The sequence below is a fragment of the Schistocerca piceifrons genome, chromosome 2 (genome assembly GCF_021461385.2).
Source record: "Schistocerca piceifrons isolate TAMUIC-IGC-003096 chromosome 2, iqSchPice1.1, whole genome shotgun sequence".
Classification (NCBI taxonomy): domain Eukaryota; kingdom Metazoa; phylum Arthropoda; class Insecta; order Orthoptera; family Acrididae; genus Schistocerca; species Schistocerca piceifrons.
Window position 1 is genome coordinate 1,067,150,248 of NC_060139.1, and position 72,089 is coordinate 1,067,222,336.

The following is a 72,089-nucleotide window of genomic DNA, read 5'->3' on the forward strand; positions in this document are numbered from 1 at the left end:
AACGCTTTCCTTGCCATTGCCAGTCTACATTTTATATCCTCTCCACTTCGACCATCATCAGTTATTTTGCTCCCCAAGTAGCAAAACTCCTTTACTACTTTAAGTATCTCATTTCCTAATCTAATTCCCTCAGCATCACCCGACTTAATTCGACTACATTCCATTATCCTCGTATTGCTTTTGTTAATGTTCATCTTATATCCTCCTTTCAGGACACTGTCCATTCTATTCAGCTGCTCTTCCAGGTCCTTTGCTGTCTCTGACAGAATTACAATGTCATCGGTTACCCAAGGGTTTCTACTAGCCCTCATCTTTTTACCTATTTGATCCTCTGCTGCCTTCACTATTTTATCCCTCAAAATTACCCATTCTTCTTCTACTGTATTTCTTTCCCCCATTCCTCTCAATTGTTCCCTTATGCTCTCCCTGAAACTTTGTACAACCTCTGGTTTAATCAGTTTGTCCAGGTCCCATCTCCTTAAATTCCCACCTTTCTGCGGCTTCTTCAGTTTTAATCTACAGTTCATAACCAATAGATTGTGGTCAGAGTCCACATATGCCCCTGGAAATGTCTTACAATTTAAAACCTGGTTCCTAAATTTCTGTCTTACCATTATATAATCTATCTGAAACCTGTCAGTATCTCCAGGCTTCTTCCATGTATACAGCCTTCTTGTATGATTCTTGAACCAAGTGTTAGCTATGACTAAGTTGTGCTCTGTGTAAAATTCTACCAGGCGGCTACCTCTTTCATTTCTTAGCTCCAATCCATATTCACCTACTACGTTTCCTTCTCTCCCTTTTCCTACTACCGAATTCCAGTCACCCATGACTATTAAATTTTCGTCTCCCTTCAATATCTGAATAATTTCTTTGATTTCATTATACATTTTTTCAATTTCTTCATCATCTGCAGAGCTAGTTGGCATATAAACTTGTACTACTGTAGTAGGTGTGGGCTTCATGTCTATCTTGGCCACAATAATGCGTTCACTATGCTGTTTGTAGTAGCTTACCTGCACTCATATTTTTTATTCATTATTGAACCTGCTCCTGCATTACCCCTATAGCGATAGCAAAGAGGACAACTCTCAGGACAGAACCCTGAGGCACACTGTTTCCCTGGATGAAGGTGACCGACAAGGCAGAACCCACATGGACATTGAAAACTTGGTCTTTTAAAAATTTGTCAAGGAAATGGGGCAGGCAGACACGGAAACCCCATGTGTAGAGAATATGGAGGATACCAGTCCTCCAGTGGGTGTTGTAGGCTTTCTCCATATTGAAAAACACAGCCACAGTCTGGGATTTCCACAGAAAACTATTCATGACATGAATGGACAAAGTGACGAGATGGTCAACTGCAGAACGGTGCGCTCGAAATCCACACTGTACAGGGCTTAGGAAATTGCGGGACTTGAGCCACCATACCATCTGGGCATGAATCATATACTTCACCACCTTGCAAACACAGCTGGTGAGAGAGATGGGGCAATAGCTAGAAGGAATGTCTTTATCCTTACTGGGCTTAGGTGTGAATATGATAGTGGCTTCACACCAGTGTCTGGGAACCTGCCCTCTGCCCAGATGTGGTTGTACCTATTAAGCAGAAAGTGCTTGCCTGCAAGAGAAAGGTGTGGCAACATGTGAATGTGAACAGCATCTGGCCATGGAAAGGGGGGGGGGGGGGAGGGGGTCAGGATGAAGTGAGAGTATGATCTAGCTTCCTCATAGTAAAGGCAGCATTGTAGCACTCATGAGTCTCAGGAGAGAAGAGTATTGCTCGAGCCTCCTCCTATAGTTTCCATTGGAGAAAAGCAGAGCGATAGTGGGAAGATCTTGAAATTTCTGCAAAATGGTGGCCAAAGGTGTTGGAGATAGCAATAGGATCCACGATTACATCGTCGGTTACTGTCAGGCTGAAAACTGAGGAATGTATGTTGGTCCCAGATAGCTGTTTGACGTTGACTCACATGACAGAGGAAGGGGTGGAACTGTTAAAAGAACTAGTGAATGGAATCCAGCTAGCTTTTTTGCTATCCTTGAATGCAGTTTGCCATTGTAGGATGACAATTAAAAATGAAGAGAGCACATTTCTGTGCTTGGATTGTTTTACAGCCTGCTTCAGCCCACCAAGGGTCTGGGACCTGCTGTGGTAAAGAGGAATTGCAAGAAATAGAATGTTCTGCAGTGGTGAGGATAATGGTTGTAAGATATTACACCTGATCACCACAACCGGGGAACTCTTGTTCATCAAAGGTCACCAGGGAGGAGTAAAGTCACCAGTTGGTCTTGGGGAGGACAACGGTTCAATTCTGCATCCGGCCATCCTGATTTAGGTTTTCCGTGATTTCCCTAAATTCCTCCAGACAAATGCTGGGATGGTTCTTTTGAAAAGGCACGGCCAACTTCCTTCCCCCATCCTTCACTAATCCGATAAGACCGATGATGCAGCTTTACTGTATGGTTAAATGATGATGGCATCCTCTTGGGTAAAATATTCTGGAGGTAAAATAGTCCCCCATTCGGATCTCCAGGCGGGGACTACTCAAGAGGACGTTGTTATCAGGAGAAAGAAAACTGGCATTCTACGTATCGGAGCGTGGAATGTCAGATCCCTTAATCGGGCAGATAGGTTAGAAAATTTAAAAAGGGAAATGGATAGGTTAAATTTAGATATAGTGGGAATTAGTGAAGTTCGGTGGCAGGAGCAACAAGACTTTTGGTCACGTGAATACAGGGTTATAAATACAAAATCAAATAGGGGTAATGCAGGAGTAAGTTTAATAATGAATAAAAAAATAGGAGTGCGAGTAAGCTACTACAAACAGCATAGTGAACGCATTATTGTGGCCAAGGTAGACATGAAGCCCACACCTACTACAGTAGTACAAGTTTATATGCCAACTAGCTCTGCAGATGATGATGAAATTTATGATGAAATAAAAGAAATTATTCAGGTAGTGAAGGGAGACAAAAATTTAATAGTCATGGGTGACTGGAATTCGAGAGTAGGAAAAGGGAGGGAAGGAAACATAGTAAGTGAATATGGATTGGGGGTAAGAAATGAAAGAGGAAGCCGTCTGGTAGAATTTTGCACAGAGCATAACTTAATCATAGCTAACACTTGGTTCAAGAATCATAAAAGAAGGTTGTACACATGGAAGAATCCTGGAAATACTATAAGGTATCAGATAGATTATATAATGGTAACACAGAGATTTAGGAACCAGGTATTAAATTGTAAGACTTTTCCAGGAGCAGATGTGGACTCTGACCACAATCTATTAGTTATGAACTGCAGATTAAAACTGAAGAAACTACAGAGAACTGCAGATTAAAACTGAAGAAACTGCAGAAAGGTGGGAATTTAAGGAGATGGGGCCTGGACAAACTGATTAAACCAGAGGTTGTACAAAGTTTCAGGGAGAGCATAAGGGAACAATTGAGAGGAATGGGGGAAAGAAATACAGTAGAAGAAGAATGGGTAGCTTTGAGGGATGAAATAGTGAAGGCAGCAGAGGATCAAATAGGTAAAAAGACGAGGGCTAGTAGAAACCCTTGGGCAACAGAAGAAATATTGAAATTAATTGATGAAAGGAGAAAATATAAAAATGCAGTAAATGAAGCAGAAAAAAAGGAATACAAACGTCTCAAAAATGAGATAGACAGGAAGAGCAAAATGGCTAAGCAGGGATGGCTAGAGGACAAATGTAAGGATGTAGAGGCTTATCTCACTAGGGGTAAGATAGATACTGCCTACAGGAAAATTAAAGAGACCTTTGGAGAAAAGAGAACCAATTGTTGAATATCAAGAGCTCAGATGGAAATCCAGTTCTAAGCAAAGAAGGGAAAGCAGAAAGGTGGAAGGAGTATATAGAGGACCTATACAAGGGCGACATACTTGAGGATAATATTCTGGAAATGAAAGAGAATGTAGATGAAGATGAAATGGGAGATAAGATACTGCGTGAAGAGTTTGACAGAGCACTGAAAGACCTGAGTCGAAACAAGGCCTCGGGAGTAGACAACATTCCATTAGAACTACTGATGGCCTTGGGAGAGCCAGTCCTGACAAAACTCTACCATCTGGTGAGCAAGATGTATGAGACTGGTGAAATACCCTCAGACTTCAAGAAGAATATAATAATTCCAATCCCAAAGAAAGCAGGTGTTGACAGATATGAAAACTACCGAACAATCAGTTTAATAAGCCACAGCTGCAAAATACTAATGCGAATTCTTTACAGACCAATGGAAAACTAGTAGAAGCCAACCTTGGGGAAGATCAGTTTGGATTCCGTAGAAATATTGGAACACGTGAGGCAATACTGACCTTACGACTTATCTTAGAAGAAAGATTAAGGAAAGGCAAACCTACATTTCTAGCATTTGTAGCTTTTGACAATGTTGACTGGAATACTCTCTTTCAAAGTCTGAAGGTGGCAGGGGTAAAATACAGGGAGCGAAAGGCTATTTACAATTTGTACAGAAACCAGATGGCAGTTATAAGAGTCGAGGGACATGAAAGGGAAGCAATGGTTGTGCAGGGAGTGAGACAGGGTTGTAGCCTCCCCTCGATGTTATTCAATCTGCATATTGAGCAAGCAGTAAAGGAAACAAAAGAAAAATTCGGAGTAGGTCTTAAAATCCATGGAGAAGAAATAAAAACTTTGAGGTTCGCCGATGACATTGTAATTCTGTCAGAGACAGAAAAGGACTTGGAAGAGCTGTTGAACGGAATGGACAGTGTCTTGAAAGGAGGATATAAGATGAACATCAACAAAAGCAAAACAAGGATAATGGAATGTAGTCTAATTAAGTCGGGTGATGCTGAGGGAATTAGATTAGGAAATGAGATACTTAAAGTAGTAAAGGAATTTTGCTATTTGGGGAGCAAAATAACTGATGATGGTCGAAGGAGAGAGGATATAAAATGTAGACTGGCAATGGCAAGGAAAGTGTTTGTGAAGAAGAGAAATTCGTTAACATCGAGTATAGATTTAAGTGTCAGGAAGTCGTTTTTGAAAGTATTTGTATGGACTGTAGCCTTCTTTGGAAGTGAAACATGGACAATAAATAGTTTGGACAATAAGAGAATAGAAGATTTTGAAATGTGGTGCCACAGAAGAATGCTGGAGATTAGATGGGTAGATCACATAACTAATGAGGAGGTATTGAATAGAATAGGGGAGAAGAGGAGTTTATGGCACAACTTGACAAGAAGAAGGGACCGGTTGATAGGACATGTTCTGAGGCATCAAGGGATCACAAATTTAGCATTGGAGGGCAGTGTGGAGGGTAAAAATCATAGAGGGAGACCAAGAGATGAATACACTAAGCAGATTCAGAAGGATGTAGGTTGCAGTAAGTACTGGGAGATGAAGAAGCTGGCACTGGATAGAGTAGCATGCAGAGCTACATCAAACCAGTCTCAGGACTGAAGACCACAACAACAAGCCGCAAACATTCCATTGGAGAAGAGTCATGATGAAAAAATGAAGGGGTGTCACCTTGGCAGCTGCCGAGTGCCAGTCAGCAAAGACTCAGTGCTACAGGCCACAGAGGCAGGAAGATCCTGCTCCATGAGGTCCACAGAAGTGTCTGCTGTCTTATGCTGTTGGTATGCGGAGTCCAACACAGAAAATCAGCTTGCAGTGCCCATTGTTGACATGGAGGCCAGCCAGGTGAAGATATCACATGGCAACACGGTCAAAGAGGATCTTCGAGTTGGCGAAGGAGAAAACTGTTTGCCTTTGTTGGACCTCTTTGAGGCTTTCTGGTTAGCAGAGGAAGGCTCATATGCTGGTTGGCTGGAGGGATGTAGGAAGTCTCCATGGGAGTATCCTTCTGTCCTTTCCGGACTGCCACTTGTGTAGCTGGTGACTTTCCCCCATAAGGCATGAGTTTGATGGCTTATTGCACAGCTGGAAGAGGGGATGGCAATGCTACACTGGGAGATTTCACGACCACAGAGCTGAATTTGATGTTGAATGTCTTCTTGGCCAAGTCTTTCGTAGATCAAGATGTAGTGAGAATAGTACTATAAGTTCCAGATGTTAGAGAGTAGAGTTTGTGACTAGCCAATAACTTGCAGGCGACTGGCTAGGGAACTTTTTCCTTTACGCAGATCTTCTGGACAGGTTCAAATGGTTCAAATGGCTCTGAGCACTATGTGACTTAACTTCTGAGGTCATTAGTCACCTAGAACTTAGAACTAATTAAACCTAACTAACCTAAGGACATCACACACATCCATGCCCGAGGCAGGATTCGAACCTGCGACCGTAGCGGTCGCTTGGTTCCAGACTGTAGGGCTTAGAACCGCATGGCCACTCCAACCGGCTTGATTCTGAACAGGCCGCTCATCAGGATACATGGGAGAATCTCGAGAGGAGGTGGCATGGTCGCCATTGTAGTTCATATAGCAGGGAGAAGGAGGCAGACAGTCACCCTCATGTACATCCCTATCACAGGTTACACATTTGGCCAGATGTTGACAAGACATTAAAGTGTGGTTGAAATGAATATGCTGGTAGCAGCGAATCAGGTTTGTTATGTATGGTTGGACTGTGATAACTTGACAGCTTAGTTTGATCTTGGAGGGAAGCACACACTATCAAAGGTGAGAAAAAGAGTGTGCCTGGGCACTAAGGAGGCATCTACCTTTTTCAGCACCCAGTGGATGGAAGTGCAACCCTGATCAGAGAGGTATTTTTGGATTTTGGTCTCAGTCACACCGTTGAGTAGCCTGGTGTAAATAACATCAAGGGAAGAATTCAGGATAGCAGTGAAGTGAAGCAGTAAGCAGTTGTGATTGGGAGTCAGAAGTAGTCTTCAAAAGCAAAATGCCATTCCATAAAGAAGAGCAGGATTTTACAGGGTCAGCATTTGCACCAGTATCTTTCTGAATAATAAATTGATTTACTGTTGTGAAGGACTAACCATCTTCATTATGTGAAACCACAAGGAATCATGGTGCAGCTGGAAGGGTCTTTGAATCATTATCCTCATTTTCTTTACTTTTTGTAGCTGTTGGCTGTGAAGATGATTGGCTCATGGTGAGAATATCCCCCAAGATTGCCAGCATATCCGATGACACACTCCTTCCAACTGGGGACCCCTTCACAAGGGACAAACCCACCTTAGATGATTGTTCACACCTCAGTTCACACTTCCTGAAAACCTGACAGAGGGACCAATTGGCAATCTGGTAAGGTAGTAGCTCAGGCAATCAGCCTTCCCTAGGCCTGGCCTATACCAGAGGCTATGTACGATCCCTACCTGTCAAATTATGCGTTACTCAGTCACCTATTATGTGTCAGACAGTTGGGCCAGCCTGCAGGAGCACACAGGGAGGAAGAAGAAAAAGGGGAGCCTCAAATGCCGAAGCATTAATTTTTAATTTATGTATTTATCAGTTACATTACATGGATTTTGATATGTGTACAATAATAAAATTTATCGTTCAAATTAGACATTACATTTATATCTTACATTGAAATTAATAGGTTTTGCACGTACCTGCCAAAGGAATGCATGGTAGGTCTCCCACTGCCAGGGTAAGTTTATTACCCAGTTTTACTTCGGTTAATTTGCTAGTTAGTAAATCAAGCATGGTAGTTTAATGCATGATTCATCTGTGTGTTTATCCCCCATCAATAAGGAAAAATTATAGTTACATAGAACCATAAATGCTGATATAGTCACACTATTCTGAGAGAATTTACAATGGGAAGAAATTTTCAAAGGAGATACAGCAACTGCAAAATCCGTACAGATGAAATTATTTGCTTTAGTTTTTGTTTACTCTTTCCTTTTGTGTATTGGTTACCAGTTTTGGTACTGAGTACTGTCACCAGACCATCATGTGATCAAAGAATCACAGTACTTAGTTAAAATAATTCTTTAAAAACATTTGTAAAATATACATTTTTTCTTCTATCATAGCAAATGCGTGGTATAAAGTGTAACCTTAGAAGATAGGCAACCTTGTACCCTGCTATGTAACTGACAAGCTTGCTTCCCAAGTAGGTGTGTCATATGCTGAAAGTAAAGGCCAAACCCATGCTTCAGATAGACGCAAATTTCAGCCAGAAGTGATAAGAATGTCCCCAAAATATGATGGTTTTTCCCTTATTACAAAAAAATTACAGTGTCAAAGACAACTAAAAAGTACAAGTGAAAGAGTCTTTGCTTCAATAAAAAATTAAAAACGAAATAAGAAATATAGTTACTATGTTTCCATTCACTGTATTTGGTGTATAGTACTACAAAAGATTGATCTGATCATGATTTTTGTGATAAAGTATCTCTGTATTGCTCATAGTAGTAGATAATATACACGAAAAACCGAAATTATTTATATTGAAAAGATACCTGGAATCCAGAGGAAATAATGGCAGAATGTGACTTTGTGTTACTGTGCAGCTGTCAGTTGACAATTTTTGTGATAATCATGAACCTGGGAATGCACCCACAGACTGCCACTGACAATTGTGGAGTAATACATACACATGGCACCACTGTTCCTCTGGTTACTGGGTATGTTTCCTATATAAGTAACTTTGGTTTATAGTATAAAATACAGTATTATTATTATGAACAACACATACATGATTAAAAAAGTCTTGGTCAGATTAATGTTTTATCATGATATGTACCATATATTCTGAGCTCAAACATAATGAGATGTGTCTAACAGAATGACCTCCCCCATATCAATCAGCATGGATTCCTAAAACATTGATCATGTTACACACAACTCACACTTTTCTCACTGGACATACTGAAAGCTCTGGATCAAGGCAATCAGAGAGACACAGTATTTCTTGATTTTAAAAAAGCTTTTGACTAAGTACCTTACCTACACTTATTGCCAAAAGTGTGATCATATACGGTATCGAGTGAAATTTGTAATTGGACTTAGGACTTTTTGGTAGGGAGAAGACACCATTTTATCTTGGATGGAAAGTCATTGTCAGATGTAGAAGTAAATTCAGGTATGCTGCAGACACTTAATGACACTTAATGACAGGATGACTTGCAGACAGCAGATTGCTTACAAATCACTCATGTGACCCAAAAATGGTTCAAATGGCTCTGAGCACTTAACATCTGAGGTCATCAGTCCCCTAGACCTAGAACTATTTAAACCTAACTAACCTAAGGACATCAAACACATCCATGCCCGAGGCAGGATTCAAACCTGCGACCGTATCAGCAGCGTGGTGCCCGACTGAAGCGCCTAGAACCGCTCGGCCACAATGGCCGGCTTCATGTCATCCATTCTAGAATACTGCTCACATGTGTGGTACCCATATCAAATAGGACTAACAGGGGATATTGAATGGTTTCAATTTGTTTGACCCATGGGCAAGTGTCTCAGAAATACTGAAGCAACTGAAATGAGAGACTTTTGAAAATAGATGTAAACTAACCTGAGAAAGTATACTAAAAGCTTTTCAAGAACAGGATCTAAGGATGACTCTAGGAATATGTTACGGCCTCCTTGTGCATCAGTCACATAGGGAGCATTAGTACAAGATTATTCTAATCATAGCATGAACAGAGGTATCCAAACAATCATTGTTCTCATGATTCATACATGAATGGAGCAGGAAGAGACCCTAACAAGTGGTGCAATGGGACATGTTCTGTGTCATGCACTTCATGGTGGTTTACAGAGTATAGATGAAGATGTACATAAAACTGTGAATGGAAACATAGTATGTAATTTTTCAGACTTTCCCTGCAATCCGTTGGCATCTTGAGATGTCAGATATTCTGCTGGATATCAGCATCATTCTTGCACTTAATTCAACAATGTGACTCCTTAGCTTCAACAGACACTACCTGAGATTACTCACTGAGTGAAATGGGTCCAGTATTTGTACCTACATTCTTTCCCTCCATCGTCATTCCAGGCATTCCATCTGTGGTCTACTCCCGCTAGCAACATCCTTAGGCATTCCAGAGTACCTGTGTGGGCTAGTGTTCATTTTTCCATCTGCTGTGGTTCTAGGTGTTCTCCCTGCAGTCTGCTCCCACTAGAAATGTTCTTAGGCAGTCCTTTTTCAGTACAGTGCAGTAGATCAAGCCATGGTATTTCATCTTTGGTCTGTTGCACCAATCTGCATGTTGGCATTCTGTTTTTGGATCTTTGTGGTTCCAGGTGTTCCATTTGCAATCAACACTCACTAGAAGTCTGCGAGCTCTGTTGCTGCCGCCATTGTTTTTGGCAACTTAAGTGCTAAACTGAATTTGTTTTTCACTTTTTGATTTCTTGTACGTTGTGATTGTTCGCAACAAAGACAAAAGCTCTGTACATTGGGGGCTCTCTTACCCCTTCTGCCCAGAATTCACAGCTATTAAAGGTTTGACTGTGGCAAGCATTGACCATTATCTTAAGTATACAAGCCACCTACAGGGTGATCTGACAACTGTGTTTGCTATAACAGAGGAAAATTACATCATCATCATCTTGGACAGTTTCCAGCCACTGGCTGGGTCTGTCGGGAACACAAGCCTCTCCACCGTGTTCTGTCTTTCCACCATTCCCCCTCTTCCACCTTCGTCCAGTTCTCTCCTCTTCTCATCACACATTCCTTCACTCCCTTCACCCATCTATCTCTTGGTCTTCCTCTGGGCCTCTTCCCCTCCAGTTGCAGATCAAACATCCTCTTTGGAATTCGTCCCTCATCCATTCTCTTCATGTGTCCATACCACTGCAGTCTTGATTTTTCTATCCTGTCCTGTACTGGTTCCTCCTTTAGTCTTTCCCTCACATACAAATTTCGCAATCTGTCTCGTCTTGTTACACCCAACCTGCTCCTCTGGAACTTCATTTCACTAGCCTGTATTCTACTTTTGTCGCTTTTGTGCATTACCCATGTCTCACTTCCGTATGTCAATATGGGGACAAAGTAGGTTCGGTATATAATTCCCTTGGATTTCTGTGGCACCTCCTTGCTCCAAATAAGCCCCCTAATGCATTTGTAGAACTGCCCTGCTTTTCTGCATCTTTCATTTATTTCCATTGCGTTTCCCCCCTTACTTTCAATCACGCTTCCCAGGTACTTGAAGTTCTCTACCACTTGTAGTTTTTCCCCTCCACAAGTTATATCCACATTTGGCCTATTCTTCTTCCTTGTTGTGACAATTATTTCACTTTTCTTTGCAGAGAAATGCATTCCATATTGTGCTGCCGTTGCCTCCCATGCATCTAACTGCTCTTGCACATCCTTCACGCAATTTCCCCATAACATCAGGTCATCGGCAAAAAGCACTGCTTTCATTTTATGATCTCCAATTGCATCTGATACTTGCTGTAGGATTTCATCCATAACAATAATAAACAATAAAGGCGAAAGTGCACTTCCCTGTCGCAGCCCATTTTCCAGCTTGAACCATGCAGTACGTTCCCTCCCCACTTTCACACAACTCTCACTTCCCTCATACATTTTTCTGACTTTTCGTGTAATCTCTTCATCTATCCCTTTTGCGTTCAGCACATCCCAGAGCTTGTCCCTACAGATACTATCACACGCCTTCTCAATATCCAAAAAGGCCATGATTAAGTCCTTCCCGTACTCATAGTGCCTTTCCTGCAGTTGCCTTACCGCAAATATGAGGTCCGTTGTTGATCTTCCCGGTCTGAAACCGTACTGCTCCTCTTGCAGTCTACTTTCAATACTGCTTCTTATTCTCTTCTCCAGCATCTTTTCATAGATTTTTCCACAGTGGCATAGCAGGGTGATTCCTCTGTAGTTCTCACATCTCCTTTTATCCCCTTTCTTGAAGATCGGGACTATAATTCCTTTCTTCCAATCCTCAGGAATTCTGTTCTCCTTCCACACCACCCTCAGCACTCTGTATAGCCACTGGGTTCCTACTTCTCCTGCTGCTCGTATCATATCCACTGTTACTTCGTCCCAACCTGGTGCCTTGCCCCCTTTCATCCTCTTTATGGCTTCTTCCACTTCATTCCAAGTTAGATCATCAATTTCCCCACTATTATAATCGTCTGCTGCCTTAGGCTCTCCATCGCTGTTAGTTACCTGCTTGGCAGCATTCAACAGATCTTCAAAGTACTCCTTCCAAATCTTTTTGAGCTCATGCATTTCCTCCACAACTCTTCCATTATTATCCATGATCCTCAGGCACTCGCTTCTGTCATTCCTCTTATTTCTTACCATGGTGTAAAGTACTTTTTTGTTCCCTTCACTGTCCTCTTCTAACATTCTTGTCCATTTTTCCATCCACTTCTTCTTCTCCGCCCTTACTATGGTCTGTGCCGCTTTCTTGCTTTCCTTATATTTTACCCTAGCTTCCTCTGTTCGGGTCTGGAACCATTCTCTGAAGGCTTTGTTCTTTCGAAGTACTGCCTCTTTACATATGTTGTTCCACCATGGGGTTTCCCTACTTCTCCTCTTTGTGCTAGTTCTTCCGCACACAGTCTCAGCTGCCTCAACTAGAGCCCTCTTAAAATCGCCCCATTCTTCTTCCACTGTTCTCTGATCTTCCTTTGGCAGCTTCTTCCTGATCAGTGTCTGGTACTGGGTCCTCCGTTCATCCTCTTTCAGCATCCATGTCTTCAACCTTTTCTCCTGTATATCTGTTGCCCTCGTATCTTTTTTCTCTCTTAGGGTGGCTACCAACAGCCGATGGTCGCTGTCTAAGGCCTCAGATGGTATGACCTTAACATCTGTGAGGCTGCTCATCATCTGCCTATCCACTAGTACATAGTCTACTACTGAAGTTTGGGACCAGTCCCCACTGTACCAAGTTATTTTGTGACTACTCCTCTTCTTGTACCACGAATTTGCGATCGCCAGCCCATTCCTCTTGCAGAATTCCAGCAACAATTTTCCTTCTCTATTTCGGTTCCCCCAGCCCTCTGGTCCCATTATCTCCTCGAATCCTTTCCTGTCTGTGCCAACATGTGCATTGAGGTCCCCTATTATAATCTGATTTCCTCCATTTAGCTGCTTTTGCATGTCATCTTCAAATTCCTCCTTCTCCTTTTTTGTACACCCCACCTGTGGGGCATATGCTTGGATGATTTCAATGCTTTTTCCTTTCACCCGTACTCTGGCTTTTATCATTCGATCATTGATACCTTCCACCTCCTCCTGCAGACCCTCTCTGACCACTATTGCCACTCCATTTCTTCCCCTCTCATTCCCTATCCAGTACAGTTTACATCCTTTACTTAGTGGTTTTTCACCAACTCCTCTCCACCTAGTCTCAGCAAGTCCCAAGATGTCCAATTTCCTCCTTTCCATCATTTCTACAATTTCTTCTAACTTCCCAGTTAGAGTCCTTACGTTTAAGGTGCCCAGCCGTAAACCATCTCGTAATCCTTTTCCATTGCTTGGTCCGTTTCCTTTAAATCCGTTCCGTGATCCGAGGCATGTTCCCTTTTTGAAAGCAGTTGATTTATCCACTACTGGCTTGCTAGGCCTATCGCAGCTTCACCAGGGCCCCGTTAGCCGTCACGTTTCAGGGTTCCCATAGGGCCTTCTCAGCTACCGTAGCGGTCCTGGGGCACACGAAGTCCCCGCTGTACATCGCCCCTAAAGGCAATCCCCTACTTTGTGCCGTTGCCCATCTCCCACGACTTGGACGAGGGGTTGGACTTATGGGAGATAGGAAAATTACAAATCACGGTATGTAGTTTTTTTTTTTTTTTTTTTTTTTTTTTTTTTTTTTTTTTTTAAGAAATATTTGCAAAATATGTAATAGGAAAATTACATATTTTGCAAATATTTCTTAAAAAACTACATACCATGATTTTTGTTTTTTTATCACAGGTTGGCCAGGTACTGATATTTGGTAATGAAATGGGTAGCTGGTAGACAAATTAAATGTGAGACCATAAAACATACCAAGTACTTTTTCTGATTATGTTGGCCACTGTTTCAACTAACACTATGTCTGGAATATGTACTGTTAATTCAGATTTCTTTACAATTGGTCAGGAAAAGCACATTGGAACCTGCAGGAAAGGATGGCTAACATCAGATTGAATTATCCTGTGTCACAGAGCTTTATTCAATACAGAGCACTTAATTATAATCAAGGCTAAAATATGAACTATATGCAATTCTGCGGAACTCTTCACTGTATTAGCAAAATACATATACTGTGCACAAAACTGGCAAATAGGCAGAAATACAAAACCCAGCAGAAATCCTTGCATAACACTTGAGATACTGAATTTCACTGATGAAAGGCGAAAATATAGAACTTCAGCAAATTAATCAGGCAAAAGAAAATACAGGTGTCTAACAACAGAGACTGCCAGAAAGTGCAAAATGGCTAAGCAGGTATGGCTGCTAGAAGATAAATGTGAGGCTGTACAAACACACAGGACCAGGAGAAAGATATATGTGGCATATAGGAAAATTAAAGAGACATTTGGAAAAAAATAGCAGCTGTATGTATATCAAGAGCTCAGATTGCAAGCAAATACCAAGTAAAGACAGGAAAGCTGAAAAGTCAAAGGAATATATGGAAGAGCTACACAAGGAAAATGAACATGATGGCAGTATTATAGAATAAAATAGAAATTAGATGAGGACGAGAGAAATGATGCTGCAAGAAGAATTTGATGAAGCACGTAAATACTAAAAACTAAGCCCCTGATGTAGTTTACATTTCTTCAAAATTATTGAGATCTTTCAGAGAGCAAACCATGGCAAACCTATTCCATCTAGTGTGCAATACAGATGAAACAGGAGATATAAATTGCAGCAACTGGGTAATACATGAAACCGATTCTATTATCACAAACATGGCTGTATTCATAAACCTCTGAACAACAGAAAAATAACTCATGTGGCTCCACGTGTAACAAGACAAATATCATACAGATGGTGCAACATAAGCGATACAGAGATCAATTGATGTGAGTGGTACAAACTAAAAGAATATAGTGAGAGTGTGTCAGCAGTGCTCCCCGCGTGCATAGGCGTGAGTCACCGGTAGATGGTGCTGTAGATATTGTGATGTGTGCACACTTTTTACAGGTGGCCTCTAGTGGCTGGGCCATTCTGATACAGTTGGCTGTTGATTTAATTACACATACATGGTGACACTACACTCCGTGGACTTCCACTCACATACACTAGTAGCAGGATACAGCACACAACTCCCTTGTGTGAAGAGGGTGCCCAGGTGGTGGAGGAGACACCAGCAACCTGACGAGAGACACATCCACTGGATCTGGAACAGCAATAGCCAGTGATAATCGTGGGGACGGGACGACATGCTGGGCGGGCACCTGAACATAACGTCAGAATGCGCAACAATGTGGGCATGCCTGAAGGCAGTGGGCCACACAGCAACTGACAACAGTACTGGGAAGGAGGGTGTGATTGCCATCTCTGCATCATCATCAGCAGGCAGGTCCCGGTGTGTGGAGGAGACCCACCAGCAACGACGGCTGAAGCGATGATGCAAGAGGGCAGGTGGAGGTGGCCCAGCTGGAACAGCAGGCTGTGGCAACAGGCCCAAGGCTCGAGACAGACTGGCATCCAGTGCTGGGAATCTGGAACCCCAGGGCACTGCACATGGAGGAGGCAGCCAAGGTGACAGCGGCACCTCCACACCAGGTGACGACAGCCTCAAGGCGGAGGACGGCAAGCCGGGCTGCGGCGATGGAGACCACATGTGTGACCCACTAGCTTCTGGTGGTGAGCGATAGTGCAGCTGATCAAAGTGGTGCACCACCAGTCCGTCAGTCACACGGATATCTCAAAGACGGTGTCCCTGGTGGCGGACAACTGTGACTGGTATCAACTTGGGCCAGTGACCAAACCCTCATTCCCACACTAGTTATCCTGGTGCAAAGTGGCTAGGTGAATCTGACAATGGCAGGTGAGATGCAACTTGAAAAGGCAGAGGAGTATTCATGGCTGCTTTCTCATAGGTGTGAATTGATAGGTGATCAGAAATTGGAGGAGGATATCATCCGGCGAGGAAGCCACAAGAAACTTTTTCATTTGGGCCTCGAACATACGCACTAGTTATTCCATCTCACCATTTGATTGAGGGTGGAATGGCGGAGATGTAACATGACGAATACCGTGACAGGAACAAAAAAATTTAAAAGTGTGAGAAATGAGTCAGGTCCCATTAGCAAAAACTAAGGTACAAGGCAACTCCTACAAAAAAGACTGTGACCTCAGCTGACACTGACAGGCAACAGATAATGTAAGGAAACTGGGAAAATGCATCCACAACCACAAGCGAGTAGGAATTCAAGAAGAGATCCCCAAAATCTACACGAATGTGTTCCATGGCTGGTGCGGAGTGGGCCAGGGGTATAGACGTCATGGGAGCTGCCTGTTGTTGGGCACACTGCTCACAGTCTGCGACAAAACAAACAATTTCACCATCAATCCTTGGGTTAAAAACATGTCTCTTAGCAAACAGTTTAATGCACTTAATTCCCCTGGCAGAAAAGGCATAGTATCTCATGCCATAATGCGGTGGGAATGACTATGCTGGGAGGGAGGCCTCTGTGTACAACAGCAAAAGACCCTCAAAAACAGAGATGATACTGTTGTGCAGAGGGTCTGAAGCCTGACATGGTGGTTTATGTGGCCAGCCCTATTGAACGAACTGAACCATCTGGCAGAGAACTGGGTCAGAGACAACGGCAGCTGATATGTATGAGCTCGTAGTTGGGAAACCATCGACCGTGGCCTGCATTTCGGTATCAAGATGGAAACAAAGCAATTCTTGACGATCAAAGACGAGATCAAGATTCACAGGAAGGCGACACAAGGCATCCGCTTTGGCATGTTTATATGTAGGCTGAAAATGGATTTCATAATTGTAATGAGACAAGAACAGCGTCCAGCGTTGTAGGCAGTGTGCAGCCTTGTCTGTCAAGGAAGTGTGACGGTTAAACAAGGAAATGAAGGGTTTATGGTCAGTAATATGATGAAACTTGGAGCCATACAAAAAAATGACATTTCTGGAAAGTGTAGACTATAGTAAGAGCCTCTTTCTCCACCCAAGAGTAATGCTGCTGGGCTGGAGTGAGAGATTTAGAAGCTAAAGCAACAGGTTGTTCAGAGGTGTCAGTATACTGGTGTGGTGGGATCACATCGAGGCCATACTGTGAGACATCAGTCGGTAAAACTATGTCCTGGTCTGGAGAGAATTTAGTGAGTTAAGGGTCCGGGAATAGTTTGAACTTCAACATTTGAAAAGCAGTTCACAGTCCGGGCTCCAGAAAGAAAGGTACATTCTTGCATAACAAAGCATGCAATAGGTGGGCCTATGTGGCTGCCCTGGCAGGAATTAATGGTAGTAGACTATCTTTCCTAGGAAGGCCTGAAGCTCCTTCGTGGACAAGTGGTGATGCAAAGATGTAACAGAGGAGATGTGGTCTGGCAGAGGGAAAACGCAGTTCTGTGAGACCTTGAACCCCAAATAAACAATAGAAGGTTGAAAAAACAGATTTAGCGAGGTTACAGCATTAGCATGCGGACTGTGTGACGGAAAACAATGTGCGAAAATTTTTCAAGTGATCGGCCGTGGAGGAGCACGTGAGAACAACAGCATCCAGATAATTAATGCAACCCGGTTGGGCATAGTCAGTTGCTCTAAAAATAGTTACAAAATAGCAGGGGCTCTGGCCACAGCACAGGGGAGACGCAAATGTTGATAGAGGACAACGGGAGTATTCAAAACCAGGACTCGCTGAGACTCTTCGTCCACAGGAACCTACAGATACGCTTTAGGCAAATCAATTTTAGAAAAGTACTTTTCGCCAACAGTCCCTCCTGGTATGGGAAACGATAAAAATCCGTGGCCGACTGTGTGTTGACCGCAATACTGAGATTGCCACAGATGCCAAGTTTCCCCGACAGCTTCCGAACTAGTGGGGACGATTCAGGTGCCAGAACAGGTTACACCACTTCTAGAGATTGAAGTCTATTTGATTCCGCTTGCAATGAATCTTTCAGGGCAGCGGAAATAGGACACGCAAGACAAAAACGAAGCCAAGCTATGGTTTTCAAAGAGATATGAGCAGAAAAATTCATAGGACACCCTGTACCTTCCAAAAACTGTCCGATAACTTGACAAAGTGTTTCCAGTTGAGAACACTGTACCTGATAGGACACGAGTTGAACTGCATTCGTGAAAAAAATTCCAATTCCCTCAAATGAGTTCATCTTGAACAATTTCTCAACACCACCATCGGCAACCAGCAAAAATGTAATGGAACGAATCACTGACTTGTAAGAGGCAGATACCGTAAATTGTCCATACAGTGCAATGTTCTGATTGTTGTAACCGACCAACTTCTGCATGACTAGTGTCAACGTCGGAGCGCCTAAACTCACATTAGTTTGAGAATTCAATAACGTCACCTGCAGCGCATGTGTCGACCTGTAGCTGGTACACTTGGCGAAAAACACTTAACTCGATAAACAACATGGGAGAAGTCACAAGCATTGGAATCACACAGTTTACGTACATGTCCACATCTTGTGCGCCCTTTGGCACACAGTGGCGATGTGGCCTTTCTTCTGGCAATCATTACAAGTAGCCCAATGCTTAGGCACGCCGAACGTTCGTGCTAGACAGAACGGAAAGGACGAGACGTAAACAGGGGCCGGTGGCCTGAGCACTGTGGCGGATGCGGCTGCTCGGGGTGCTGTTGGCCTGTTCGGCGCTCGGCCCGCGTACCCACCACTGCCACTGCCACTGCCGCTTTCTCTTGCAAGCTATCTGTCTTCCTAGCAGGCACATCATGTGACACTGCTGCCACATTGCCCCGCACTTCAGTTAGGTCACCCGCCAAGCGAGAAACTTCGAAGACTGTGCTATTAGCAAAACTGCTGTCAATGGGTTGTTTTCACAGAGTAAAGCCTTCTGGCGCATTTCATTGTCTGGAGCTAAACAGGTAATTGTGTCGCGCACCATATAGTCTGCATAAGAGTCATTATGGGGATCAGTAATGAACTAACACTTGGCTAAGGCCGTGAAGTTCTGTAGTTTCTTGTGGCATCGGCAGAATTCAACTCGCACCACTATGATACACATTCGTTTGTGATGGAACTTCGACAATAACTGCACATGTGATCAAAAATAAGAGCTGCCATTTCTTGTAAAGGGGCAAACTGACACAGTAATTGATACACCTTAGGTGGAACCCACGAGAGGAATAAGGCTTTGCACAAATTTGAGTCTGTCCCAACGAAAGCCAAAAAATGCTGTCCGAGTCTTCTTTTTTTTTGTAATTTTCCCAATCCTTGGATGGATCATCATACGGAGGAAAAGGTGAGTGGATACTTCAGTGGAATAGTACCCTGTCTTAATGGTAGCCAACAAAGTGGTCACTGCCGAAATGAGCAGTTCAGTCAGGACTGGTAGCGTAGCATAATGACTGAACCTGATGAAGCCACACTTAAAAGACTGCATACGTGGGAATCGCTCCAAACTCGTCGCCAATCGTGCAGTAACCAAGTAATACACGAAACCGACCCAAATAACACAAATTTGGCTGTATTCATAAACCTCTGAACAATAACGGAAATAAGCCTCAGGTGACTTCACGTGAAACAAGAGTATAGAATTCATACACAAGGTGCAGCACAAGCGCTACACAGAACTGATGTGAGCGGTAGAAATTAAAAAAACACAATGAGGCGAGCCGGCCCTGCTCCGAGCGTAGACAGGCGCAGATCGCAGGTAGAGGGCGCAATAGAGGCCCTGCGGTTTGCACGCATCCTACATGGGGCCCCTAGTAGTCGGCCGCACTGCAACAGTTGGCGGTTAATTTAATCACACAGTGTTTGGCGACACTACGCTCGGCACACCCACACTCACACGCACTTGTAGCAGGACGCAGCACCCACAGGTGAGAATATTACCGCGCTATTACTTTAATGAGTCATGCTTGCAAAATACGGACACAAATTATTTACAGTGGAATGGAGAAACTGATAGAATATGGTTTGATGAATGGTGAACATCAGTTTGGGTTCAAGAGAAATGTAGAAACAAGTGAAGCAATACTGACCTTGCAACTCATCGTAGAAGATAGAGTTAAGAACGATGAACTTACGTTTACAGCATTTTTAGAATTAGAGAAAGCTTTTGACTACATTGAGTGGACCACTCTCTTTGGAGTAGTGATGTTATCAGGGATGAAAAGGTACGCATAACCAGGCTATAGTAATAAGAGTCAAAAGATAGGGAAGGGAAGCAGTAGCTGAAAAGATGGTGACAGAGAGTTGTACCCCATCCCCAACGTTATTCAATCTCTGCAAGGAAACGGAGGAGAAATTTGGAAAATAGGTTACAGTTCAAAGAGAAGAAATAAAACTTTAAGGTTTGATGAAGCCATTGCCATTATGTCAGAAACAGCAAATGATTTGGAAGAGCAATTAAATGGGATGGATCGTGTCTTGAAAGGAGGTTCCAAGAAGTCAGACTACATACCCTACTACTGCCCATGAAAATTGCTACACCAAGAAGAAATGCAGATGATAAACGGATATTCATTGGACAAATATATTATACTAGAACTGACATGTGTTACATTTTCACGCAATTTGGGTGCATAGATCCTGAGAAATCAGTACCCAGAACAACCACCTCTGGCTGTAATAACTGCCTTGTTATGTCTGGGCGTTGAGCCAAACAGAGCTTGAATGACGTGTACTGGTACAGCTGCCCATGCAGCTTCAACACGATACCACAGTTCATCAAGAGTAGTGGCTGGCGTATTGTGATGAGTCAGTTGCTCTGCCACCTTTGACAAGACGTTTTCAGTTGGTGAGAGATCTGGAGAATATGCTGGCCAGGACAGCAGTCGAACGTTTTTCTGCATCCAGAAAGGCCCGTACAGGACCTGCAACACACGGTGGTGCATTATCCTGCTGAAATGTAGGGTTTCACAGGGCGAATGAAGGGTAGAGCGACGGATCGTAACACATCTTAAATGTAACGTCCACTGTTCAAAGTGCCGTCAATGCGAACAAGAGGTGACGGAGACGTGTAACCAATGGCACCCCATACCATCACGCCGGGTGATACGCCACTATGACGACGACGATTACACGCTTCCAATATGCGTTCACTGCGATGTCGCCAAACACGGATTCGACCATCATGACTTTTATCAAAGTCGGAAACGTGATGGTACGCATTTCTCCTCCTTAGACGAGGCATCACAACAACGTTTCACCAGGCAACGCCAGTCAACTGCTGTTTGTATATTAGAAATCGTTTGGAACCTTTCCCCATGTCAGCACGTTGTAGGTGTCGCCACCGGCGCCAACCATGTGTGAATGCTCTGAAAAGCTAATCATTTGCATATCACAGCATCTTCTTCCTGTCGGTTAAATTTCGCGTCTGTAGCTCGTCATCTTCGTGGTGTAGCAATTTTAATGTTCAGTAGTGTACTTCCTTCCACATATACCTCGTGGAATGATCATCACAAGAAAAGAAGATGTTATACGGAGTTTTAGCCACAATCATTCTTTCCACCCGCCATTCGTGAATATATCGTTTATATCCCGCCACACACCTTAAGATAGTTCGTGCAGTAAGGACGTTGATACAGGTGCAAACATATTAAGAGTGGCGCTGGAAATGTGTCCAATAAAATGCGACAGTTATTCACTTGAAAAAAAAAAAAAAAACATCATTTCACAGTTAGTTTCTCCAACATGTACAGATTACGACAGCCAGTTGCAGTACTGACTTCGACCAATAGTCTTTGAATGTTGATGCACTATTGTTACTTCGTAAGATTGAGTTTGTGCAGGACTCTGAGCATACTCTACCGACACACCAGTCTGAATAACTGATTCTCTTGGATTTTTTTCCCAAGAATGCTCCCATCTAGTACGGCTAAAACCAAATTTCAAGCTCCTGAGGTCTGGGGAATGGACTGCCGTGCAAGCTGACTCCCCGGTATTGGCTCCCATGCACCGCTGGAAGCTGTGAGTGAAGCGACATGTGTGCTTTTAGTGTAAAGTATAAATGTTGATAGGGTAGCGTAGGGAAGCTAGATAATTGAAGATTAAAGCAAAGACTTAGTCCACTTATAGTAATATAGTAATAGTCAGTGAAGTGGAATGAGAAGAAAGTAAGGGTTTATGCTCAGACAAATACATGATAATACAACCAGCAGCAGAAAATGACGAACTGGATAAATCATTATAATTTGAAAGGTAGGGAAAAGAGTGAGCTGCAGTGAACAGTTCAGTGATAGGATTATTCTTATCAGAATGGACAGTAACCAACGCCAGTAACAAGGATTCAGGTGTACGATGGCACCAAATGGGTAACTCAGTATGTAAAGGGAGACGAAAATCTAGTAATCATGGGGTATTGAAATGTTATAGGTCTTGAATGAATAGTTTTACGGGAGGACGCGGGGTCGGTAGTCGGTCTGAGAGAGGAGAAAGTCTCCTTGATGTTTGCAAAAAAACAACTAAACAAATTTGTTGATCAGTAACCACAAGAGGAGGAAGGCAACCAGGAAAAGGCCTGCAGATACGAGAAGATACTAGCTGGAATTTATCATTCCGAAATCAGATATTGGACTGTAAGATGTATCCAAGAACAGATAGAGGTGCAGATCACGATTTAATTATGATGTGGAGTTGATTGAAGTGGAACGGTATCGCCAAGAAGAATCAATGTGTGAAGATGTGTGGTTCTGAACTGGGGAGTTATAATGTGCATTTGAAGTTTTCTGCGGTAGTAATAATGTAGAGTAGACAAAAGTTGAAGGGTATCCTCAAGAGGAATCAATGTATAAAGACGTAGAATACTGAACTGATGAGCTGTGATGTCAGAGACTGATTGTAACTTACTGTGATAATGACAGTCACAAAAGGCAGCTAGCTGAACAGAAATATAGATCCCGCGCGAGGTGGAAGAGTTGTTAATACGCTGAACTTGCATTCTGAAGGACCACCGTTATCCAGATTTGCGTTTCCCTTCATTTCTCTAAACTGCTGGAGGCAAATTTCAGGACTGTTCCTTCGAAAAAGGGTATGGCCAATTTCATACCCCATCCTTTAGCAGCTCAAGCTTGTGATCTGTCTTTAATGACCCCACTATCGATGGGACGTTAAACTCTAATCTTCCTTCCTTTCTCCCTGGTACAGGAATCGTGCACCGTCGACGAAACGCTCGCTAACATCCGTGATGTAGGAGTTTTTTGCCTATTCTGATGGAGAAATTAATTATACATTATCGGTGCACTTAGTTTTCAACACTGAAGCCTTGTAGTCATGAAAGGCAGGATTCGGTTACGATTGTGGATGGGGCCTTAATCAGTTACTGTTGGTTCCCTTTTGCATTTACACACATTTATTTTGAAACGGTAATTCTAGACTCAGCAATAAATAAAAATAACATACGTTATTAACTAAGGAATAAATAACTGTGTAATTAATAGTGCTTTGAGTGAGTTTCAATTTACCAAATGAGCATAAAAACAAGCCAATGTGATCCCAATTAGAATTTCAAGGCAAGTAACCACAGTCACGGCTGAAGGCCTTAAACGCCAAGAACGGCAATTATAAAAAATTTAACAAACATACTGTAAAACAGCAATGCAATAGCAAGGTTAATTTAAAAAGACAGGCAACTGATCACCAAACGAGTGAGACAAAATGATGGTAAACATGGTAGCACAACCATTTAAACCTGTTGTAACGCCAAGAATGGCAATTATATAAAAAAATTTAAAAAATGTACAGTAAAACAGCAAATACAAGAGAAAAAGTTAATTTAAAGAGACAAGAAACTGATTACCAAACAGGTGAGACAAAATGATGGTAAACATGGTAGTACAATCATTTAAACCTGCTGTAACGCCAATAATGGCAATTATATAAAAAATTAGAAACATACAATAAAACAGCAAATACAATAATAAGACACAAAGGCCAGTCACAGACAGTGCACCAGGAAGCGACTTCTGAGTAGGTCCGGCAAAAAACACCTTCACGAACGATGAGATAGGCAGCCAAGAGTTGCATTCACTTCACAAGATGGTAACTCAGACTAGTGGCAGTCTAACGAATGACCAATGATAATCTTGCTGATGCTACCTGACGTCCAATAAACCTAATTCAAAGATGTAAAAATACGCCAAAGCCAGAACCAGTGGGCTGGACTCCGCCCACAGAATAGTGTGCTTAGAGCGCCTGGAAAGAGAAAGGAATCACTACCATCAGAGTAGAAGAATCGCCAACCAACCTACAATCAAGAAAGCTGTCAAAACTGCACGCCTCACTGGACAGCAGCGCGGGCGAGGAAACGTACACTGGCGTTACATACACTAACCCCCAGGGCAGGTAACTGGGGCGTTAGGGGCCACTAGGCAGGAAAAATACCGCTGGTTGAACTTAAAAAATAGTAACAAACTGAACGCAATAAATAGTAATTAGAAGTCCTGGAAAGCTAATCAGATCCGCCTTCCCCAATCACTCCACTCACTGCTCTTTGCCTCGGCAACACTACGAGCAACATCACGAGCCCAAGCCACTGGGGAATCGCAAGATCTCACAATGGTGGAGGTTTCTCTACTTGAATCCAAATGCACTCAACTTAAAACTTGCAGGATCCGGTTTATGTCGAGGTCGTGCACCCTTGTGACCACAGGCCTTCAATCCGGCGGTCCATGCGTGCCGCCAGCAGTCCCAGCGTGTTCTCGCACTGCGCAGACCTGGGTCCTCCTCAGTCCCCAACCAAACTGCCCACTGACACGACCCAGAAGAACCACGATGTCACCCCAAAGATTGGGCCACAATTACTACATATCGATAACCACCGCTGCTGCCACCAGCGGTCAGATAACGCTTGGGAAACCAGGGGGCGCCAGTCAACATGAGAAAAAGACAAACAACCGCAACCATGTCAACTAAACGATATCGTCTGGCCTCCAACAGAGGGCAGCAACCTACAAACAGCACCAACGCCAGCCGCAGCATGGCTCACTCTTCTGTGACACTGCATCTCAAACGTTGTGCTTTGCTTCATTTCCGGTTTTCCCTAAGCGAATGATTCACTTCTGTGTAATGCTGTCCTTTGAACGTCTTTTGTTCCTCAAATTAAACTCTACATTTGATACCAGTAAGCTAATTTTAGCTAGCACAAGCTAGGACTGTTTCAAGTATGGGGAAGGAAATCAGTAGTGACCTTTCAAAGGAATCACCCCTACATTTACCTGGAATGATGTAAGGAAATTACGGAAGACCTAAATCTGTACTGCCAGACGCAGTTTTGGCCATTGTCCTCTCGAATGCGATCCAGTCTGCTAATCGCTACTCCAACTCGCTCGATCCCTTAAATGAAGTCACGGCTGTCACAGTACAAACACGTCCAGTCATTTGAACACAAAATCGAGACTTCCAGAGTTTGTTACTTTATGACGTATCTGCATTACCGTGTATGGAGTCCTTACACATCTAAACTCCATACACCCCAACATCAAATTCACTATGGAGACTGAAACGGAGGGTAAATTACCTTTCCTTGACGTCTTGGTCAAGAGAAGGGCTGACGGCACCCTAGGTCATGGGGTGTATCGGAAGACTACGCACACTGATCTGTATTTGCACGCAGACAGCTGCCACCACCCTTCACAGAGGAATGGGGTACTTAAAACTCTAGTACATAGGGCGCGCACTATCTCTGACGCAGAGAGTCTACCCCAGGAATTGGAACATCTGAGAACTGTATTTCGAAAAAATGGGTACTCAGAGTGGCAGATTCAACGTGCTCTCCGCCCAACCACTGCAGCACAACCTCTTGAGATGGATGAAGTCACGAGGGAGGAGGTAGGCACTGCATTTATTCCATACACAGGCGCACTCTCGGGGAAAATCGCTCGCATTCTGAAGAAACACCGGGTCGGAACTGTGTTTTGTCCTCCAAATAAAACTCGTGCACTGGTGGGGAGCGCCAAAGATGACCTCGGTTTGAGGAAGGCCGGCGTGTACCAGATTCCGTGTCAATGTGGCAAGTCGTATATTGGTCAGACGATGCGTACCGTCGAGGATCGATGCCGTGAACACCAGAGGCACACTCGACTGATGTATCCGAGCAAGGCGGCGGTCGCTGAACATTGTTTGTCGGTAAATCACGCTATGGAGTATGAACGCACGAGGATTCTGGTACAGACGTCGAGATACTGGGACAGCGTTGTTAGAGAGGCCATCGAAATTCGCACCAATGACGACCTCATAAACCGTGACTGTGGCTATAATCTTAGCAAGGCTTGGGAACCAGCGATCGGGTTAATCAAGAGTAAATCGAGCAAACGTATAGTTGTGACGATCACGGCGGACAGAGCCATCACTCCGACGTCATCTCAGACGCCGTCGCAATCTGTTCCACCGCGCGACCGTGGCGCGGGGCGCGGACGGCGGAGGGAGCGCGCCGCGGGCGGAGGGTATTTAAATCGGCCGCCGCCGCGACCGAACCCAGTTCCCTCTGAGCAGCCATAGCGTACGGATCTCCGTGCCGGCACGTTCACAGGAGCTCAGTCAGTCAGTTCACCTGATGATGGCGACATGTATGATCGCCGAAATGTTGTGCCCGTTGGACACTATAGACCGGCAGCACACCCGTGGATATTTTGACTATCAAATACGCCGGGAGAAACTCAAGAATCACAAGTACGAGATTATTACTATATATTCCTACTGAAGTTGCCTTTGTATGTTACTTTGTAATACCAAAAGACATGCCTGTTTTTATGAATAAATTTACTGTACAGCACTTCTTTTTGGCAAATAAACATGTACAGTTCGATTATCCGAACAAACCAGTTTTCCGAACATCCACGTCCCCCAATTACTTCGGATAATCGACGCTCTACTGTATTACTAAGGTCACAGAGGCTTTGAAATCTTTATTTAGTTTGAGTAATTGATACATATAAACAGGAAAAGTACACATTGAGATTGAAGTACGATTCCCGGCCTGAAATTCTATCTTCTGATAACTCATCAAAACATCGCTTCTTCGTCTTCTGTCTTTTATTTTAGAAAACAGTTGTTGCTCCCTACTTTTTTCCCAGGTAAAATTACAATGAAATCCAGATCTTTAGCTGCCTTCAGGCGTTGATAAATATGAAAGGGGAGAGTAGAAAATGTGTGCCCTGATCGGGACACGAACCCAGTATCTCCTGCGTTCACCGAGGACACAGAGGACAGTGCGAGACTGCAGGGACTTATCTCTGGAACGCTCCCCGTAAGACCCACATTTCCAACGTACTGCCCACACACTACATTTGTAGTGCTCCTGCCCACTATACCCATTACTTGCGGCAGTCAAGTAAGAGTTCGGGTATCGGAAGATTGACTGCCACGAGTAATAAGTATAGTGCGCAGGGGCACTACAAATGTACTGTGTGGGCAGTACGTTGGAAATGTGGGTCTTACGGGGAGCCTACCAGACAAGTCCCTGCAGTCGCACTGTCCTCTGTGTTCACCTTGATATACAGGGTGAGTCACCTAACGTTACCGCTGGATAAATTTCGTAAACCACATCAAATACTGACGAATCGATTCCACAGACCGAACGTGAGGAGAGGGGCTAGTGTAATTGTTTAATACAAACCATACAAAAATGCACGGAAGTATGTTTTTTAACACAAATCTACGTTTTTTTAATGGAACCACGTTAGTTTTGCTAGCACATCTGAACATATAAACAAATACGTAATCAGTGCCGTTTGTTGCATTGTAAAATGTTAATTACATCCGGAGATATTGTAACCTAAAGTTGACGCTTGGAACCTCCGACGTTCAGTTGCGTGTTGTAACAAACACGGGCCACGGTCGGCGAGCAGCATCTGCAGGGACATGTTTACGATGACGACCGGGTTTACGAGTGTTGCTGTAGTGCACTGTTGTGGTTTGGTCTAGCTGTCGCAGTGTCCGCATGTAGCGGTTGCTGCTATTGTTATTCTGCATTCGTCTCCGAACGCAGACCAACTGTAGTACACCGTGTTACCAGACGTCTGTGATAGTGTAGTGTTGTAGGAACTGTGACCATGGTGTATTCGAACTCTGAAAAGGCGGAGATGATACTCATCTATGGTGAGTGTCGACGAAATGCAGCTGAAGCCTGCAGGGTGTATGCAGAACGGTACCCGGACAGAGAGCATCCAACGTGCCGCACATTGCAAAACATCTACCGCCAACTGTATGCAACAGGTATGGTCGTAGCACGCAAACGGGTCCGTAACAGGCCCGTCACAGGAGAAGCGGGCGCAGTTGGTGTGTTAGCTGCTGTTGCCATGAACCCACACATGAGTACACGGGACATTGCGAGAGCCGGTGGACTGAGTCAAAGTAGTGTCGTGCGCATACTGCATCGTCACCGCTTTCTCCCGTTTCATGTGTCGCTACAGCAGCAATTACATGGTGATGACTTTAATCGTCGAGTGCAATTCTGTCAATGGCCATTAACAGAGAATGCGTTGCAGTTCTACCTGTTTACCGATGAAGCGGGTTTCACAAACCACGGGGCAGTGAATTTACGGAACATGCATTCCTGGTCCGTGGACAATCCTCGCTGGCTCAGACAGGTAGAGCGACAGCGACCGTGGACTGTAAATGTCGGTGCGGAATCATTGGCGACCACCTCATTGGTCCTCACTTCATTGCAGGGGCCCAAACAGCTGCAATATACATCGCGTTTCTACAGAATGATCTGCCAACGTTGCTCGAAAATGTCGCACAGGAAACGCGTCGACGTATGTGGTATCAGCATGATGGTGCACCTGCACATTCCGCAATTAACACTAGGCTGACCCTTGACAGGATGTTCGACGGGCGTTTCATAGGACGTGGAGGACGCATAAATTGGCCAGCCCGTTCTCCTGATCTTACACCTCTGAACTTCTTTCTGTGGGGTACGTTAAAGGAGAATGTGTACCGTGATGTGCCTACAACCCCAGAGGATATGGAACAACGTAATGTGGCAACCTGCGGCGACATTACACCAGATGTACTGCGGCGTGTACGACATTCATTACGCCAGAGATTGCAATTGTGTGCAGTAAATGATGGCCACCACATTGAACATCTATTGGCCTGACATGTCGGGACACACTCTATTCCACTCCGTAATTGAAAACGGAAACCACGTGTGTACGTGTACCTCACCCCTCGTGGTAATGTACATGTGCGTCAGTGAAAAAGACCAATAAAAAGGTGTTAGCATGTGGACGTAATGTGCTGTTCCAGTCTCTTCTGTACCTAAGGTCCATCACCGTTCCCTTTGGATACCTAAGTAATTCGGTGCTCTCCGATACACACGATCGAACAGCGGAGGAGTGGTACTCAAGCGTCAAATTTAGGTTACAATATCTCCGGATGTAATTAACATTTTACAATGCAACAAACGGCACTAATTACGTATTTGCTTATATGTTCAGATGTGCTAACAAAACAAACGGGGTTCCATATAAAAAACGTAGGTTTGTGTTAAAAAAACATACTTCCGTGCATTTTTTTATGGTTTGTATTAACCAATTACACTAGCCCCTCTCCTCACGTTCGGTCTGTGGAATCGATTCGTCAGTATTTGACGTGGTTTACGAAATATATCCAGCGGTAATGTTAGGTGACTCACCCTGTATATCAAAGCCTGTAGGCAGCGAAAGATCTGGATTTTATTGTAATTTCATTCTTCGAGAACTGCAAGATCACGAATGGTACCAGTTCTTTCGGACATGTAGCAGCTTCATATACTTTTCCTAGGTATCTGGACACGTTTAGCAAACCATGGAATGAGTTTGGTTTCTTATTTTGCTCAGTCTGTTCGAAACATTTCTTAGTGAAACGCTAATTTCTGTAAGTCATAAATTTCATGCTGTAGAGCCTTAGAAACTGGATTAATGATTTCAAACAATGAAATAAAAAAGGCAACAGGCACTACAAAATCGTAATTCTTTAAAATATTAATTATACTTTTACATTCGTCACGCCCTTTATTTTAGTGGAAATTAAGTTTGTCTGGTATAAAGTTTTCATTGTCAATGAATCAATTTTCAAAGCGTCATGTCTTGCAGACCATCTAGCAGGGCATACCTTCTTAAGAATAATTTTATACTTTAAATATTAATCGTTACTCAGCACTGACCAGTAATTTATACTATTGCCCAAGGAGGTATATATTTCTTCCAAATTATCGAAAAAAATTGACACTTCAGGGACACGTTCTGCAGCATCATTTAAATTAAATTTAATGCGCGTGCCGCACAATGAATACAATCGGCATTTGTCGTATGTTCTTTTATAAGGGCTTGTAATCCTCCATACACACCCGACATGACATTTGCTCCATCGTAATCCTGCCCTCTATATTTGGACAAATCAATTCTATATATCTTTATAGTATTAAAATTTCACCTTTAAGCCCTTCTCCACTACACTCAGCTACTGACATAAATACAAAAAAGGAGTCGCAGATTTTCTGTCTTTACGCACTTGATCATCGTTTCGTGCTATCGAGACGCATTGAAAAACTACAGGAAGTTAGTTTTGACACGTCTTGAGTTGTATACAAAATAATCGCCAGAAACGGAGCTTCTTTAATTTCTAAAACCAAATGTTCTCTAACTGTAATAGCAACTAAGTTAACAATCTAATTTTGAATCATGGGGCTTAATTAATTTATTTCACATTTTGGCTTTAAAAGAAGTCCCTTTAAAATAGGATCATAATTCGATAGTAAACATAAAATGGACACGAAATTTCCAGAATTATGGCCTCTTAAAGGAATATTACATGAAGCTAACGTAATTATGGCATTAATAACACCATGCAACACATTTCGCCAGAAATTAATTTTACTACCGATTTCACTTTGCAGTAAAGTATCGATAGTACTATCTTTTAACCAATTATTAAAAGACAGAGCCGCGTTAATAACAGCTGATACCCCAACAGCAAAAAAAGAGTTCCTTGGGAGAAGTGGCCGATGGAAAATTCGTTATAAGCAAGGAAGATAATCGAATTTTTCGAGTAAGACCGATAGATTTATGTATTGTAGGTTAAACGAAAACGTCTGAATCAGCGATTTAAATTCCAGGATGGTATGTTCGATGTTTTGACTTTGCTGGTTGCATGTTCCTCAAGACCATTAATGTCGCTTAGAGCTGCTACAAAAAATTTTTCTAATCTTGATCCGCCTTGCAAAACATAATACGACATGTTTACATAATATTTATTACAACATTCATTTGGCACGAATGGAGAGTATGAAAAAATAGCTCACAAAAGGAAAGGAAAGCTTATTTTATATCGAAAAAAACCAGAAACATTACAGTATAGGTATAGCCGTGCTCAAAAGTATCCGAACGACCTGAATTGCATTCCGCCTGATACGCATGCAACCCGCATAACGCAGCTGTCTAGCAGTTCCTCTAATCGCTCCTTGGTAAAGTCGTTTGACTATTGAAAATGGTTCCAACAAGTCACCACTAGAAAACACTGTTCTGTATCGCAATAACTCACGATGTAAAGTAATACCAAGATACTACAAATATCAGGGAACACCTTATCACAGGTAAGACTGTCCTTAAGGCTTGTAAGCTCACATTTATTGTACTAAATGACATACCTGAAATGTTACCACTCTCATTACTACGTCAGATAGGTAATGCACGTAGTAAGTTCAACGTATTCATGATTTTCTCTTCAAAGTTACATACCATACTTCTCATTTAACACAAAATATCATTAAAAATTTACGTTATTCACGAGCAACTAGTTGAGAATATCTATGAACTTCAAATGACACGACAAACCGCCTCGTTCTGCATATGGATTCAAACCCAGCTCATGCAGACTAAGATTTCATGACTGACGGGAACTGTCATTCCTGACTAGGCATACAGAGAGTTATATACTTCGATTTTAGACAGTATAAGTAAGAAAATATCAACTTTAAATTACATAACGTAAACATTTTTAACGGACGCGAATTCCTACCCAGCATCTATTGTCCCTGTTAACGAACTACCAGAGATGTTAAATATTGCTTTTTCACAAGTAACTTACTTGAAATGCCGTGAGGTAAAGCTTTGTGTTGGACAGGGATTCGAACCCAGAACCTAACCCGATTGTTATCGAAGCAGAATCAACTGTGACATATCGGATTTTCTCGGCAGTAGCTAGATGTTTTAACCGAAATGACGAGACGAAACAGTAATTTTCCCTTTCCAGGACTCCAACCCGGCACCTAAAGCTGTTATATTCTAGAGAAAACGAACGTTAAATATGGGTTTGTTATACCAGCAGCGACATGTGAGCATGTTTGAACTAGAAATAATATGACGAAGAGTTCACTGCTGACTGGGAACCGAACCCCACACATGTCGTTGTTGACTACACACAAAGAGACGTCGTTACCGAATTTTTCTCCACCAGCAGCTCGGAATAACATCCTTGAACTTACAGTGATCTCGCAAACAGTTCTCTGTCTCACTGGGAGTCAAAAACGTCAGATATCGTTAGTGTTGATAATGAATGAAAACGCAATAAAAATCAAAATTATTATCCACCTGGAGATAGGTGTTCTCATGCTAGAGCTTGATAATACATAATTAAAACCTTAGTGCCGGGCCGGGATTCGAACCCATTCACGCACAATATGTGGAGGCGTTGAGGAATCTGCAGTTTTGAATAAACAACAAATTGTAGTCGAGCTGTATTGTCACGATGGGATCAAATTCCGCGTTAAGGGCGGTCTGAGTTGCATTCCCAGTTAAGAACCAATTTTATCAATATACAGAAGCTCAAATAAAAGATGTAATAAGTGTCTTGTGACCCTACATAGCGTTTGTTTCGTCACTAGAAATAAATAACTAGTACAAGAAAGGTTAATGGTGATGGAGTTTCTACATGTCGCCACTCCTGACTTTATTGTGCTTCAACCTAACGTCTACTTGGTAGAGAAGGAATATCATGTTTGATGTGAATTTCAGACCACAATGCCATTATATCTTCTTCACTTGGTGCAGCCAGAAGAGAATATAATGTGCCTCTCCCTACCAAAAATCATGGGCAGAAGTTGGAATCGAACCCACACCATCATAATATGAACCTATCATCAAATCAACAGACCACCAAATCCTCTTCTGTGAGACTCATTTCTTTATCATAACACCGATGCGGCACACTCGATGAGAGTTCTGACACACAGGCTCCCTGTAGTGGTTTGTAGCATGTTCAGTACATTCATTTACTTGGTTGATCGAATCGCCATGAACTAGCTGCCTCGGCTACCCAGTGCATACATTCGACTCTGTTTTGTAATTACCGAAATAAAATAACGTAACTGCCACCTACATGGAACTGCCAACAGTGTAGGATGCAGAAATTTAAATAGGAAGTGTTCCTTTCCATTTGAGAATAGTCAGAAAAGTATTTTATACATTAGCTGTCGTATGGTAGTGGCATTTTATTCTTCTTCAAACCTTGTTTGACAGCTTTAACTCAGAACAAAAATTCGGAGTAGGTATTAAAATCCATGGAGAAGAAATAAAAACTTTGAGGTTCGCCGATGACATTGTAATTCTGTCAGATACAGCAAAGGACTTGGAAGAGCAGTTGAACGGAATGAACAGTGTCTTGAAAGGAGGGTATAAGATGATCATCAACAAAAGAAAGCCCGGGTTCCCGGGTTCGATTCCCGGCGGGGCCAGGGATTTTCTCTGCCTCGTGATGACTGGGTGTTGTGTGATGTCCTTAGGTTAGTTAGGTTTACGTAGTTCTAAGTTCTAGGGGACTGATGACCATAGATGTTAAGTCCCATAGTGCTCAGAGCCATTGTTTTTAACAAAAGCAAAACGAGGATAATGGAATGTAGTCGAATTAAATCGGGTGATGCTGAGGGAATTAGATTAGGAAATGAGACACTTAAAGTAGTAAAGGAGTTTTGCTTTTTGGGTAGCAAAATAACTGATGATGGTCGAATTAGAGAGTATATAAAATGTAGACTGGCAATGGCAAGGAAAGCGTTTCCGAAGAAGAGAAATTTGTTAACATCGAGTATAGATTTAAGTGTCAGGAAGTCGTTTCTGAAAGTATTTGTATGGAGTGTAGCCATGTATGTAAGTGAAACATGGACGATAAATAGTTTAGACAAGAAGAGAATAGAAACTTTCGAAATGTGGTGCTACAGAAGAATGCTGAAGATTAAATGGGTAGATCACATAACTAATGAGGAGGTATTGAATCTAATTGGGGAGAAGGTGAGTTTGTGGCACAACTTGACTAGAAGAAGGGATCGGTTGGTAGGACATGTTCTGAGGCATCAAGGGATCACCAATTTAGTATTGGAGGGCAGCGTGGAGGGTAAAAATCGTAGAGGGAGACCAAGAGATGAATACACTAAGCAGATTCAGAAGGATGTAGGCTGCAGTAGGTACTGGGAGATGAAGCAGCTTGCACAGGTTAGAGTAGCATGGAGAGCTGCATCAAACCAGTCTCAGGACTGAAGACCACAACAACAACAACAACTCAGAACAAGTGTTCTACTTGCATGTAATCAATAAACTGCATGTGCATTGTCAAACTGTTATAGATAACGTAAGACAATTCGCATATATCGTTGATAATTAATTTCTCTCTCATGTTTAGTATTGTTTTAACAACAATTAAAGAAACCTTACGAAAATTGTGCATTGTATTATAAGAAATGAAATAAAACTACCCGCGATAACCTTACGACGAAAGTCTGTTTTAACAAAACAGTATCTGTACACAATCGTACCTCTGTCGGCACGAATTAGTAAAATACTACTCACTTAGATTTCGATTGGGTCTGTGTTTAATGTGTTTAATGTGTCATACTCAACAGGTATGCAAATGTGGCATTTCATAAATAAAGTTATGTATTCCTAGAAACCCAAAATTTGCTTGTCAGCAGTGGAAAGAGGCGTTACCTGTTGTGCAGCAATGTAAGTTTTTCACCATTGCACTATGAGCTGAAAGTATTTGCTTGCGATTTGCTTATCAATTAATTTCTTTCATATTTACCACCCTGGCATGTGAGTCTTAAGTGAAGAACAATATGAATTTCGTATCGTTGTCGGTCGATTCGAATTTCTTCAGAGACGCTTGTATTGTGAAGCAGCTTGGCAGTCAGAAAACCGTGATCTATGACCATTAACACAACTTACTGAGTCGAGCTACGAAGAGGATTTGATGTGTAAAGATTTTCTTCTGATTTCGTTACAGAATTTTTTCTGGAATTTCGCAGATCCATAAAATAAACCACACAAAAAAAAGCTCGCACACGCTGGCACCTACCACGGTTAGAACTGACGACTTCTTGAACTGTTGCAACACGAAACACGAGCGGTAACACGGGGCTACGGACACACTGCTGCCAGCACGCCACTCTCACCATGGTATTGGTCGCCCAGCCTCATACCGCATCGTGAAAGATAATAAAATTTGTCACTTATGTGAAGAATAGCATTTCTTTAGCCAAAAAACTGTATTTTGTCTCTCAGTGTCTTAGTTTACATGAGGATTATATAGCAAGAGTCATTCAAATGGAAAGGGAATATCGAGTGAATTTAGCGAGTCAATTCAGTACCATACACAGAAGTGATTGCACTGTCACAGTGTTTGTAATGATGTCGCTGATTCTCAGCTGTGCTAGGAACAGCTCTGTAGCGGTATGCGAGGACAATCCCGTGCTCGTGTCATAGGAAGATACGGAGAGGAGGCGCAGGGTTTGGTTAATATGCAGGATTTTCTCCTACTAGTTGTGTCAAACATTCAGGTGTGTAATCTTCCATCACGATTACAGTTTCCCACAAAATATATACGAATAAAACACTTACCAAGTTACCTTGTGATAAAAGATTATTTCAGTACAATAAAAAGTCTTTGGAAATCAACTTTGCCCAACTGTCACGAAAAGTAAGATAACAAACACTTTGCACCACGAAATCGATTGCATCCATGTGCAGTCTTGTGATCATACAAGCAGAATTTCATGAACTGCACGAGAATGTAGAAAAATGTTGGTGCGAATGGAAGCTGTAAGAAACACAGTTAACTAATTATTCTGTACCACGTAATAATCAATTCATTTGAAAATTCAGAAGAGGAGAAACAAAAAATTATGCCCATTAAGACAGAAACTAACGTGCAGATGCGGGCACTGTGCAGATCTGCGCTTTTTCTTCTTCAGATCTATACAAATAATGTATACTAACCAGCGTATTCATTGCTTTCGTAATGTTTCCCTCTTGTTTAGTCTTCTAATGATGTACTGGATCCACACCCATGAGTCTGATTGTTTCTTTGTATCCTTCCATCTACTATCGTTGTGTGTTATTGTTCGGTGTTCAAAAAGCAAAATATTATGCCTGCTCCCACGAGGTATTAAAACGAGATCGCAAAAAGGCTAACGAATTATAATCAAAATGCAGTGAGACGCCAATTTGTCTTTCCTCATGGTGTGAAGTCGACAGAAATAGTTGGGTGTTATTGCCTGCATCACCGGCATTCCGCCGGCCGCGGTGGTCTAGTAGTTCTAGGCGCGCAGTCCGGAACCGCGGGACTGCTACGGTCGCAGGTTCGAATCCTGCCTCGGGCATGGATGTGTGATGTCCTTAGGTTAGTTAGGTTTAAGTAGTTCTAAGTTCTAGGGGACTGATGACCACAGAAGTTAAGTCTCATAGTGCTCAGAGCCATTTGAACCATTTTGAACTGGCATTCCGTTGTCGTCTTCTCTTACTGAGATTTTCATATTACCCTGAACACAACATGCCGAGATAAATGTGTATATTCTCCGTGACGAAACATCCCATATTCCATTAACCCTGATCCATTTGTTACGTGCATCGGCAGCATTGAGTCATAGGAAAGCTGTTGTGAGGGGACCAATAACAATAACAATGGTAGTAATAACAAATCAATAATAAAGGGTGTTTACTGCATTTACAGACGATAAACAAAATAACCAACAAAGGCTGAGTGTTTAATTGGCGCACTGCGTAGGTATTGTTACCACTTTGTTACTGAATTCTGTTCTGGTTGTTTGCAGAGAGAAAAGAAAGAAACCTGTAGCCATACATGTCGCTAGTGCAACGAGATATTACCTATCAACTAACCTTGCTTTACATCACAAGACGAACATGGCGTCACCGAGCTGATATTTGAAATACATTTCTGTTTTCTCTCTCTGTCTCTCTCTCTTTCTTTTTATTTTTTTGAGGAAAGCATCGAGAAGCGGGAGTAATAAGCAAGTAGGCAAATAATCTATTTACCGTTATTTTCATCGGGATACAAATGCAAAAATACACTTTTTAAGTGTATTATTGCCTAATTCCTATTGTTGACTATTCGTGAGCTTGCTCGCATCCAGTGGGGTGAAACCTATCACAGAAGCAAGCAAAACACACATATTTCTTGCACCATGCGCAGCACACAAACGAAATCTCGCTGCACTGACGTGTTTTCCGATATATTGCACGGAAACATATCTCATTCATGTTGCTAAATACAGCTTTATCAGATATCAACCTGGATGCGTACCAAGTGTATAAAAGTATATCTTGAAATACACAGAAAGGCATATAGAGGCATTCGACTGAAAACATAGCCATGACCAAGATTGTAACTGGGGTCGAAAGCATCGTCGTCTACCACCTTGACAACTCGAACGGTGACAGTGCTCGGCCAGTTACTTACGTTTTCTGGTATCAAAGCTACAGCATGAAAATACAAAAATTTTAATAACCCGAAGATCATTAACTTTGGAACCCATAGTAAAGTAAAGCAGTCATCAGTCGGAAGTTTGTTTTGAAAACCAAGGTGCTTTAATAGGCACAGTCTTGTTGGAGGTGGTATGCCGTTGCTTTCCTCCGACCTTTGAGTTGACTTACCTTGCTAGTTAATAGGGGAAACTACAGCTTAACGTGGCTTTCGGCCCACAGTGCAGCTCGTCATTTTCCACATCAACAAACACTGCCCGAGGGGAAATAAGTGTAAAATGGCACATAAAAAAAGTGGGACTGACGAGGGATCGAATCTGACACCTTCGTATCCTTAGCCTTGCTCTTTACCACCTTGCCACCACGCAGCGAACACTGTGCTTGGCATTAAAATTTGGAATCTCTCGTTTGTGCCTGCGTTGGCACTTGCGTGTCCCATAGGAGACCTTACCTTCGGGATTACCCTCGTATACGTGTGTATAAACGCCTTCCAATGCCCACACAAGGAAGACAAGGATACACAGTCTAGCTTCAATATTATAAATACGCCTCAGTTTGTGGATGAACTCAGACTTAGGTTGATAATAATTTTGAATATTTAGCTGTACTTTACTCATTAGTGTTAAACTCGTTTTCAACCGATGATTCCCACAGCTACAGGAACACTACTTTTGATACCTCTTAAGACAAAATACTTACGCAGTGCTATTGGACTAAAAGTTCAACCTCACACAAACTGTGGGAAGTTTGTTTTACAACCTTCGTACCTGGATAAAGAGCTTTCCCCATTTGAGATATCTGTGACCGTTGCTGCATAACAAGATTTAGGAGAAACTAAATTCCTTCACGTTCGCTCATGTTTAAAGAAATCGTCTTAACGGCACTAAATCCTGGTCTGTGAATCGTTTACCGGCCGTACTCTGCCGCATTTCGCTGGTTGGAAGACAAAAAACTTTCTGACAAATTTCACAGAAGGAAAAGGGGGACGAAATGTCTCCCACTGGAAGGTCATGTTGTTTTATTTAAACGATTACAGAATCAGATAAAATGAACAGTGAGGTTGTCAGTATACGCACATTACTATTGTCAATATGGTGTTGCACCACCCAGGGCCTGTAATGATAAAGGGCCCGTTTAGGTCAGACATATAGTATACAGAGCCGGCCGGGTTGGCCGAGCGGTTCTAGGCGCTACAGTCTGGCACCGCGCGACCGCTACGGTCGCAGGTTCGAATCCTGCCTAGGGCATGGATGTGTGTGATGTCCTTAGGTTAGTTAGGTTTAAGTAGTTCTAACTTCTAGGGGACTGATGACCTCAGACGTTAAGTCCCATAGTGCTCAGAGCCATTTGAACCATTTTTTTAGTATACAGAAGTGGAAGAGGGAGTACCACTAAATTCTACAATCCGTATGCATTGCATACACACAGAAATTACTGTTACAGTGTACTTACGGAGCCCAATGAGTGAATTGCACATTTTCCGGTGAGAAAGAGCACTTTGCTACATTAGGTTACTTAAACTGGTGTCACTCTGAGCTAGAATTTATGGTCAGCGACTAAGTGTAAGGTCAATGAGACGGATGCGGGTTTTGCAACTGTGAAATACTTTCCTACATTATAGAAGCGAATAATAAATTTGAACAAATATTGCGAAAATTTTGAATTTGGATAGCTTAGTATGAAAATGCTTCTGTTTATTGCAAAGGAAAACAATTGATTTTTTAAACATTCTCTGTCGTACACCACTTGAAACAGGCCATGTCGACCAAATCATATGGAAGAACTTACAGCAACGTATATAGGAAGGCAGTAAGATCCCTTGGCTTTTGGTTTGACAGTATTCGACAGCCATTTTTAGATGCAAATAAATGAAGAAAGGCAGCGCGTTTTTGTCATCAAATAACGTCTTCATCAATTACTTTACTTTTAATATGATCTACGAGTAATTTCTGATGTTTGATATTAACATGAATAGGATTCCGTAAACAGGGAAAGAACCTGTTCTTGGGCAACTACTTCTATAATGACCAAAAGCCGTTAAATGATCTTCAAGCACATGTTGCAGCTGCGGTATGAAGAAAATGATAGTAATAATGACGGTAATAATCGAATTATCCGGTAATTTCACACTTCATAGTGGATTTTCTCGAACTAAGAAATTTGCTGAATTAGTGAAAATTTCAAAATGGCTTCACATCGAGGCTATGATGCCTAGAACAGTATTTACATCCTGCTGACATGAGAATAGCGTAATCTCCACGTCAGAAGCTTGCTTCTACTTAACCATTTAATAGACTCGCATTTTTTCCACCGTGACTAATTTTGTAAGTTAAGCACATCATCCATTACAGCACACTCCGGAGGCTGGGAAATGTGGCCACAATGGTCTGGTGGAACGAACTATCACAAGTGCAATGCGTTGGCTCAGGAATTTACTTTTAAGAGGCACAAACAGATTTACTTTAGCTCTGGTAACCTCAAGAGAAAGACTTAATAATCCAGAATCCGCATTAAACTCAACGTTCCTTCATTACCAACTGGGCAGAGCCGGTTTACGTTGGGAAATGACCAAGGTGGAGGTCATGGTAATCAGAAATACTGTTGCCAACAAACTTACTTACATTAGAAAATTTTATTTTATTTGATGAACCGATAGCAATTTAAAGGATCAGGGCTCCTATTTTACTTGTACTTGATTGAACTAGAGACGTTGAAAAATTTGGTGCTGGACTGTGATTCGAATTCGTATCTCCTCTTTCGAGGATCTGAATCTCTCGGAACAGTATAGTTCAATCATTTCGTTCCTTTTCCCAAGACTGCAATCTTCTCTAGGTCTCCTCTAAAGGTAAGTATGTGGGTCCGAATCCTGATCCAGTACAAAAATATTCATAATTTCATTTCAAGCCCTATCACATGCTCATCGTTCTGCTAGTGAAAATTAACGTGCATTTTTAATGTCTGTACATGTGTTGCCAACAATTTCTGGTCAAACGCGCAGATCTTACTGTTGGTGAGTCAGCACTTGATACTTAAGCTGTATTCGTGGACGATGAAAAAGAACGACAAGAGTGCGGTTCGATTGTCGCTCAGGCACAAAAATTTGTATCCTTATTTTAGAAACAAACACCTAGCAGCTGGTAAGACAAACCGATACATAACATTTGATTTGACTTAGTTAACAATCCGATTATGTGTTGGGTTCGTATCTCCGTCACAGAACTTCACATCATGCGCTTCATCTTTAAATGCATGCACACTATATTACTTCTGAATGGGGATCAGACATCTTTCGTGGTTAGTTAACAGGGACGAAAGGGTCTTGATTCTTGATAGGAGTCCCGGTTTATTACAGAGACTGTCGTCTTTTATTTTCAAGTTTAGATTTGGTTACTGATATTGGAGAAAATTTCGCTAATTCATGACTCTTCACGGTTAGTCAGCAATATGATATGCTTAGATTAGATTAGATTAATACTTGTTCCATAGATCATGAATACGACATTTCGTAATGATGTGGAATTTGTCATTTTAATGAAAGGTTTCTTTACATACCAGTATTCAATTTCTTTGCAACAATTTTTTATCCTCTCTCTTATTCTTTTTTATTTTTATCTCTCACCCTCCCTCCCTTCCCCCGCTCTCCTCCCCCCTCCCCCCGCTCTCTCTTTCTCTCTCTCTCTCTCTCTCTCTCTCTCTCTCTCTCACACACACACACACACACACACACGCATTCTCTTTTTATTTTTATTTGTTTGTTATACTCAACTGTCGGCGGGGCACGAAAACGTCCGTGAATGAGTTTCTTAGTTTTGAGTACAGTTACGAAAGAAATATAAAAACAACTATGAAAGTTACTGATTTGTGATGCTTAGTTTGCAGTCAGTGCTGAGTATTGCGTCTTTGAGACGCAAGCTATGGTCACTTCCCAGCCCACTGTAGGATCACATCGGTTCGTCTTCTTCCTGCTGGTACTGTAACAGATTTGGCAACAAGGCAGGGTATGTTTGGCAACTCTGCGATCGACGAGTTACTTCCTGGTGTGCACGGAATTAAGCCTCAAAATTCACTTGATTTTTCTTGTCATTTCCATTGAATAATCTGAGTTATTATCGCTTGGGGTGTAACAGAAGATTGTAAGTTTACGGTTTTCAACCCAATCGAAATCTTAGTGAGTAGTATTTTACTAATTTGTGCCGATAGAGGCACGATTGTGTACAGATACTCAGTTTGATCAAAACAGACTTTCGTCGTAAGGTTATCGTGGGTAGTTTTATTTCATTTCTTATAATACAGTGCACAATTTTCGGAAGGTTTCTTTTAGTGTTGTTAAAACAATACTAAACATGAGAGAGAAATTAATCATCAATGATATACGCGAATTCTCTTACGTTATCTATAACAGTCTGACAATGCACATGCAGTTTATTGATTACATGCATGTAGAAAACTTGTTCTGAGTTAAAGCTGTCAAACAAGGTTTGAAGAAGAATAAAATGCCACTACCAGACGACATATAATGTAGAAAATACTTTTCTGACTGTTCTCGGATGGAAAGGAACACTTCCTATTTAAAAATTTGCATCCTACACTGTTGGCAGTTCTATCTAGGTGGCAGTTACGTTATTTTATTTCGGTGCTTTCAAAATATAGTCGAATGTATGTACTGGGTAGCCGAGCCAGCTAGTTCATAGCGATTCGGTCAACCAAGTAAATGAAGTACCGAACATGCTGCAAACCACTACAGGGAGCCTGTGTGTCTTAATTCTCATCGAGTGTGCCGCAACGGTGTTATAAAAGAAAGTGGAAGGTAAGAGGGTTTGGTGGTCTGTTGCATTCCGCCGGCGGCGGCCGTGCTGTGCAGACGTGCGGAGCGGCTGTTGCGGTGTTTACATTGTCGCTGCGAGCCGGCGGCGCTCTGTGGTGAGTGTGCGCTTTCTGCGTTAGTTATATATAGTAAACGATCACATTTCTAATATGACATAATGGAGCAGACACCGCGACGAGATACTTTGAAGTTGGCTTTCGATCCGAACTACGCACGACCGAAATCTTACGAAGTTGAGGCATTTATCGAATAAACTTTTCAGATCAAAGTGGATGAATTGATTGGAACTCACCTGTCGATTGTCAGTCTGACTATGTTCCTTAAGTTATCCAGTTCTGACAAGTGCGACCAAATTGTAGAAGCATGTGGTGGGGTGGCAAAATTCAAACATTCAGACGGACACATAGGTCACGGTTTCGCGTGCCGGAAGGGATAAGAACCGTTCGAATCTTTGAGCTCCCCTTTGAAATAACGCCCGAGGAAATTAACAACAAACTGAGAGACTATGGCGCCATTATCAGCAATGTCGCCGAAAAATGGTCTAGCTTGCACAAGTATCCAGTATTAAATGGAGTCAGGCAAGTTAAGATTGACATGCTGAAACATATCCCATAGTATCTCTGGATTGGTGGATACCGAGCTATCGTCATTTACGATGGCCAGCCGAGAACATGCTCGGGTTGTGGTTCGACCCAACACGTCCGCGCGCAGTGTGTTCAACGGCGTGCGACGCAACTGCCGACTGGGGAGCGAGACCCGTCTAGTCAGATGGCCACGCTACCCGTGACGTACGCCGCCGCATTCCGCGGTGACGTCGCCCCAGACATGTGTTTCGACCGGGCGGTAGTTACTTATGCCTACGTTCCCGATGGTAACGAAGCCATGGATACTAGCAGCACAGAAGCTACAGGTCCAGCACGCTCACAAGACGAGGAAACTGACAGGCGTGAAGAACCAGACCAGACTAAGACGGCAGAAGAAGGCATGTGTCAACCACTCGAAGAAGTCGGGCAACACAAAGAGGACACGGTTGCAACGTCGGAGGATAATGACCAGCAGCCTACAACTGTTTCACCAAAGAAACCGAAGAAACGCCGAATAGTCCGTCAAGGAGCAGCAGAAATCGCGCCAATCCTGCGTGAAAAGGCGAAACAGATATGCCAAGAACTGGCGGAGACGACACAGGCAACTCCTCTGGAAGATCGAACAACAAAAAAGAAGACCCGAAATGAGAACACTGAACTCGACGGAGGAATCCACATTCCAGATGATACAGCTAGTCCGAAGGCCCCTCCACGTGTACCAAAAACGGACACGCTGGAAGTTACGTGCACGCGAGATTGGGTGGATGACATGGAGGAGCAAAGCCATGATGCAGAGATGGATGACATACCACAACATTCAGGACGGACGGCACTCGACCGTCGACAAGATGTGTCCACCCGGCAACAAACCACCATCGAAGATGCTCGTGCTGCAGATGATGATGCCGACTTCTTCTAAGTGGAGCAAACATCCACTTCGCCTGGCAAACAGTATCCCACCTGACACGGTATAGTCGACATGACGTCCTTGCATGCGTGCAGAATTGCGACCTTGAATATAAATAAAATTAGCAGCACCCTCAATCTGAGGAATCTCCAAGATTTTCTGTACGCCGCTGATGTTGACATCTTAATTCTGCAAGAAGTAACGGCTATCCGTTTGGACGACATCACTGGCTACAACGCCGTCATCAATCCTGGCAATGACAATAGCCTCGGTACAGCGATTATGACTAAAGAGGGGATCCTACTTACAGACGTGGCGAAACTGCCGAACAGTAGGGGTCTCGCTGTCACGATAAACAACACCAGGTTTATCAACATATATGCCCCATCAGGAACCGGAAACAAGCGCCGCAGGGCCGAATTTTTTAAGGAGGACATCGCCCCCCTTTTTGCGGTGCGATTTGAACAAACAATGTAATTGCGTGCTGAGTCCCAAAGATCAGACGCCGTATTTTAACAAATCTCTGGAGCTAGAGAACATCGTCAGAGACTTCCATCTGTTTGATACTTGGGAACTAAAACACGGTGATAGGCTAGGTTTCACCTATATCACCAGCCATTCTGCCAGTCGTATCGACAGGATTTACGCAACATCCAAATTAAGGAGACACGTTTTGCAGTCCGAGCTATGGCCCACTATTTTCTCTGGTCATATCGCGCACATATGTACGATAAATTTAGAGAAACAAGGAACTTACAGGGCGAGAGGTCAGTGGAAGCTAAACGTTGCTCATCTTTCGGATCCTGGATGTCACGCAGCCTTCCACACCACTTGGGCAGAATGTGAAAGGAAGTCCCACTTGTACGATACCGCGCTGAATTGGTGGCTAAACTGCGCGAAGCCCGCAATAATAAAGACAATGAAAACTTACTCCCGTGAAAAAGTCGCCTGGCGGAAGCGAACATTAGACTTTTACTTCAGCTGTCTGAGAGACTTGTGCGTTCGGGATGCTACAGTCATAACAAATCATGGGCAAATCAACAGAATAAAAGCAAAATTCCTCACCCTGCAGAGACACCATCTCGAAGGCTGTAAAACACGAACGCGTTTTCAGAAAGGTACACGAGAAGAGACAACATCGATGTACCACATCCTCCAAGAGAACAAAAGACAAAAACGGAAAATTCTGACGGAACTCAAAATTTCAGACGGGAGACTCTTGACAGATCAAGCTGCAATACGAGACGAGATCCATCGACACTTTAGTGAATTGATGGCCAATGGACAGACAGATGAAACAGCGCAGCAAGCCCTCACTGCTGGGACGACAGAGCGACTCACTCCAGAAGAAGCTGATGTGCTCGCAGCGAGAATAACGGACGAAGACGTCGAAGATGCCATCTCGAGGAGCGCAAAGAATAAATCACCTGGACCAGACGTGCTACCCGCTGAATTTTATCAAATTTTTCGCGAACAGATAATTACTAAATTGACACTCGTCTGCAATGAAATAATAAATCCCGACACTGACCTTCCGAAGGAATTCTGTGAAGGTACAGTGGTCTTAGTCCCCAAAACACCAGGAGGCAAAACCGTGGAGAATCTTCGAGCCATAACACTTCTCAATAGTGATTATAAAATCTTCGCCCGTATCATGATGCAAAGGTTCAATTCAGTTATTCGTACAGTGACAGGAGCTTACCAGAGAAGTGTGGGAAAGGATAGAACGATATTTCAGACCTTATGCGACTACAGAGACATTATAGCGATATCGGAAGCCTGCAACATTCGCTGTGCTCTGATGTCGCTTGACTTTGAAAAAGCTTTTGATAAAGTTAATCATTCGTACCTTTTCCGGTGTATGACATCCATACACTTCCCACAGAAAATTATAGCCTCCGTGAAAAACATACTGACGAATAGCACGTCAAGAATCAGTGTCAACGGACAACTCAGTCGCCCGATCAATATTCAGAGTTCGGTAAGACAAGGTTGCCCCATGTCCATGACGCTTTTCGCGATTGCGCTTGAACCTCTCTTAGTATCCCTGACTCGGCAACTCCGTGGACTACATATACACGGACAGAAGATCATATGTGAAGCTTACGCGGACGATGTAGGGGTACTTGTGACTGACGAAAGCGAAGTGGGAACAGTACTTGAACTTGTGGCGACCTACGAACTGGCGTCAGGAGCTGAACTCAGCCGCAATAAATCTGGTATTATGAATCTTGGTCGGGGTGTAGAGATCAGAGCCACCGGACGTATCAACATTGTGGAAAAAATAAAATGCCTTGGAATAGAATATACGAGTAATATCCGCCGCACGGCCGCTCTCAATTATAGAACATTACTTGCCACATTACGGGCAAGCATAAAACAACACAACTTGCGTAATTTAAACGTAATACAAAAAGTGCAACTGGCCAATACATACATCACTTCCAAAGTCAACTATGTTGCTCAAAGTCTGCCTCTGCCACGAACCATAGCACATCAAATGCAAGCAGCGCTTGGTTATTTTGTCAGCAGAGGTCAGATATTTAAGGTTTCATATGATACCTCGACGCTACCGACACGTAATGGAGGGCAACATCTGACAGACATCTACCTTAAAGCGCAAGCGCTATACGTTAGCAAAACTTATAACAGTGGCAACGATCACCGCGGACCTTAGTGGCTGATCTCTTACGTGAAATCACCCCAGTCAGCAGAGATCCACCAATTGATGTGCATCACATCTACCACGAGCTGTACCACTATAAACATTTTCTTGTGGAATACAGCTATGTACGCCATAGAATACCGGAGAAGGACATATATTGTGTTAAGGAGGTTTACAACACCTTGCTGGAAGGAAAATTGCGCAATAGAATAGAAAACAAGTTTCGACATTATAACTGGAAAAACGTATGGGACAACATAGCTGACCACCATCTACCATCCAATGTGCGATCGACGTGGTACATCACAGTCAATAGAAAAATCCCCACCAACTTCAAATTGCACACGATACGTCTGGCACACACACCAAACTGTTCCAGCTGCAATGTCGTCGACACTGAAGAACATCGCTTCGTCTGTGACGATGTGAAAGACGTGTGGAATCTCTTAAGGCAAAAACTAGCACATGTGCTCCGCACGTCACCTATCACGATTACACCGACACATGTCCTTTTGCCTGATGACGTGCCATATCCTAATACTAAAAGAAGGTCAGCCAACTGGCTCAAAGGACTGACAGTCCATTACATCTCAACGGCTATGGCGAAGATTGAAGCAGATTATTGGATGTACCTGATGTCAGAACATCAAAAGCTCGAACGACAAAAGAAATACAAAGAAAATTACGCAAATTTCTTGAACCGAACATTGTCATAGAGCCAGAGTTGAAGAACGATCAAACGACATTTTGTTCAATCTCAGGATTCATTTTTTTTCTTTATGAAATTATTTATTAAGTTTCTCATTCATTTTTCACCAACAAGGTGGCTATTTCGTTTGCTCTTTGCCCTCGTGTAGTTGCACAATTAGGTTGCTGATGCAAACATGAGACGCCAGCAGGATGACGTACGCCTGGCTCTCCAATAAGAACCGCTCCCGCACAATGACGGAAGAATGTAGCGGACCTATTTTCTTTCCACCACCCCAAAAGAAGGGATTTTGTTTACTTGTATACATTTCCTTCGTCAGTCAACTATCTCTTATGGAACAAACATCGCACAGAAGCTGGCCGAAGAAGGCACAAATGGCGAGCGGAAGTACGGGCTGTAGGGGGAAAAAAAAAAAAAAAAATAAAAAAAGTTGAACTGATGCTACGTTCGGATATTGACGCTCTAGGTTCGATTCCAACTTCTGCCCGTGATTTTTGGTAGGGAGAGGCACATTATATTCTCTTCTGGCTGCGCAAAGTCAAGAAGATATAATGGCATTGTGGTCTGAAATTCACATTAAACATGATATTCCTTCTCTACCAAGTAGACGTTAGGTTGAACCACAATAAAGCCAGGAGTGGCGACATGTAGAAACTCCATCACCATTAACCTTTCTTGTACTAGTTATTTATTTCTAGTGACGAAACAAACGCTATGTAGGGTCACAGGACACTTATTACATCTTTTATTTGAGCTTCTGTATATTGATAAAATTGGTTCTGAACTGGAAATGCAACTCAGACCGCCCATAACGCGGAATTTGATCGCTTCGTGACAATACAGCTCGACTACAATTTGTTGTTTGTTCAAAACTGCAGATTCCTCAACGTCTCCACATATTGCGCGTGAATGGGTTCGAATTCTGGCCCGGCGCTAAGGTTTTAATTATGTATTATCAAGCTCTAGCATGAGAACACCTATCTCCAGGTGGATAATAATTTTGATTTTTAATGCATTTTCATTCGTTGTCAACACTAACGATATCTGACGTTTATGACTCCCAGTGAGACAGAGAACTATTTGCGAGATCACTGTAAGTTCATGGATGCTATTCCGAGCTGCTAGTGGAGAAAAATTCGGTAGCTGACGTCTCTTTGTGTGTAGTCAACAACGATATGTGTGGGGTTCGATTCCCAGTCAGCAGTGAACTCTTCGTCATATTATTTCTAGTTCAAACATGCTCACATGTCGCTGCTGGTGTAACAAACCCATATTTAACGTTCATTTCCTCCAGAATATAACAGCGATAGGTCCCGGGTTGGAGTCCTGAGAAGGAAAAAATTACTGTTTCGTCTCGTCATTTCAGTTAAAACATCTAGCTACTGCCGAGAAAATCCGATATGTCACAGTTGATTCTGCTTCGATAACAATCGGATTAAGTTCCGGATTCGAATCCCCGCCCAACACAAAGCTTTACCTCTCCGCATTTCAAGTAAGTTACTTGTGAAGAAGGAATATTTAACATCCTTGTAGTTCGTTAACAGGGACAATAGATGCTGGGTAGGAATTCGGGGCCGTTAAAAATGTTTACGTTATGTAATTTAAAGTTGATATTTGCTAACTGATACTGTCTAAAATCGAGGTATATCACTCTGTATGCCTAGTCAGGAATGACTGTTAGTTTCCTTCAGTCACGAAATCTTTGCTTAGACTGCATGACTTGGGTTTGAATTCATATGGAGAACGAGACGGTTCGTCATGTCATTTGAAGTTCATACATATTCTCAACTAGCTGCTCGTGGTAACTTAAATTTTTAATGATATTTTGTGTTAAGTAAGAAGTATGGTATGTTACTTTGAAGAGGAAATCATGAATACGACGAACGTACTACTTGCATTACCTATCTGACGTAATAATGAGAGTGGTAACATTTCAGGTATGTCATTTATTCCAATAAATGTGAGCTTACAAGCCTTAAGGACAGTCTTACCTGTGATAAGGTGTTCCCTGATATTTGTAATATGGTGGTATTACTTTACATCTTGAGTTATTGCGATACAGAACAGTGTTTTCTAGTGGTGACTTGTTGGAACCATTTTCAATAGTCAAACGACTGTACCAAGCAGCGATTAGAGGACCTGCTAGACAGCTACGTTATGTGGATTGCATGCTAATCATGCGAAATGCAATTCAGGTCGTTCGGATACTTTTGAGCATGGCTGTACATAAGTAACATTTTGCGAAAGTGTAACATGAACGAACAGAAATACACTCCTGGAAATGGAAAAAAGAACACATTGACACCGGTGTGTCAGACCCACCATACTTGCTCCGGACACTGCGAGAGGGCTGTACAAGCAATGATCACACGCACGGCACAGCGGACACACCAGGAACCGCGGTGTTGGCCGTCGAATGGCGCTAGCTGCGCAGCATTTGTGCACCGCCGCCGTCAGTGTCAGCCAGTTTGCCGTGGCATACGGAGCTCCATCGCAGTCTTTAACACTGGTAGCATGCCGCGACAGCGTGGACGTGAACCGTATGTGCAGTTGACGGACTTTGAGCGAGGGCGTATAGTGGGCATGCGGGAGGCCGGGTGGACGTACCGCCGAATTGCTCAACACGTGGGGCGTGAGGTCTCCACAGTACATCGATGTTGTCGCCAGTGGTCGGCGGAAGGTGCACGTGCCCGTCGACCTGGGACCGGACCGCAGCGACGCACGGATGCACGCCAAGACCGTAGGATCCTACGCAGTGCCGTAGGGGACCGCACCGCCACTTCCCAGTAAATTAGGGACACTGTTGCTCCTGGGGTATCGGCGAGGACCATTCGCAACCGTCTCCATGAAGCTGGGCTACGGTCCCGCACACCGTTAGGCCGTCTTCCGCTCACGCCCCAACATCGCGCAGCCCGCCTCCAGTGGTGTCGCGACAGGCGTGAATGGAGGGACGAATGGAGACGTGTCGTCTTCAGCGATGAGAGTCGCTTCTGCCTTGGTGCCAATGATGGTCGTATGCGTGTTTGGCGCCGTGCAGGTGAGCGCCACAATCAGGACTGCATACGACCGAGGCACACAGGTCCAACACCCGGCATCATGGTGTGGGGAGCGATCTCCTACACTGGCCGTACACCACTGGTGATCGTCGATGGGACACTGAATAGTGCACGGTACATCCAAACCGTCATCGAACCCATCGTTCTACCATTCCTAGACCGGCAAGGGAACTTGCTGTTCCAACAGGACAATGCACGTCCGCATGTATCCCGTGCCACCCAACGTGCTCTAGAAGGTGTAAGTCAACTACCCTGGCCAGCAAGATCTCCGGATCTGTCCCCCATTGAGCATGTTTGGGACTGGATGAAGCGTCGTCTCACGCGGTCTGCACGTCCAGCACGAACGCTGGTCCAACTGAGGCGCCAGGTGGAAATGGCATGGCAAGCCGTTCCACAGGACTACATCCAGCATCTCTACGATCGTCTCCATGGGAGAATAGCAGCCTGCATTGCTGCGAAAGGTGGATATACACTGTACTAGTGCCGACATTGTGCATGCTCTGTTGCCTGTGTCTATGTGCCTGTGGTTCTGTCAGTGTGATCATGTGATGTATCTGACCCCAGGAATGTGTCAATAAAGTTTCCCCTTCCTGGGACAATGAATTCACGGTGTTCTTATTTCAATTTCCAGGAGTGTATCTCTTGATATACACCAAGATCACAGAGGATTACAAATGGGAAGAGCACAAATACAAAGCCGTCAGTCAACGTACATTGCAGGTTTGCAGATATTGCAAATTGATATCCGACAGATACGTTTTTCGCAAACAAATCGCTAACCGTCTTTCGTAACACATTGGCCAATCACTGCGGACCGGCAAATTCTATTTTACATTACATTTTAAAATAACTATACTACTTTCAATCTCCGGTGCGTACTTGGTCGACTCGGTTCCAGTTCTTCCCTCGGAGGTGCCGAAACGCCGTTCTGGCGTGTTCCGGCCCAAATTAAGCCCTGTACTCCACTATTTTGACGACTCCCTATCTTCTGAAGGGGTCTCGCCCGTGATGCTTAGAACCTTTCGTGCTGCTTTGAAACATCAGCCAATCTATGCAGTGATTATTTGTGTTGCGCTGCAATATCAGTTACGCTGTGTATGTTTTACTGTTGTTATTATCGCTTTGTTGAGCGTTGAGTTATTACTGATTAAATTCAGTAGCCTTGCATCCAGTTTTCTGGAGGTAACAACAGTATGTTTCCTATTTTTGAGCCTTCCTGGAACAACGGTAACAGCTGAAAGAAGCTTTTTGAAATTAAAACTGATTAAAAACTATCTTAGGACTTCTATGAGCCAAGAACGGCTTTCAGACATGTCAGTGCTGTGTACAGAGGCAGAACATCTCGAAAAACTAAAATCGTCTTCAGCTATGGACGATTTAATAACTAAGTTTGCCATAAAAAAGGCGAGAGAAGTATATATTTGAATTGTTTGGCTAGCTTGGCTTCTCGGAGCATTAATTCTAAATAATTCCTTAACTATGCAACATACTTAATGAACAAATGTTTACTTTATTCAAAATGAGCTTTTATTTATTTTGTGAAAAATCGTTACCCTCCATCTGGGTTTCGCCACAGTCGGGTAAAAGGGCCCCACGACAAATTTTGATACAGGGCCCGTCTAAGGCAACCTACGCCGCTGGCTGAGGTCCGGTGTCTGGTTCGACAGGATCACCTATTTTGTGTTTCTCCCTCGTCCGCTCTCGGTGGTGAGATGTTCTTCACGTCCGCCACCTGTGGCACTGCCATAACGCAAGCGAGATAGCGTCGCTCTGGGACTTTTAACATTTTGAGTGTTTGTTGACTTGTATAAAGTTGGGGTGCAACTTACCTCTTTTGTCTAAAAAAATTCGTCCTCAATTTTAGGAAAAACGAAGAATATCTTAACCTTTTATATAAGAAACTTACTGTTTTTAAGAAATCCTTTACCAACTTCACTTCTGCTACAATTTCTGTTTTTCTTTCAGATACTATCTCGTGTGTGAGTTTTTACTTTCCTTTTATTATTTACGTCTTAGGAAAAGATTAACTGCACAAATACCTGCTAGTACTGTGATTATACTACTGGCTGTTACACTAACGGTAGTCGTTTTCTGCTTTCATTCATAGTGAGATTCCTGAATATATTTTAATATTTTACTGACAGAAACTTGCCCATTTTCTGCATCAGTTAATATATCTAAAGCCAGTAGTACCGTAGCATCTAGTGTATAATTTAGAAGGGAAATATTCTGAAAAGGTAAAATACTGAAGGGACCTTCTGATCGATACAGTGTTGATTGTACACTAATAATGACTGAAGCACTAAGCTGCAATGCTACTCTTTTCATTCCTGTAAAAAAAAGTTTTTGTAATATTTTGTGACTTGCACGCAGATTAAATCCAGCGATTTACGACTTACTGAAACAGTGTCCGTAGCTTCATAACAATCTTCTTACACTCTAGTGCAATCAGACTCTCCAAAAATAGTTGTACTTCACACGACCGCTTATCCGTTTGAACCATTAATACACTTACCAAGATCTTCTACCGATAGAACTACGTGCATTTCCCGTTGTTTAGATACAAGTAATACTTCAGTAAACGAGAATTTAATTCATCAGTAAATAAGACCCCATCTAAGCATCATCCTCGCCATCACCCAAAGGAAATAATGTACATGTAAGTTCTCTCTTCTTAGAAAAAACAGGGAATACAACCAAAAAATTTATATTCCTAAGTACACTACATGAATCTACCGACAATAAAGAAAAATTGCTACTATTACCCATGTATCTCTATATCTTCGCCTAAGTATTCCTTGACCTCAACCTGTGTGGTATCTTCTGCGGCATTTATTTACTCTTTTGCTTCTTAATTCCAGTACATGGCACTTCTGATTGAGCAAAGGTGTCTATGATACCTTTAAAAGGTTTAAGTCTACTAGTATTAACTATTGACGTTCGTCCTGGTAATTGTAACTTCACATTTACAGGTGACGTCATCCCAGCCACCTGCTAAGAATCCTGAAACTTTGTCAAAAACTTTTTTGTCTTACTCTTCAGAGAGTAAGGCTCAGAAAGTAATACCCATTGCCCTACATTGTGGTAAATTCCTCTTACTTAATCGCACACGCTCTTGACATTATAGTGCTTTTGTGTTGACACATTTAATCTTTTGCCAGACTTCCTTTAGAGTTTTTGCAAATACCTTAACGTGTTCTCCTTCTTTCCCCAACATTTGTTGAATCACATCAGACAGACATGGCATTACACGTCCATATACAATTTCCTAAGGCGATAATCCTGTTCTTTTATGAATTTTTGTAATGTAGGAAGTCACCACAATATCTAAATATATATCCCAGTCTAGTTGTTGAGAAGTGACATAATGGCTTAGCATCTTCGATATAGTCCTATGAACCCGTTCGGTGCAACCATTTGCCTATGGGTGTAATGGACTCGTAAATTATTTCATAACTTTCAGTGTGCGACACAAAGGCTTAATGAGATCAGACATGAAATTCGTTCTTTGGTCCATAATAACAGTTTGCAGTGCTCCCAATTTAGGTATCCAATGAGTTACCGATATTGCTACTATTAGTAAATACCTCGAGAAGTGATCGGTAATTGTTAATACACGCTTGTTACCCAACTGAATCCTCTGAAGCGCTCCAAAAATATCGACTCTTGTCACTTGAAGTGGTTAAACAGATTCTGATAGTCTTTGTAGTTGTATCTTTTGATGGCATAAATCAGCACATTGTGCAAACGGAATACAGTTCTTGACATACTGTTGAACATCAGGATGTCTTTCTGCTACTCTCCTATTCATTATTCTCTTATCCACACGACCTGATAAGATATGTTCTTTTGCTTGCCATAATTCTTCTGTCCACAAAGCTGCTGCAACTACAACACATAGCTCACACTTGGTTGATCTACACAATATCCCATCTTGTATAACAGATTGTGTCTAGTTGCAATACACCTGACACACTTTATCACTTGCCCGCACTCTCTTCAGATCTTTCAGGTCAAACCCAGAGACTCGAAAGGCCCCAGTGTTCCAACTAAGCGTGTCAGCATTTGTGTGTTCAACACTTGGTTTGTGGATTACATCACATTGAAATTCACTTAGTCTCAAAGCCCATCTCGTTAGACGCCTTAAAATATCTTTTAGCCCAAGTACGCATTTCAAAGCTGCATGATCAGTAATCACTGTGAACTTACGTCCATACAGATAACACCGAAAATAAGAAATACCACACATTAATGATAATATGTCCTTTTCAGCGATAGAATATTTTTGCTCCACCTTATGAAGCTGATGAGAAGCATACGCAGCTGGGTGTTTTTTCCTATCAATAATTTGCCCCAAAACTGCTCCTAAAGCTGTACCATTTGCATCACGCGTCAATGCGAATTATTTTGTGAAATCTGGAGAAATCAAAACTGGATCTGCAGTTAATATATCTTTTAAATTTTGAAACGCTGTCTGACAAACAGATGTTCAGTTAAATATAACACCTTTTCGCAAAAATCTTGTCAGTGGTTGTGCCAGTTCAGCAAACCCCTCCACGAATTTTCTGTAGTAATTTGCTAATGAAAGGAAAGCTTGTAATTGTTTAACTGTCTGAGGGATCGTAGAATCATGTACTGCTGATTTAAGGCTTGGATCTAAGTGTAAGTCGAGCCTTTTCAGCCTGTTAAATACCCTCTCCAAATGTTGAAAATGCTCTTCTAGACTTTTTGTGAATACAGTTACATCGTCTAGACAGACCATTTATTTGCTTGGTTTTAAACCTCTGAGGACTCCATCTAATACACGTTGAAACCTAGCTGGCATGTTTTTCAACCTAAAAGGTATCCTACTATATTGGTAGTGACCGAAGATGTGACAAATGGTGTTTTATGTTTGTCGACAGCGTGTAGCTCAGTTTGATGGTATCCACGTCTTAAATCTAGAGTTGAAAAGAACTTGCACTGACCTAAATTATCTAGCATATCAGTTATATTAGGGATCAGGTACGCATCTGTTACCGTTTCTTCATCTAAGAATCTATAGATGCTACAAAACCGAAATTTTTGTGTTCAATCTGGTGCCTTTTTGGTACAATTTCTGCGCTCGCAGGCCATGGGCTATCAATACGCTCTGTAATCCTGTCTGATAACTGCTGATCCATAAATTTCTCTACAAAACGCTGTAAATGCTTGGGTAACTGATACTGTCTTGTAAATACTGGTGGATGATTGCCTACTGGTATTCCATGCTGTGTGATTGGTGTAGCAGGTAACACTCCTTGTGAATGGAACAAATCCTTGTATTAACACTGATTCCATTAACGATCTATCTTCACCATAAAGATGTTTATTTTTTTCTCGCAACGCAGATATGGCGATGGTTATCTCTGTTCTACCTTGTATCCTAGAATTCTCGGTGTCTTCCTCTTCTATAATCTCAAATTATCCAGGCTTATTGGCACCATAACCTGATCCTTAATACCCCTTGTACGCTTTACACATCTACGTACAAAACAATACTGCACACACTATATCCCGTGGAACGTTAATATCTTCTGGTATCCAGGTTAGCTTTACTGTATCTACTGGTACTCTGTCATGTAAAACAGCTTTTAATGCACTTATGCTCAGTTTATTCGATGCTACCTTAGCAGTGGATACGTGTTGTGATATAGAAATATTTGCAACTGTTGCACTCAGTGGAGATAATTTACCATTGAGTTCAGCTGTCGCATTGCCCAAGGTTGGTTCTAGCACCATGCCTAACCAGAAGGTCTAATCGAAGTATCACAGTGACACCTTGTCTCACACATGGCAACACTTCCATTTGCTCATGAAACCTTGTGTTTCCTGTCTTAAATTCGAGCTGGGTTGTCCCAACTGAATCAAATACATTGACGCCTATTGCGCACTACTTGTACCTTTGTTCTTGTATTCTGCTCTTATCCACGAAGTCCAGACTGACAACCGATACGTGTGGCCCTGTATCTACCAAAAATTCATATTGTTTCCCTTTCGACCAGGCCACAGACGAACAATCCGTTTCTGTGTGCTCTTTTAATGGGGACGCTTTTCAGTGGAAGGAAGATTCCCATTGTCATTGAACGACTTCTTTTTGCCACTATAGTTATTCCGTTTCTTTGATCTTCACTTTCGCACTTTATGACCAACCCGTTGAAAGTTAAAACATTGTGATTAGCGACACTGTGCTTTTAAATGACCCTTTCTTCCGCAGCAATAGCCTATTTTGTTTGACATAAATATTTTCTAATCGTTCCATGACTTCGCAGCGAGAAAATGCTGGAGAAATCCCTCTTAGGCAACATATCTAGCGCCCTATCCTCAGCGTCTCTCAATAAAAAGAATCAGCGTCAGAGTTGTTAGTGTACTCATAAATTGGACATTCAACTTACGTGTCCTATCTGAAAACGCTTCTACAGTAAACTTCATGGTACGTGATATATGTCTCCGGCTCTCCCCATATAGCCGCCCTCCGTCGATCTGCTGTCGCCGACTTCTCTGACGTAAGATACTGATGTTGTCTACTATATACGCCCGACTTTTCGTTATATCTACACGTCAGATGGAGCAGCCACAAACATCCTCACTGTAACGACTAAATTTCGGATTTTAATAGTAATAATGAATGTTGACTTTTTGCACAGTCGATCTGTAGTGTCGGTAGCTGGACCGACACCGTGATGTGGATTGCTGAAAATGAAAGCAAGACTAACGCTGTAGCCGATAGTGCACGCACGGCATAAAGCAGACGGGCGTGAAGTCTGGAACATGAGAACTTATGAATGAATAAGAAGAAAAGTATGTAGATGCTTTTTACTTAACTTTTATTGCTTCCTTGGAATACATCTCTCTTGAATACTTGTAAGCTATAGGCACTGATTCAAATGGCTCCTTGCTAGTTCGTAGCCATTAACTTAGCTGATGGCTATTCTGTCTCTCGGCTAATGAGAGAGAAAGGCTTCATACAACTGGGCGATAGCTAGGTTCGCGTACAACTGGGCGATAGCTAGGTACGCGTACAACAAGGCGAGTCCACTCTCGTATCACGAGACCTGCCTAGGTGGTGGCGCTAGGTCTGCGATCACAGTGGCGACACGCGGGTCCGACATGTACTACATGGACCGCGGCCGATTTAAACTACCACCTAGCAAGTGTGGTGTCTGGCGGTGACACCACATTCCTCCCCCGCAAATCGGCGAACGGTCGTGTAAGAAGGCTTCCGCCCGCCGTGGGGAGGACCACATGTTGACGTATGCGATGAGGTGGGGAGCCTAACAACAGGCGAGGCTGTGCCACCCGCACCCGGCCATCCGGTCCGAGGGGAGCTAGGAAACGCCTGCAAAACTAGTCCAGGGTGCACGTCAACATGTGGTGTATGCGCCCGTAAAGAAACATGAGGGAGTGAAGGGTCGACTTCCATTGCGTCGGGGTAGCCGACGCGCGATGACGTCATGTGGTCCGGAGCGGGCGGGCGTTCCATGGCGGAGGACAGCTGGTCACGGGAAGCGATCGGCGGCGCGTGACCCTGGGAGGCGCCTGGCGGCTGCAACGAAGCGTCGAATGCGGTCGCCGGCGGCGGGAGAACAAGCGGCGGCGGCGGCGGCGGCGGCTGCTGCTGCTGCAGCGGCGGCGGCGCGTCGCCATCGGGCAAAATGGATGGCATCGTCGGTAACACCTGGGGATGAGGCGAGCCAGTAGATGGGTCCCCAGGGCGCTGACCGGACGGCACCGTCGCTGAAAGCAGACGGGGAGCGGCAGAACCCGTGCGACGACAGAGGCGCAGCTGATTGAGATGCCGACGCACCTCACCAGAGGCCCCCACAACCAAATACATCGCGCGGCCGAGGCAGCGAAGAATGCGCCCTGCGAGCCAACGCCGTGAACCGCGATAGTTGCGATAAAATACAACGTCGCCTGGAGCAAAAGCAGGAGTCTGCCGCTGCGCAGGAACCTGATGCGGCGGATGCAGCAAAGACATCAAGGTGCGATGAGGACGACCGTGGAGCAACTCAGCCGGCGAGCGACCATCTCGGGGCTGAGAGCGATACGAAGACAAAAAGAGCAACAATGCGTCCTCCCGAGAATGCGACCCTTTCAATTTCAACATCTGTGACTTGAAAGTCCGGACCAATCGTTCAGCGGCACCGTTGGACTGAGGCGAAAACGGCGCGGATGTCAGATGTTGAATACCATTGGCCTGGCAGAAAGACTGGAATTCTGCGGACATGAATTGTGGGCCATTGTCGGAAACAATAGTCTGCGGAAGACCTTCAATGCAAAAGATAGCAGACAACGCTTGGATGGTGGCGGAGGACGTCGTGGAAGACATCCGAACAACAAAAGGAAAATTACTGAAGGCGTCGACCAGAACCAACCATCGAGCATTCCAGAATGGACCAGCAAAATCAACGTGCAAGCGTTGCCAAGGGGAAGTGGCTTTTGGCCACGCAAAGACTTTCCGCGGCGGTGCGGACTGTTGTTCGGCACACGCCGGGCACGAAGAACACATATTCGTAATCGCAGCATCGATTCCGAACCAAGTACAGTGCTGACGAGCAAGTTGTTTCGTGCGCACTATACCCCAATGTCCTTGGTGAAGAAGCCGTAAAACAGAGGACTGTAACGAACGTGGGACCACGACTCTGGACTGATCATTATCAGAACGCAACAACAAAACACCACGTCGAACAAAAAGTCTCTCCTTGTGAGCAAAAAAGCGGCGAACCAACGGATCCTCGATCCGAGACTTTGACAAAGGCCATTGCGTAGCAACAAAACGTAAAACAGTAGCAAGGACCGGGTCAGCAGCTGTGGCTGTAGCGACACGACGAAAATCAATCGGAAACGATTCGACCACGTCATCGGTTTCCGAATCAATGAACATGCAAGCAAGTTCGGAAGAATCGAATGCTTTATCCTCAGCAACAGGCAAACGGGACAACGCATCGGCGTTTCCGTGCTTAGCAGTGGACCGATACAAGATCTCGTAGCGGTACTGCGAGAGGAAAATAGACCAGCGAATGAATTTCTGCGCTGTACGTGGAGGTACAGGCTTGTTCGGATGAAAAAGCGATGTCAAAGGTTTGTGGTCTGTGATGATGGTAAAGTGACGACCATACAAGAAATCATGGAACTTAGTAACACCAAACACGAGAGCCAAAGCTTCTTTCTCTATCTGTGAATAATTTCTTTGCGCAGACGAGAGCAATTTGGACGCAAAGGCAATAGGGCGATCATGTGAGCCAACTTTGTGCGCAAGCACCGCACCGATCCCGAAATCCGATGCATCCCATCCTCGTCGCCAATAATTGTAGTGTCGGTAGCTGGACCGACACCGTGATGTGGATTGCTGAAAATGAAAGCAAGACTAACGCTGTAGCCGATAGTGCACGCACGGCATAAAGCAGACGGGCGTGAAGTCTGGAACATGAGAACTTATGAATGAATAAGAAGAAAAGTATGTAGATGCTTTTTACTTAACTTTTATTGCTTCCTTGGAATACATCTCTCTTGAATACTTGTAAGCTATAGGCACTGATTCAAATGGCTCCTTGCTAGTTCGTAGCCATTAACTTAGCTGATGGCTATTCTGTCTCTCGGCTAATGAGAGAGAAAGGCTTCATACAACTGGGCGATAGCTAGGTTCGCGTACAACTGGGCGATAGCTAGGTACGCGTACAACTGGGCGAGTCCACTCTCGTATCACGAGACCTGCCTAGGTGGTGGCGCTAGGTCTGCGATCACAGTGGCGACACGCGGGTCCGACATGTACTACATGGACCGCGGCCGATTTAAACTACCACCTAGCAAGTGTGGTGTCTGGCGGTGACACCACACGATCACCATTTGTTGCTGCGTTACCGAAGACAATTTACGCTTCGTAATATTTTGTAATCGGACCTTCCGTCATTCAGAGATACAGCCTGCAGCTTGCCTATGATTATAGTTGACTAATAAACACGCTGTCGGGGAAATCACTTTAGTTTTTTATTAAAAATATTTAAAAATAATTAAACGATCATGAATGATTGTGTTTTGTATATAGGGAAAGAGAGGGTTGATGCTACAGTCACTCTCGGCAATTACGGCAATTAAAATGTCCGTAATTTTTATAGTTCGTCTCTCAAAGATATTACAGCAAGGACTATGGTCCATTACTGTACTTCGATACAGTCACTCAAACTTCGTACGCTTTTACTTTCACTGGGCTAAGTGTCCAATTTCGCTCTTATATTCAGTTTAACGTCTCTTCGTATACTCCACAGATCCTATGATCGGTTATGCGGCATGTGATAGAGTTCAATACCTATGCTGCTTTCTCTCGTGCACACAGTTCCTTAGATATTCTTAGTCCGTCACCTTAGGCCAAAGATCTACCTAGATCTCAGTATAACTCTCAATGTAAGTTTGTCCCGCATAAATCAACTGTAGTCACTTTTCTTGTAGTTTAACAGAAGTGCACTGACCCTTCCGTAGCACATCACACTGAAGTGCCAACTATATCGCACGCCGCAACTACGTAGACTTATTCAGAGCGCAGAAAACAAGACAAGAGAGCTAACAATACCTGCGCATGGTTTATATATATAGTAGGATTCAGAAACAAAAGTAGCCGTGTTGAACCCTCTTTGATTCCCCTGACGCCCTACTTTGCTGCTGGTGTTGTTCTGATGAGAGATTATACATCGATAATTTTAATTAAAACTTTTTCAATGCTTTTAATTATTTCCGGTGTTATCGATCACCTCTCCCCTATATGAGAATAAGCCTGGTAATATTGTTCTCAATTAAAAGAGCGATTATACCCACAATAGCAATCCGGCGATCTGTAATGATGTTTGTTCAGACCAGTTGCCCAAGCCTGCTATGGATAAAATGTCCTGGATAAAGATAGTGACACCCATCGATGTACTGACAAAAAAAATGGAAATGAGACTAGTGGCTACAAGACCCACCGATGCGAAAGGTCAGTATTGATTTAATTTCACTATGACCTAATTGTGAAGAACCTCCCGTTTGATTACGTAACTGTTGTAACTGCTCATTCTGCTCCTTTAATACTTTAACCTGCTCGGTTACAGCTGATACCTTGTCCACTGTAGTAGATGCTTGCATTTGTGCCATATTTGTGCAATATCCTTCTCTATTACAGCAGGCCTAAGCCTTATACACCACACACAATGTACACTACTACGAATATCAAAAATTACTTATTACTTTGCTTCATTGAGATCCAGTGACACTTAAAGCAAGCCTCTTTTGCACGAACAAATTATAGGGGTAAACTTATCCTGAGGCATACTGTGCCTGGATAAGTTACATATTTTACAATCCACTGGTACATACAGTTCCCTACAATTCCCCTTACATTCAGATACATCTATAGGTTCATCAGGTTTTGCACTTGGTTTGTTTGCACAGCTCTTGTAACAGTTCTTCTTTTGGTGATGATATACCTCCTACACTCCTGGAAATTGAAATAAGAACACCGTGAATTCATTGTCCCAGGAAGGGGAAACTATATTGACACATTCCTGGGGTCAGATACATCACATGATCACACTGACAGAACCACAGGCACATAGACACAGGCAACAGAGCATGCACAATGTCGGCACTAGTACAGTGTATATCCACCTTTCGCAGCAATGCAGGCTGCTATTCTCCCATGGAGACGATCGTAGAGATGCTGGATGTAGTCCTGTGAAACGGCTTGCCATGCCATTTCCACCTGGCGCCTCAGTTGGACCAGCGTTCGTGCTGGACGTGCAGACCGCGTGAGACGACGCTTCATCCAGTCCCAAACATGCTCAATGGGGGACAGATCCGGAGATCTTGCTGGCCAGGGTAGTTGACTTACACCTTCTAGAGCACGTTGGGTGGCACGGGATACATGCGGACGTGCATTGTCCTGTTGGAACAGCAAGTTCCCTTGCCGGTCTAGGAATGGTAGAACGATGGGTTCGATGACGGTTTGGATGTACCGTGCACTATTCAGTGTCCCCTCGACGATCACCAGTGGTGTACGGCCAGTGTAGGAGATCGCTCCCCACACCATGATGCCGGGTGTTGGCCCTGTGTGCCTCGGTCGTATGCAGTCCTGATTGTGGCGCTCACCTGCACGGCGCCAAACACGCATACGACCATCCTTGGCACCAAGGCAGAAGCGACTCTCATCGCTGAAGACGACACGTCTCCATTCGTCCCTCCATTCACGCCTGTCGCGACACCACTGGAGGCGGGCTGCACGATGTTGGGGCGTGAGCGGAAGACGGCCTAACGGTGTGCGGGACCGTAGCCCAGCTTCATGGAGACGGTTGCGAATGGTCCTCGCCGATACCCCAGGAGCAACAGTGTCCCTAATTTACTGGGAAGTGGCGGTGCGGTCCCCTACGGCACTGCGTAGGATCCTATGGTCTTGGCGTGCATCCGTGCGTCGCTGCGGTCCGGTCCCAGGTCGACGGGCACGTGCACCTTCCGCCGACCACTGGCGACAACATCGATGTACTGTGGAGACCTCACGCCCCACGTGTTGAGCAATTCGGCGGTACGTCCACCCGGCCTCCCGCATGCCCACTATACGCCCTCGCTCAAAGTCCGTCAACTGCACATACGGTTCACGTCCACGCTGTCGCGGCATGCTACCAGTGTTAAAGACTGCGATGGAGCTCCGTATGCCACGGCAAACTGGCTGACACTGACGGCGGCGGTGCACAAATGCTGCGCAGCTAGCGCCATTCGACGGCCAACACCGCGGTTCCTGGTGTGTCCGCTGTGCCGTGCGTGTGATCATTGCTTGTACAGCCCTCTCGCAGTGTCCGGAGCAAGTATGGTGGGTCTGACACACCGGTGTCAATGTGTTGTTTTTTCCATTTCCAGGAGTGTATATTCATCGATATGATGGTCAACTGTGGTCCTGAAAAGGACCAAGATGATGTTTCTGGTGTGAAAGGACCAGCCGCCAGAGAAACCTGACGCCCAGGGTACGCCCGATTGCAGGTCTTATCTTGGTCGGAAATTATTGCAACCTAATTCGCAAATTAGCGGGGACACAGTGGGGATCACATCCACAAACTATTCGCTGTTCTGCAATGGCACTGTGCTTTTCTACTGCTGAATATGCTTCTCCAATCTGGTACAGGTCATCTCATGCCAGACAAGTAGACATTGCTCTCAACGAAACCTGCAGGTTGATCACAGGTTGCTTAAGACCTACCCCAACTGATAAGCTCTACTGCCTGGCTGGAATAGCGCCACCATGGATACGCAGAACAGTGGCTGCCGACAAGGAGAGACTGAAAGTGGAACAGGACAGTGCCCATCCACTGCACAGACATAATCCACCACAGCAACGGCTGAGACCCCGCTGAGAACATCCGAGAAGCTCACCATTTCACATGAGAAGGCAAGGCTGGAGTTATGGAAGAAGTCGACGCCTCACCTGCAGACACCAGAAGCTGAAGAACTACCACCTGGACACAACGAGAGCTGGCTGGTGTGGAAATCTTTAAACAAATTACGATCAGGAGTTGGACGATCCAGAGACAACCTGAAGAGATGGGGCTTCATAACAGAAGATACGTCCTGTGATCGTGGACAAGAACAAGCCACAGGCCACATGCTCCAGTGCCTTTTGTGCCCTACACCCTTCACGAAGATTGATCTCCTGCTAGCCACTCCCAGCGCCTTGGAGGTTGCAAAGTACTGGGCACATGTAATATAAATACAATTTGTATATATATTTATTGATATGTATGGCTACTGTAAATTTGTATGTTTCTGACTCAAGAACAAATAAATCAGGTTTTACAAAAGTAACTCTTAACTCACTGTGTCGTACGCTGGATATTATCGAAACCGAAACATATTTGTGTGAGTAACAAAGCTTTTCAGTGACTCACCCCACAACTGTTGCAGCTGCTGGTGTGGCTCTGGTATAAAACACTTTCTACAGACTTGTGATGCGATTCTGCAAACGTTCGTTCAGATCCTGCAACCATGAGGCAGTGACATCCCTTTCATACTCGACACCTGAGAAATTCCTGTCGAAATATGTGTTCACCCAGCCACCATTGCTGGCGTGATGACGCATAGCTGTGATGTGGGTCCAGCGCTGAGAGAGATGTTCCAGTGCTTCCCAGAATAGCACAGAGTGCATTGTTCCTGGTGATCCTAATGGAAAAGCCCGTTCCTCACCGAATTTATCCGTCAAACTGCTGCTGCTGCCGGTGTGGGAGCACCATCCACCATTGTTTTCTGCTTTCAGTGGCATAATTATTTTCTACAGATCGCTACATTGCAGTGACAGTTAAGCTCCGCAAAAGTTGTGTATAGATCATCAAATACATACAAGACTCGCAAGAATATTGGGAGTCAGGAACATATTTACCAGTGTAACTACAATTAAATATTATGATTGCTGCTGCAGTCTGACACCGATCGATGTACAGGTAATGTCTCCTCTTGACAGCTGTGGTCCTGGAACGAATCTCAGTATCTACACTGCACATAATTTTCCACGTAAAAATCTCTCTGATACCCTCGCGCTCATCAATGTGCTGAATTATTACGTCCCTCACAATAGGACACATACTCATTTTCTCTCCTCATGTCATAACATAAGCCACAGCAACATTACTCTGCAATATATACACATTTTACATAAACAGTGCAGTTATCTATTCTATCTGTACGGCGCCTGAAAAAATTATGGTATGCCTACACTCACACTGGCTATATGTCTCGGTTCTCCTCAGCCCTAGGAAACTATCAAACGAAGTCTTCGAATCAGTGCTTCTGGAAGGTGCTGCATCCTGCCAAGATTCTCTCAAACAAGTGTTATGAAGGACAGGTGTCCAGCACTGTGTATGATGAATACCGGACCTGCGGACGTAATGCTTGGAAAGACATCACCGACACGGGTTGGTGTACTGAAATCAACTTCACTATTGATAGAACAACAAGGAAAATGCGAGGGTACGCTTAGAGGTGCCGATGAGAGGACGTATTTTTCCAGTCGAATTGCCCGTCCTCTTTGTACACTATAGCAGGTCCAGTTGAACAGCCGGTCGGGGTGGACGAACGGTTCTAGGCGCTATAGTCTGGAACCGTGTGACCGCTACGGTCGCAGGTTCGAATCCTGCCTCGGGCAAGGATGTGTGTGGTGTCCTTGGGTTAATTAGGTTTAAGTAGTTCTACGTTCTAGGGCACTGATGACCTCAGAAGTTAAGTCCCATAGTGTTCAGAGCCATTTGAGCCAGTTGAACAGTTGCATTGCTATATTGTGCAGCTGTTTATGAAATAAATCTGTCACCACGTACGTTCGGATATACTCCTCAGTGCGTTGAAATAACAATTCATCATGTCCAATCTAACCTTCCATTACGGCTAGACATACGTAATTTTTTTGTTTTTACTTGAATAGTAGTTTCATTACTTCCCTCGGAACATAAGCCATGGTACGTTTACGTTGAAGCAGCAGCGTAACATGTCTGCCTGTCAATTATAGGTGTATAAAAAAATTATGATACGTCCACACACGCACCAGCTGGGTGTCGTTTTCACACTGCGAATAAGTCTCCCGCCAACACGTATCTGCTGATGAATGAAGGATGTAATTACAATTTTAAAAAGCCCTGGAGTCTTTTCGGTTTATCGATTTCACCACTTCCACGGAACCTTTTGTTATTTTCGATACTTGTAAATCCAGCCAACACACAGTGGCCTCTTTTACGTATTCAGACCGGAAAGTCGGGGTTTGTGTCAGTGCGTTCCATGCATAGCTTCCACCATCCAGATCACACAATATCCTCTGACTAAGAAATCATTGTGAGTTCAAAATACACTAGAGTACGTTCATTCCGAGTTAATTTTCACGGGCGGAGCAGGTGGGTGGAGAAACCGCAAAACTGTTGTAGTCTAAGCGCATTTTTAAGTTCATGTTGCTAAGCACCGTACCTGTTTAACACTCTGGAGCAGGAGGAGTATCACCGCGATACGGATCTCAACTGGCGAAATTGAGTTTGTCACGAAAAATAAAAGAGGCTGTTAGAGCGTCATACAAAGATTTTGTGTGTTACATGTTCGAGAAACGGTGGCTTAGTGATACAGCCCTGTTTAGATCCTAAAACGTGTGTGTGGGAGCTGAATTTTCAAAAAGGAAAATCATGTTATGTAGAAACCTCCTATAGGCCTGAATGCAAGGAATGCTTTATTACAAGTGTGCAATAGAGTTTTGTTTGTCTCTTTCAGAGCACTAGCTTTATGTATTTGAATAATCACAATGAATCCATCATCATTCAGTTATTCAACTTCAAGTGTGTGCTGGATGTCTGTGATTAAGGTAATGCCGTAGTTCTGAGGAGCGGTAGTGAGTGTAGTGTGCAAAGTATGGTCATGCTATTAAAGGGGGATAGTGACAGCGCAACTCTGCCTGTTCAACAACAGAGCTGTAGCTACATATTAGATAAAATATTCCATAGCTCTTCCTTCCTTAATATGTTACGACAAATAACCTTGAGAACTACGGATTCAAGGGGGAAGACAATGTTACTGCTTACAGCGTGTTTGAGCTGTTGAAATCAAGAAGTGCATATAATGTGCTCTTGGATATTTATATGAAACTGATACAGTGTCGTGACCAGGTGAATGCTTTTGATTACTAGCGTCCCTTATATGACTTTAGTTTAAGCTTTACAGTATTCTCTGTTTTCTGAGTCATGTAGCGGTTAGTTTGTGAATAACAGCCGGCCTCTGTGACCGAGCGGTTCTAGACGCATCAGTCCGGAACTACGCTGCTGCTATGGTCGCAGGTTCGAATCCTACGTCGGGCATGGATGTGTGTGATGTCCTTAGGTTAGTTATGTTTAAGTAGTTTTAAGTCTAGGAGACTGATGACTTCAGATGTTAAGTCCCATAGTGCTTAGAGCCATTTGAACCATTTTTTGTGAATAACGTGTTTCGCTGCTTCTAGTGAACTCAAAGTGCATAAAAGAAAATTTTCATTCCAAGAAAAAACATTCACACGAATGTTTCTTCATAAAACGAGGGAGGCGTGACTATGAAGCAGAATGCTAATGGGGGTATAGCAGATATTGAGGATCATTTACCTGATGTAAAGCACAATCAAACATTCACTCTGAAAGAACTGGACAGATACACTTTGTTTCGAATTCATTCAAACAGGGGCAATTAGTAACAGAAGCGAAATTAGCAATGTGCTGTCATACCGTTAAACATAATCATGCCCTTGCAATCAGTGAACTGTACTTTCACGCTAACCTCCAAACTGTTTTATATTTCCAAAGTAGCAAAAAAAGAGTGATGTTAGAATTAACAAAATTGACAGCAATTGTGAAATAATTCTTAGCGCCCGACTCTGTCAAACAAAAAGCAGCATTTCTTCCAACCTTTGAAATGTTCTGGTTTGCTAGCCAGGAATTGTGGCAGCTCTAGATACATAGGATGCTGAACGTAAAGTTATCGCGAAATCTTACACTCGGTTTTGTAGAACAGCAAAAATTCCACAACTCCAGCGTAGTCAGACCTACACCGACATGTCCAGCGAGCTCAGACAAGCATTCACCTGCTGGTGCGGTAGGATGCTGCGTTCCTATTGGCTGCCTGAGGGAAGTGGTGGGTTCATGGGACAGAGGGTATATAAGGATCATTCTGCTCCCAGTCGTCCTCATGCTTTCGTCAACCACCGTAGTGTGAAGTCAATCGTCTTATTCTAGCTCGTGCGCGTCAGTTTGCTCCCTTCTTGCCTGCGTGTTACTAGTTAGGTACAGTCGTGCTCAAAAGTATCCGAACGACCTGAATTGCATTTCGCCTGATTCGCATGCAACCCGCATAACGCAGCTGTCTAGCAGGTCCTCTAATTGCTCCTCAGTACAGTCGTTTGACTATTGAAAATGGTTCCAACAAGTCACTACCAGAAAACATTGCTCTGTATCGCAATATTGAAAATGGTTCCAACAAGTCACTACCAGAAAACATTGCTCTGTATCGCAATAACTCAAGATGTAAAGTAATACCACGATACGACAAATATCAGGGAAGATCTTATCACAGATAAGACTGTCCTTGAGGCTTGTGAGCTCACATTTATTACAATAAATGACATACCTGATATGTTACCACTCTCATTATCACGTCAGATAGGTAATGCACGTAGTAAGTTCGTCGTATTCATGATTTCCTCTTCCAAGTAACATACCGTACTTATTATTTAAGTTATTCACGAGCAACTATTTGAGAATATGTATGAACTTCAAATGATATGACGAACAGTCTCGTTCTGCATATGGATTCAAACCCAGGTCATGCAGACTAAGCAAAGATTTCGTGACTGACGGAAACTAACAGTCATTCCTGACTAGCCATACAGAGAGTGATATACCTCGATTTTAGACAGTATCAGTTAGCAAATATCAACTTTAAATTACATACCGTAAACATTTTTAGCGGACGGGAATTCCTACCCAGCTTCTGTTGTCCCTGTTAACGAACTACAAGGATGTTAAATATTGCTTCTTCACAAGTAACTTACTTAAAATGCCGTGAGGTAAAGCTTTGTGTTGGACAGGGATTCGAACCCAAAACCTAATCGGGTGTTATCGAAGCACAATCAACTGTGACATATCGGATATTCTCGGCACTAGCTAGATGTTTTAACTGAAATGACGAGACGAAACATTAATTTATTCCTTCCAGGACTCCAACCCGGCACCTATCGCTGTTATATTCTAGAGAAAACGAACATTAAATATGGGTTTGTTACAGAAGCAGCGACATGTGAGCATGTTTGAACTAGAAATAATATGACGAAGAGTTCACTGCTGACTGGGAATCGAACCCCACACATATCGTTGTTGACTACACACAAGGAGACGTCACCTACCGAATTTTCTCCTCCATCATCTCGGAATAACATCTTTGAACTTACAGTGAACTCGCAAATAGTTCTGTGTCTCACCGGGAGTCAAAAACGTCAGATATCGTTAGTGCTGACAACGAATGAAAATACATTAAAAATAAAAATTATTATCCACCAGCAGATAGGTGTTCTCATGCCAGAGCTTGATAATGCATAATGAAAACCCTAGTGCCGGGCCAGGATTCGAACCCATTCACGCGCAATATGTGGAGATGTTGAGGAATCTGCAGTTTTGAACAAACAACAAATTGTAGTCGAGCTGTATTGTCACGAAAGGATTAAATTCCGCGTTAAGGGTGGTCTGAGTTGCATTCCCAGTTCAGAACCAATTTTATCGACATACAGAAGCTCAAATACAAGATGGAATAAGTGTCCCGTGACCCTACATAGCGTTTGTTTCATCCCTAGAAACAAATAACTAGTATAAGAAAAGTTACTGGTAGTAGAGTTTCTACTTGTCACCACTCCTCACTTTATTGTGGTTCAACTTAACATCTACTTGGTAGAAAAGGAATATCGTGTTTTATGTGAATTTGAGACCGCAATGCCATTATACCTTCTTCACTTGGCGTAGCCAGACGAGAATAGAATCTGTCTCTCCCTATCAAAAACCATCGGCAGAAGTTGGCATTGAACTCAGACCATCAGTATACGAACCTATCATCAATCCAACAGACCACCAAACCCTCTTCTCTGTGACTCATTTTTCTATTATAACGCCGTTATGCTTCACTGGATGAGAATCCGGACACACAGGCTCCCTGTAGTGGTCTGAAGCATGTTCAGTGCATTCATTTACTAGGTTGACCAAAACACTATGAAGTAGCTGCTTCGGCTACCCAGTGCATACATTCGACTCTATTTTGTAATCACCAAAATAAAATCACAAAAAAATGGTTCAAATGGCTCTGAGCGCCATGGGACTTAACTGATGAGGTCATCAGTCCCCCAGAACGTAGAACTACTTAAACCTAACTAACCTAAAGACATCACACACATCCATGCCCGAGGCAGGAGTCGAACCTGCGACCGTAGCGGTGGCGCAGTTCCAGACTGTAGCGCCTAGAATCGCTCGGCCACTCCGGCCGGCATAAAATCACATAACTGCCACCTACACAGAACTGCCAACACTGTACGATGCAGAAATTTAAATAGGAAGTATTCCTTTCCTCTTGAGCTACTCTACTGTGCCATCTGTTTGTTGAAAACGTCGTGCAGAGCAGAAGAAAAGCTGTAACTGTCTGTCTCTCAGAAGTCTAGATCAAGTCATACACATTATCTCACAGCACTGTGGAATGCGGAAGTTCTGGAGGAACTGTTGTTGACTTCTGGAGCTGCTGTAGCTACGTGTCAGCTAGAAGCATAACAGTAAGCGTCGGGCACTGTAGATAAGATGTCACGAGTTCGAGTACATTCACTGCTACATTTTTTAAAACGCAATTCTGCTGTCTGTTGAAGCTATCAATCTAATGGAACTTTGAACATAATTCCCTTCATTTCTCAACCCAAAATAGTCGCATGTGGAAAAAGGGCTAACTTATGCGACATTTTGTTCTATTCAGGTTTAATAGACAGCCAGACAGTAGTGCATCTCGGAGCTTTCGTATTATGTTTGGGGAGAGCGCATCGTGCCAAAATACGCCAGAAATGCATTTTCTACATTAGCTGTCGTGTGGTAGTGGCATTTTATTCTTCTTCAAACCTTGTTTGACAGCTTTAACTCAGAACAAGTTTCCTATCATGCATGTAATCAGTAAACTGCATGTGCATTGTCAGATTGTTATAGATAACATCACAGAATTCGCATATATCGTTGATGATTAATTTCTCTCTCATGTTTACTATTGTTTTAACAACACTAAAAGAAACCTTACGAAAATTGTGCACTGTGTTATAAGAAATGAAATAAAACTACTCAAGATAAACTTACAACGAAAGTCTGTTGTAATAAAACTGAGTATCTGTACACAAGCGTGCCTGTATGGGCACGAATTAGTAAAATGCTACTCACATAGATTTCAATTGGGTCTGTGTTTAACTGGTATGCTGTGTCATACTCAAGAGATATGCAAATGTGGTATTTCATAAATAAAATTATGTATTCCTAGAAACCCAAACTTTGCTTGTCAGCAGCGGAAAGAGGCGTAACCTGTTGTGCAGCATTGTAAGTTTTTCACCATTGCACTATGAGCCGAAAGTATTTTCTTACGATTCCCTTATCAGTGTTTGATCTGACAGTGTGTAGCTCTTTCACAGAAGGCATAGAAACGTTACAGTCAGCGAGACTGGAACCTCGAACCGTAACAGACGCTTTTTCACAGGTCAACACATTACCACAGAGTTAGCAAAGAGGTACGTGTCTTAGCTTCCTCTTACGAGGCCAATAGTGGCTAGAACTCGTAAACAGCTATTTAAAGGACGAGATTAGTTGCGACTTCCACGTGCAACGACTTTCCTGGGCTGAAAACCGTAAATTTACAATATTTTCTTACACCTCAAACGATAACAACTCAGATTATTCAATGGGAATGACAGGAAAAATGCAGTGAACATCGACGATTAATTCCATCCACACCAGGAAGTATCTCTGTCGATCACAGAGTTGCCAAACATACCTTGCCTTGTTGCCAAA